Raw genomic sequence first — 59,533 nt, 5'->3', positions numbered from 1 at the left:
TTCTAAATGCACTCATTTAAAATCTTCAAATCATTAGCAGACCTTTCCCACCCTGCTAGAATGTATGTGAATTTCATATCAAATGAACACACAGCCATGACATTTTGGGTTGTATCACCCTTTCTACCACGAAAGGGTATTTGTTGGTCAACTGGCACTACAGCATGGATATGAGTACCATTTATGGCTCCTACACAATTCTTAAAGTATGGGTAAAACTTTGGATTGTTCTTTATCTCTTTAGGAATTTTATTCAAATTCGGGGGAACAATAATCTTAGTCCCTAACTCACAAATTAACTTTAAGACAGTATGAAAGTGATATGAAATTGTGGATGTAGAGTATTGGAATTTTTCAGCAACGACACGATTCATTTCATTGTGAGACATGGTAAGTAGGAAAATTGCAACTTGTTCTTCTACTGTTAGAAATGTTGAATTTTTCAATCCTAACAATTTCAACTCACGACACTATGCCCTAAAGGTGTTGGGGTACATCCGAAAATTTTCATAACACCTATCTTCATGTCCATTTAAGAGCTCGAATATGTAATCTTCCCCTTGTAACATGGAATCCCTACAACGTTGCTTATCAAAATGTTTATGATAGTACTCATATACGGCTGCGATCAATACAAGAATTTCCTCCTCATCATCATCATCATAAATGGTTAATATTGTCCTTATATCCATAGTTACTGTCCTATTTAAGAATAAACAGAAGCAGTTATTGTAATAAAAATTAAGCAAAATGGAAAAGACATACCAAATCATACAATTATCCAGCAATAATGTAAAAGCAATAGATATAGAACATAAATAGTTATCCAGCATTAATTTAAAAGCAGTAGATAGAGGAATTAAATACAGTCTTCCAACAATAATGTAAAAGCAGTAGATAAGAAAAATTTATTACAGTCATCCAACAGTAATGTAAAAGCAGTTATAAAACAGTCATCCAAAAGCACATAAAAGTAAGATATCGAATAAATCACACAGGCTGATTCATCACCCACCCAACCTTCCTATCATCAGGAATGCGAAAAAATATGTCCTTTCACACCTTGTCCTCACCAAACATCCTTATGATCTTAGCATAATGGGTATCATCAATCCCCACTAATGTGTTAATGATCTTAACGCACTTTATCCATTTCTTTTTCTTTTTTATTGGGAGATGTCACTTCAGGCATTTCGGTAAATCGAAATGGTTGACAACTAGAAGATGATTCTGCTATGGCTTTTGTAATTTTATCAGCTTTCGCGTTCCAAATATTAGTCAAACATTCCATCACTAAAGACATTATTTCTGAAAAAATTTCTTTCTTCTGTTTCTTAGCTATAGGTTTGGGAGTAGGACTGAGGTCAATAGGTCGTTCTACATTAGGTCGTTCTACATTAGTCTTGCCCGCATTGCCCTCAGTGTTATGAATTTTAGCTTCATGTGTTGCCACTTGAGGCATTGTTAACACTTGGGGAGATCTGGGTGGCTTTGTAGAAGGATGAACATGCTTGCCAGTAGCATGTGTATTCCCAAAAATCCTTACCATCTGCTCATAATTCTTACACCCCTGTTTTTTTTTATTTTTTTGCCATACTTGAGAACCTACACGTTATTAGCTTACAATTATTGTTCATCAAACCCTTTTAATACTAAATCACTAATTACTAACTGTATGTATGGTAAATAGACACGTATTGAAATACTAACCTTGCACAATCGAACCCATCTTTCAGCTTCCAACTCAATCATCCCAGTTTCACTGTTGTACCCTACACCAGTCTCAGATAATATTTGTTTGCAATCTTTGTACAGTGCTCTTATATTGTTGAATTTTTGTCTACATTGGTCATTCGTGTACTTCTTTCCAGTTTCCAATAACATTGCGTCCACAATATGTGTCCACCCATTTGGATTAAAAGTCGTGCCTGTACGATTTCCTTTTCGAACGTCTTCCTCTATCAAGAGCATGAATTTCTCTTAATGGACATCACACCAAACAGCGGCATCGGCCTGTTCAATAACTATAACATCCTCACCATTCTCACCATCAAGAGAATAAATGTCTCTTGATGGGTATTACTTAACATTGTCATTGTTCACGTCCATCTGATTATTATTAAGTAATTGAACAGTTTAGTACATTGAATTGTGTTTTGACTCATAATTCAACACGTCAATGATAAGTAAAGAAGGTATTGTCTATAAAACACTTCAATAAGGAGCAAAAAAGAAGAAAAAATAAAGTAAAAATGTGATAAAACCTTAAAGCTGTTTTTGTGTGTGTGTGTGAATTTGAAGAATAAATTTATTTTCCTGCAAAGTAACACACAAATACTTTGCTCCTATGAAAAAAAATAAAAATAAAAATAAAAATAAAAATTGGATCCTCATCCTTTTACTTTGAGAGAGAGATGAGATAAAACCCGTGTTTTATCAAATCTCATAGACACAACACAATTCAAATAACTTCCACAACGCATTTCTAGATTAATCAAAGTCAAATCCGAAAATTGAAATATACTAAATTGTACAAGCCTTATTTATAAGTTGACTTAATCCTTTGGAAACATCCATTTCACCTAAACTACACCAAAACTAGAGCTACTCACTCTGAGTACGATCACAACGAGGGCAGGGAAGGGAGTAATTATAGTCTTGTAAAATAGGACTCATACATTACGGGATCTGTAAAGAAGAACAGGTGCAGAAATAAGTGGCTCATTCTTATTGGTCGTTTGATTGGTTCAATATAGCCACTTATTAAGAAGGAAGGAAGATGTGCAAAAAGAAAATAGAAAGGAAATAACAAAAAAATTTTGTTGGGTAAGAATGATGCAATGAAAGAAAGGATAATAGTAATAATGTGTCATTCTTCATTCTTTATAAAAAAAATTCGGTCCAAAAATGAGCGAAAGAAGAAGGGAAAGAAAAATAAATTATTATATAATTACAATATTATATTACTATCAATTACAATATTATAGATATTACTCAACGTAATGATAAAAATAATTTAAAACTTTATCATTCATTCTCTCTTGAGAACATAATAAATTGTTAATTTATTATCTTCTTTTCTATCAAACAAAACAAAAATTAAAATAAAAAAGACCCAGTTTCTCATTCACCCCTTATTTTCACTGTTCCTTCTAACTTTTTTTCTATACTACCAAACAAAGTATCAGTATATGCAGTACATATGTGAATAAAAGTACTTCTTTGCATTTATGCAGTATATATGTAAATAAAAGTACTTCTTTGCATTTCTCTTTACATTATGAGTATCAGAATACAATTTTTAATTTTGGCTTTTTTTTTTTGGTGCACTTTTTCTGGTACAAGTGTCCAGTTCAGCTACTGCATTAAAAAAAAAAAAAAAAAGGTGTAACCACTACTACTAATTAGAAGAATATAAACACAATATGCGATTAATCGACCTAACATTTTCATATGTTGGCAAAAAACTACATATTCCATATGTTGACAAAATTTCTTAAAATTTCTGTCTTTAGACAGATTAATCGACCTAACATTTTCAGTTTTAAGTCTAAAGATTCATTAAGCTCGCCCAATTAGTCTTTAAATAAGGAGTTTAGAATCTGATGAGGATAAAAATAATAGACAACTCAAAGTCAAAATAAGATAAGGGTAAGTGATTTATCCTCCCCAAAATCTCTATGGAATTATAAAAAAAATTTGGTTACCATGTGTAACGACAGTTACCATTCCTGTAAGAAGGAAACGATATTATCTTGGATCAGGGAGAATCTCGCTTCAACAACTATTGCCATCAATGCTTCTATAAAAGAAATGATCAGTCAACCTAAAAAGGTACGCCATAAATTTTATATGTAATCCTTATCGGATATTAGATCGTCAAGTACTAACTTGACCGTCGGAGTGCACCCGGTCGGCACCACACCGGTCATCACTTCTTTTGTTTTGTAGGAATCGCCACTGGCTCTGGAGCGTGTAGATTTTCGGCATCAACAGAATCAAATTAATTCAGGATTGGTAAAGAAAAATACAGCACTCAATCACAAAATAAAGTTGAAAACAGAGTACCACTTCCTAATTATATTCAAGCCATAACAAATACGGAATACCAATAACATAATTAAAAAAAATTCCCACTTACAGAAACTGGAAATCGAGAATACATGCAAATAGTCTTAATTAGGGTTAGGGTTTCCTAGTGCCGTTACCTGCAGCTCCTTCAAAGACTGGTTGCACAAAAGCCTTGAACTACCTCGCACAACGACTGAACTGAGAAGAGTTGAAGTTGAAACCACAAAATCGCGTCAAAGATATGCGCGAAAACAGAGACAAATCAGAAAACAGACATAGATTTGAGAATCGAGAATACCAATAACATAATTAAATAAAAATCCCACATACAGAAACTCAAAATCGAGAATACATACAAATAGAGTCTTAATTTTAGGGTTAGGGTTTCCTAGTGCCGTTACCTGCAGCTCCTTCAAAGACCCGGTGTTGCACAAAAGCCTCGAACTACCTCGCACAACGACTAAACTGAGAAGGGTTGAAGTTGAAACCCCAAAATCGTGTCAAAGAGATACGCGAAAACAAAGACAAATCAGACAACAGAGAGGTACGACAGCCACTGGTTTGATGTTGGATCTACAAACTCTCGAAGATCTTTGCACAACCTTTGTATATCAAAGGTAGATAACAAATCGCCCCAAATCGCCTCTCAGACATGCGGGAGAAGAGAGAGAAACGAGAGGCACAAATGACCTAATTTGAGAAAAAGTATATTTTTATACCTCATATCATCGCTACAGTGTTTGGTATCACTTGATACCAGCGCTACAGTATTCGGCCCAATCTGATACCGCCGCTACAGTGCAAAATCAACCAATATCACCAAATTCTTGATATTGGTTTTGGCCCAAATCTGGTATTATTTTTACACTATTCAAAACCAAATCAGCCCACACCAAATGAGATATGAGCCCAAAACTGAAACCAAAACCACAAAACCAATATAGTTTTGGCCTTCCGAACAGGCCCCTTGGTTGATTTTGCACTGTAGCGGCGGTATCAGATTGGGCCGAATACTGTAGCACTGGTATCAAGTGATACCAAACACTGTAGCGGTGATATAAGGTATAAAAATAAACTTTTTCTCAAATTAGGTCATTTGTGCCTCTCATTTCTCTCTCTTCTCCCGCATATCTGAAAGGCGATTTGGGGCGATTTATTGTCTACCTTTGATATACAAAGGTTGTGCAAAGATCTTTGAGAGTTTGTAGATCCAACATCTAACCAGTGGCTATCGTAACTCTCTGTTGTTTGATTTGTCTTTGTTTTCGCGCATCTCTTTGACGCGATTTTGGGGTTTCGACTTCAACCATTCTCAGTTCAGTCGTTGTGCAAGGTAGTTCGAGGCTTTTGTGCAACACCGGGTCTTTGAAGGAGCTGCAGGTAACGGCACTAGGAAACCCTAACCCTAAAATTAAGGCTCTATTTGTATGTATTCTCGATTTCGAGTTTTTGTATGTGGGATTTTTGTTTAATTATGTTATTGGTATTCTCGATTCTCAGATCTACGTCTGTTGTCTGATTTGTCTCTGTTTTCGCGCATACCTTTGACGCGATTTTGTGGTTTCAACTTCAACCCTTCTCAGTTCAGTCGTTGTGCGAGGTAGTTCCAGGCTTTTGTGCAACCAGTCTTTGAAGGAGCTGCATGTAACGGCACTAGGAAACCCTAACCCTAATTAAGACTATTTGTATCTATTCTCGATTTCCAGTTTCTGTAAGTGGGATTTTTTTTTTAATTATGTTATTGGTATTTCGTATTTGTTATGACTTGAATATAATTAGGAAGTGGTACCTCTGTTTTCAACTTTATTTTGTGATTGAGTGCTGTATTTTTCTTTACCAATCCTGAATTAATTTGATTCTGTTGATGCCGAAAATCTACACGCTCCAGAGCCGGTGGCAATTCCTGCAAAACAAGAGAAGTGATGACCGGCGTGGTGCCGGCCGGGTGCACTCCGACGGTCAAGTTAGTACTTGACGATCTAATATCCGATAAGGATTACATATAAAATTTATGGCGTACCTTTTTAGGTTGACTGATCATTTCTTTTATAGAAGCATTGATGGTAGTAGTTGTTGAAGCAAGATTCTCCTTGATCCAAGATGATATCGTTTCCTTCTTACAAGAATGGTAACTATCGTTACACATGGTAACCAAATTTTTTAATATAATTTCATAGAGATTTTGGGGAGGATAAATCCCTTACCCTTATCTTATTTTGTCTTTGATTGTCTATTATTTTTATCCTCATCAGATTCTAAACTCCTTATTTAAATACTAATTGGGCGAACTTAATGAATCTTTAGACTTAAAACTGAAAATGTTAGGTCGATTAATTTGTCTAAAGATAGAAATTTTAAGAAAGTTTGTCAACATATGGAATATGTAGTTTTTTGCCAACATATGAAAATGTTAGGTCGATTAATCACATATTGTGTTTGTATTCTTTTAATTAGTAGTAATGGTTACACCTTTTTTTTTTTAATGCAGTAGCTGAACTGGACACTTGTACCAGAAAAAGTGCACAAAAAAAAAAAAAAAAAAAAGCCAAAATTAAAAATTGTATTCTGATACTCATAATGTAAAGAGAAATGTAAAGAAGTACTTTTATTTACATATGTACTGCATAAATGAAAAGAAGTACTTTTATTTACATATGTACTGCATATACTGATACTTTGTTTGGTAGTATAGAAAAAAAGTTAGAGGGAACAGTGAAAATAAGGGGTGAATGAGAAATTGGGTCTTTTTTTATTTATTTTTGTTTTGTTGGATAGAAAAGAAGATAATAAATTAACAATTTATTATGTTCTCAAGAGAGAATGAAGGATAAAGTTTTAAATTATTTTTATCATTACGTTGAGTAATATCTATAATATTGTAATTGATAGTAATATAATATTGTAATTATATAATAATTTATTTTTCTTTCCCTCCTTCTTCCGCTCATTTTTGGACCGAATTTTTTTTATAAAGAATGAAGAATGACACATTATTACTATTATCCTTTCTTTCATTGCATCATTCTTACCTAACAAATTTTTTTTGTTATTTCCTTTGTATTTACTTTTTGCACATTTTCCTTCCTTCTTAATAAGTGGCTATATTAAACCAATCAAACGACCAATAAGAATGAGCCACTTATTTCTGCACCTATTCTTCTTTACAGATCCCGTAATGTATGAGTCCTATTTTACAAGACTGTAATTACTCCCTTCCCTTCCCTTCCCTGCCCTCGTTGTGATGGTACTCAGAGTGAGTAGCTCTAGTTTTGGTGTAGTTTAGGTGAAATGGATGTTTCCAAAGGATTAAGTCAACTTATAAATAAGGCTTGTACAATTTAGTATACTTCAATTTTCGAATTTGACTTTGATTAATCTAGAAATACGTTGTGGACGTTATTTGAACTGTGTTGTGTCTATGAGATTTGATAAAACATGGGTTCTATCTTATCTCTCTCTCAAAGTAAAAGGATGAGGATCCAATTTTTATTTTTATTTTTTTTTCATAGGAGCAAAGTATTTGTGTGTTACTTTGTAGGAAAATAAATTTATTCTTCAGATTCATACACACACACAAAAACAGCTTTGAGGTTTTATCACATTTTTACTTCATTTTTTCTTCTTTTTTGCCCCTTATTGAAGTGTTTTATAGATAACACCTTCTTTACTTATCATTGACGTGTTGAATTATGAGTCAAAACACAATTCAATATACTAAACTGTTCAATTACTTAATAATAATCAGATGGACATGAACAATGACAATGTTGAGCAATACCCATCAAGAGACATTCATTCTCTTAATGGTGAGAATGGTGAGGATGTTGTAGTTATTGAACAGGCCGATGTCGCTGTTTTGTGTGCCCATCAAGAGAAATTCATGCTTTTGATGGAGGAAGAGATTGGAAAAGGAAATCGTACAGGCACGACTTTTAATCCAAATGGGTGGACACATATTGTGGACGTAATGTTATTGGAAACTAGAAAGAAGTACACGAAGGACCAATGTAGACAAAAATTCAATAATATAAGAGCACTGTACAAAGATTGCAAACAAATATTATCTGAGACTGGTGTAGGGTAGAACAGTGAAACTGGGATGATTGAGTTGGAAGTTGAAAGATGGGTTCGATTGTGCAAGGTTAGTATTTCAATACGTGTCTATTTACCATACATACAGTTAGTAATTAGTGATTTAGTATTAAAAGGGTTTGATGAACAATAATTGTAAGCTAATAACGTGTAGGTTCTCAAGCATGGCAAAAAAATAAAAAAAAACAGGGGTGTAAGAATTATGAGCAGATGGTAAGGATTTTTGGGAATACACATGCTACTGGCAAGCATGTTCATCCTTCTACAAAGCCACCCAGACCTCACCAAGTGCTAACAATGCCTCAAGTGGCAACATATGAAGTTGAAATTTATAACATTGAGGGCAATGCGGGCATGACTGATGTAGAACGACCTAATGTAGAAGGACCTATTGACCTCAGTCCTACTCCCAAACCTACAGCTAAGAAACAGAAGAAAAAAAACTTTTTCAGAAACAATGTCTTTAATGATAGAATGTTTGACTAATATTGGGAACGCGAAAGCTGATAAAATTGCAAAAGCCATAGCAGAATCATCTTCTAGTTGTCAACCATCTTGATTTACCAAAATGCCTGAAGTGATATCTCCCAGTAAAAAAGAAAAAGAAATGGATCCCCAGCTTGAAGAGTGCGTTAAGATCGTCAACACATTAGTGGGGATTGATGATACATATTATGCTAAGATCATAAGGATGTTTGGTGAGGACAAGGTGTGGAGGGACATATTTCTTCGCGTTCCTGATGACAGGAAGGTTGGGTGGGTGATGAATCAGCCTGTGTGATTTCTTCGGTATCTTACTTTTATATGCTTTTGGATAACTGTTTTATAACTGCTTTTACATTACTGTTGGATGACTGTAATGAAATTTTCTTATCTACTGCTTTTACATTATTGTTGGAAGACTGTATTTAATTCCTCTATCTACTGCTTTTAAATTAATGCTGGATAACTATTTATGTTCTATATCTATTACTTTTACATTATTGCTGGATAATTGTATGATTCGGTATGTCTTTTCCATTTTGCTTAATTTTTATTACAATAACTGCTTCTGTTTATTCTTAAATAGGATAGTAGCTATGGATATAAGGACAATATTAACCATTTATGATGATGATGAGGAGGAGGAAATTCTTGTATTGATCGCAGCCGTATATGAGTACTATCATAAACATTTTGATAAGCATCGTTGTAGGGATTCCATGTTACAAAGGGAAGATTACATATTCGAGCTCTTATATGGACATGAAGATAGGTGTTATGAAAATTTTCGGATGTACCCCAACACCTTTAGGGCATTGTGTCATGAGTTGAAATTGTTAGGATTGAAAGATTCAACATTTCTAACTGTAGAAGAACAAGTTGCAATTTTCCTACTTACCGTGTCTCACAATGAAATGAATCGTGTCGTTGCTGAAAGATTCCAACACTCTACATCCATAATTTCATATCACTTTCATACTGTCTTAAAGTTAATTTGTGAGTTAGGGACTAAGATTATTGTTCCCCCGGATTTGAATGAAATTCCTAAAGAGATAAAGAACAATCCAAAGTTTTACCCATACTTTAAGAATTGTGTAGAAGCTATAGATGGTACTCATATCCATGTTGTAGTGCCAGTTGACCAACAAATACCCTTTCGTGGTAGAAAGGGTGATACAACCTAAAATTTCATGGCCGTGTGTTCCTTTGATATGAAATTCACATACATTCTAGCAGGGTAGGAAGGGTCTGCCAATAATTCGAAGATTTTAAATGAGTGCATTCAGAATGAGGATTTCAATTTTCCATCACCACCCGAAGGTAAAAATATTACCTTTCCATATTTATGCATTTAACATTACAAATATGTTAATTTTAATACTTAACATGACAAGTAAGTTTTATTTAGTGGACTCTGGGTATGCCAATCAACCGGGGTTTTTGGCCCCTTACCGGGGTCAACGTTACCACATGCAGAAATATCGTAGACATACTAGAGGACCACGTGGTAGAGAAGAGGTGTACAATTTTAGGCACTCGTCATTGAGGAATATCATAGAGCGATGTTTTGGGTTGGTAAAGATGAGATTCGCTATATTGAAGCAAATGCCCCCTTATCACTTTGACACTCAAGTTCTTATTATCATTGCTCGTTGTACATTGCATAATTTCATAAGATCCCAAGGTAAATCTGATGAAATTTTTTATTCTGAAACCCCTCAATCTTCACAAAATGAACCTGATGTGGATGACGATGTTCAGGTGGCCAGTGCTACTAATACACAGATACGACAAATGGATATTTATCGTGATGGTATTGCCAACCTAATTTGGGAGCATTGTAATCACTAATTATAAAACTGTCCAATAGTGTGTAGAATTTTAATATGGATAACTGTAATAACTAATTATATTACGTAAATTAAACTCAGATGTTCCTTATTTATGGATAACTGTAATAACTAATCATATTAGGACATCAAATATTAAATGCTTTAGTACTTGTAGGCGCACTTATGTATAGGCTTGAAGGTGAACGACCACAATGTGCACGTGGTAGAGGTCCTATACATCTGTATAGGGCTCGAACTCCAAAAAATGATGGTCGACAATTTTATCGGTGTCCAACTCAGGAGGTATGGTTTTAAACTTTTAGGCGTTATTTCTGTTACTGTTTCCTAATTGTATAATTTATATTTCTTATAGTCACATATGAATGCATTTATGTGGGTGGATGAGTTGCATCAAGATGCACAAGTTGAAAAACAGGTTCAATCTGACTTGGACAGAGTCATTGCAATGATTCAAAATGAACAATGTAGACTTTTTTTACATGCTCTTCCTAGGTTGTGGATGTCTTGCTATCACAATCATGTTTATTGTGATTGTCCTCTTGTTGCTCATTATCGTTGTTATTGAAAGATGAAGTTAGATAAACTTCCATCTTTTGTAATATATGACATGTAATACGTATTTAGTTAATTTCCTGTGTTTCATTTGGTATGTAATATATACTTAAATGGTATATTTTGAACTGCGTATTAGTTGCTGTTGTGTTCTCTTCTCTGTCATTTTGGGTAGAGCATTTGTAAAATTTGCTACTGAGGTCATTTACACTCTAAATTTGCAACTTAGTCTGAAAAAAGGTTAGATATATCTTGTTTACTACTTCTAATTATTTCATTCCTACCGTGTGTTATTTTGTTTTTCTCTAATGTTGTTCATGTGTTTGGTTTTGCATGAGGTTATTTACACTTTAAATTTACAACTAAGCCTGAAAAAAGGTTAGATATATCTTGTTTACTACTTCTAATTATTTCATTCCTACCGTGTTATTTTGTTTTTATCTAATGTTGTTCATGTGTTTTGTTTTGCATGAGGTCATTTACACTTTAAATTTACAACTAAGCTTGAAAAAAGGGTAGATATATCTTGTTTACTACTTCTAATTATTTCATTCCTACTGTGTGTTATTTTGTTTTTATCTAATGTTGTTCATGTGTTTTGTTTTGCATGAGGTCATTTACACTCCAAATTTGCAGCTTAACCTGAAAAAATGTTAGATATATCTTGTTTACTACTTCTAATTATTTCATTCCTACCGTGTGTTATTTTGTTTTTATCTAATATTGTTTATGTGTTTTGTTTTGCATGAGGTCATTTACACTCCAAATTTGCAGCTTAGCCTGAAAAAATGTTAGATATATCTTGTTTACTACTTCTAATTATTTCATTCCTACCATATGTTATTTTATTTTTTTCTAATATTGTTCATGTGTTTTATTTTGCATGAGGTCATTTACACTCCAAATTTGCAGCTTAGCCTGAAAGAAGGTTAGATATATCTTGCTGGAAAAGGAAATTTGTGGACGGTGTCCCTTGTTAATTGAATTTTGTGGGCGGTGTCCCTTGTTGAAATAATTTTGTGGGCGGTGTCGCTTGTTAAATGAATTTTGTGGGCAGTGTCCCTTGTTGAATTAATTTTGTGGGCGGTGTCCCTTGTGTTTATTGCGTTTTGAAATTTTGGAAATGTCCATTTTTAAGGGAAAATCATGCCGGATTTTTTAAAAATAAAATAAAAAAATTGAATTTAACTCTGCTTTATATTTTGCTATTATAGGTAATGTCTTGTTTTACATTCAAATTCATTTTTTGCTACTACATTGAAGGACATGGCATTAAGTTGTAGGTAGTGGCACCAGTGGGATTGATAGGAAGCATTCTCTAGTTGCTGCAAATCCAGGAAGCTAGTGATCTCTAAGTTAATCAAATGGAGGCCTAAGCAAGTATAAAGAAGTGGGTGTACATTTTATGGAATGAATATTAGTGATCTCCAATTGTGTGTACATTTTATGTAATGAAGTGTGTGTGTACACACATACTATTTTTAAGGAATGCCTAGCTCCTTATATGTGGAAGTATATATGTGAATGGTGCAACACTCAAGTTCTTAAGATTGTGATGTACAAAGCAAAACTATATGTGGAAGTATATATGTGAATGTTGTTCAGTCTTATAAGAGAGGGATCTTCCTTGATTGCTTGCTTTTAATCTTTATTCATATTTATCAATTCTGCTTATGGTTGGATATTGTATGAAATATTCACAAGTCGGTTATCAAAATAAATACTCAAGAAAAGGGGAAATGGTTTCATGACTAAACAAAAAAATATTACCAATTTGAAGGACCTCCACTACAAAATTTTAAACTAATCTAAGTGAAGTAAAACTATTCACAAGCTTCAATGTCTACCAAATCTCAACTCTGACCAATTCAAGAAGATCAACGTTTTGGCTTTGTTTATTGTTAGTTTTAACTACAAGGATCTCTCTCTCTCACACATTCATCATGAATTTATATAATATATATATATATATATATATATATATATATATATATATATATATATATATGAAACAAAACAAAGTTAAATGGAATGCAAGCCAAAAGAAAAAGATAAATGGAGTGCAAAGATCTGCTCTCATTGAAAGATTATTACAAAGTTAGATTTGTAATTTGGTTGCCATTAATCATGTTTATGCAGATTTATTCATTATTACAAAGTTTAAGGTTTGTAGTTTGGTTGCCACTATACATGTAAATTTATTCAAAAAAAAAATTTCCTAACTCTAATGCAGAATATTTTTATTTTTATTTTTTTAAAATTTTAACAAATTATCTCAAATCATAAAAAAAAATGGACTATTTACATATAAACTTACAATTGTATTCATATATATAATTTTTCAAAACAAAAACAAAACAGTCTTTACCAAACAGGTATTCTGTTATTGATTCAGAATTTTTGATAACAAAACTAACTTCCCAAACGTGTTTTGTTTTCGGATTCCTTAAAACGCATGATAATACCAAACGCGTTATCATGTTTCTGATATACAATTATCAAAAACGAAATAATCGTTACCAAACATGGATCCGATTTATACTAAAACATACCAATACCAAAACGGCTGTTTTCATATCATACCAAACCATAACATATAACGTTATCACCATCCAAACGGACCCCAATATCACCAAATTCTTGCTATTGGTTTTGGCCCAAATTTGGTATTGTTTTTTACACTATTCAAAACCAAATCAGCCTACACCAAACGAGATAGGAGCCCAAAACCGAAACCAAAACCACAAAACCAATATCGTTTTGGCCTTCCGAACAGGCCCTAAGCTTCAAGTCATATCTTGGGCGATACACTCGGTCGGTTTTATTCTCAACCTTGCATATGATAAACTCAGTGCAAACGGCCCTAAATATGTCCAATTCTTCTATATGATCATTTCATTAGGACGAAAAATACAATTAATTAATTCACTGCAACAATTCCTTAAAACGTAGGCCACTTAAAACTACTTCAAAGACTTGTTAATCTATTTGCTAATATTACAACCAGAGGCGGTGAACTTAGTTTTCTCAAGTCTTTCACAAACTTGAGCTACTTGTAGTAGACCAAAAAGAACAAAAAGGTAAATTTGTCTAATTATACATAATAAAATAGTAAATGGTCACTCATTAGAAATTAAATGTGTAATTGGTCACTAATTTTTTTATTTAAATTTTATTTTTGTGGTCACTCTAAAGCAGTTTTGTTTATGTTTGGTACTAAAATCTAATTTTCTTTTCTCTATCTCTCTCTCCTCTTCATTCCATATTTGTTATTTTCCTATATCATTATAATTACACCACATGTAATTATTGAATATATATTTAAGTGTTGTTGGAATTGGTAAAATTTCCGTTACTATGAAAGATTTTGAGCACTTTTATTTAAAGAAATTTTTGGTGCATTGGATCGGATTTTTCTAAATCAGGTTCTATTGTTCGATCTTTACCTTAAATTAATTTGTAGTCTTATTAAGCAAAATTGTATATTATGTTGGTGATGTGTGACCATTTTTATGTCTACTAGAAAGTATGAATCTGAATATAAAATAATTAAAAAGAAGAGAAGAAATAGATAGACTAATTCAATTTCAAAAAGGAGCTCTTGATAACTTTATTATAACTAATAATCAAAACATTAGTTAATAACTCCTTTTTCAAATTGTGGTTTAATGTGATACTTTATATTCAATTAGTGAATGATGTGTATTCGTCATTTGGTATTTAAATCGAGGTGTCCACTTGATTACAGAAGTAATTTATATATATACGAGGGCGTGTCATATGACAGAATTTTGTGTTATTATAAAGGGTAAATTACACAGACCCCTGAGGTTAGGTCATATTTAGCTAGAAGAAGATTTTGGTTTTAACTTTCACTTACATCCTAATTTACTTTTTAGCCTCTTACACATGAATTGACTATTTTACCCTCAAATTTTTTAATACAAAATATATATAATCATAAATGACAAAAACACCCTCAGTATATATATATATATATACAGAAAATAGCGGCAGCGGCGTGAAGAGGCAAAACAGGAACAGAATTCGTAGATCAGCGTTGCACTGTGCCTCGTGTCGATGATTGACGCCTCGCCGGTACTTGAACAAGCTGTTGCCGGGGACGAAACCTCAAGATCTCCGACTTCGGCCCTGGTTCCTCACCATCACCGGCACCGAAGCCCTCTGCTTTATCGACTTCTTCACCACCATACATGTTTTCAGCTTGGACAGCTTCAGTGGAGCCTATGTCATGAAGACCCAAGCCCTTGGTAAGTGCTTAAATGTTGCACATTTCAGCACCTAAGTTAGGGTATTTCAGTCTTTGCATCTATCTTATTTTCATGTTTTAGTCTTAATTTATGTTTATGTGTATTTCAGGGCAATAAAGTTCAAACGGGTTTAAATCGGTCCATTATCGCATTTTTGGAGACAAGCAGAAAGTTTCAGAACACATCAGGACAAATTCAGAAGGAAGTAGAAAAATGTAATAGACACTGCATTGTGTCAGCTTTTGGCGTCCGGATACAAGTCTACATTGCACTGCGTCCACACGCCAGGCTTACTGGCAGCAATTTAAGTTACGGGTTTAACCTGTTTTGATGGCTATTGGATTTGGTCTTTTTGGCTTATTTTTGTACCATATAGGCTTTATTAAGTTTTGTATTAAAGGGAAAACAGGACCTTTATTTAAAGTTAGTTTTCATTATTTATTATTATTAAGTTTTATATTCTGTAAATTATATCGCTCTCTCTGGAAAAAGGCGAAAGAGGATAATAGAAGAAGAACGGGCTAGGTTTTTGAAAAAACTCAGAGATGAAGGGCCAAAAGATGGAGATGGAGCTTGTTGACACCATGATCCTCTCCTCCATGAGCTAGTTCTTCATTTAGGGCTTGGATGAATCTTAAGTTCATGTAAGCTAAACCTTTGTATTTCTTTTATTGGGAAATTATTATGTTGTAATTAAATATATGGCCTTGTGATTTATTTATATATACATGCTTGATTTGACAAATTAGGGCTTATATTGATGAATTCTTCCATTGAAATCTCTAAGTTGATTGTATGTCTATATATGATTAATTAGGGATTTTATTCTTTATCAGATGATTAAAAATTAATTCTTTCATTAATTCTATATGTAATTTGCATGTCTATGTGTGATTACTTTAGAATTATATTCTACACTAGATACTTTTTGTAATTGTATTTAGTGATGGCCATAGCATGATACTTATTTGATACAATTGTCAATTAATTTGATGGATAAAGGCTTAATCTTAATGTGTTGTTATACAAATTAGTTTACTTGTCATTAGTTAATTGTAGTAAAGTAGGCAATTCGTACTTGATTATGTTAATCCGTGCTTCTAATTACAATTAGTATTATCCTTTTAATTGATTTGTGCTCTTATTTGATATATTTGTGAATGTGTATGGTGGGTTATGACGTAGTCTTGAATGGGTTCTACACTTTAGTTTAATTGTCATTAGGTAGATAATTCATTCTTGATGTTGACAATTTATGCTTACAATTATGATTTGTGATGATAACGTGGCCACATTTATGATTAAACTAATGATTTCCCCATTAATTGGAAACATAAGGTTAATTGCATGAGCTTAGTGGTGAATCCTAACCCTAAGACTCTCTTCCTATCTCTTTGATTCTTAGTTTAATTTACTTACATTGTCATTTCCATTTCCATGCTTTCAATTGAACTCTAACTTAATCACTTCACCAAACTCTTTTTCTCTCAAACTCTCTCTTTCTCTCTGTCTTGTGCAATCTCATTAGCACTAAAATCAAGTTTTATCCCAACACGTGTTTAATCCCTTAGGAACGATCCATTCTCACTTCATACTTGACTGTATAAATGTTAAACGGCTTTTATATAAATTTAAAGTATGATGCCCGTTTGATACCATTTCCAAAACCAAAGTGTTGTGCATTATTTTGTGCACATGCTCGGGTTGCATCAGCCCTCCTAGAGAGGATTGATCTTGGTAGGCGCTACGTAGCCACTGCCGCGGTAGTGTCAGTGTTCCAGCGTTTGATTTTCGGTGGAAGGTCGAGCAGAGATCTGACGTCCGCCTTCATCTCCAACATCAAAGTGATGGGTATGTGGTGATTGATGATCCTGAAACATCCCCATTTTTCACATGCTTCTATTAGTTTCTGGGATTGTGACGGAAAATCTTGAAGATCAATCATTGGAACACCCATGTCCATTCTTTTTAGGTTTTGATTGTTTGTTGTGGAAATTAGGGTAATAACATATTTTTATATCTCTGGCAGATTAATTAATTGTTTAATTAATTGAACAATTGCCAAAGATTTTGCCGGCTTGTCTCCTTTTTGTGTGGATGTGTATGGTCATCAAATTTGTCATGGTGAGGTGGTAGTTGATAGAGACAACAACAACAGAGACCTTGCTGCGACAGATGGCGTCATTTGCCTTGGTTTCGGCACTAAGGTAGGTAAATCTGCCACAGTGGAAGAAGACAATGACGGGGAGGAGATCTTTGGACGTGAATTGGGTATGATGAGGGTATGAGGAGGAAGAAGAGGAAGTTGTATGATGGGGATAGTTTGGTCAGAAAAATAGTCAATGGGAGGTCAAAGGGTAACATAGTCATTTAACACCTCATAAGTACCATGTTCCTACCAAAAATTGACATTTGGGGTGTAAGTGAAATGTTAAACCATTAATTCAAATATAAGTGAAATCTAAAACCAAAATCTCCATCTAGCTGAAAAATAACCTAACCTCAGGGGGTCTGAGTGTAATTTACCCTATTAGAAATGGTTCACTATCATTAATAAAGAATGAATTCTTTTTAAATGAAAAAATGAACTGGATCTACGATGTGGAGCTAGAGTTGTGAGAGTCGTCGTAATAACTCACTCCACATCGCTGTCATGGTGAATGACTCTCAAGTTAAGAAAGGTACCGACTCTTGTATTAATTAGTAGTTGCTTTGATTTATTTAGCGAGGTCCATAGGAACTAATGACCGGTACTTTGGGTATCTATTAATTAATAGATTGGGAACATACTCTCAAGAGTTACATCGGTGTTGTTTTATTTTGACTTGATTAATTTGATCACGGAAAATCTAGGTGCCCCAGTGGTTTTGATAAAAAATAAGTTTATTTATTAAATATATTATTTTATCAAATAAGTCTTTTTACATGGTCAAGTGATGTAGGATTTTTGTAATTCTATTAATGTGATAAGCAAATTTCGTAGTACAAAACTCACTCAATATAATTTAATGATTATATGATTAGTGAGTGAAATAGAAATAAATTAGTTAGGTGAATTGAGTATGAAGACAAAACTTCTTGAAGAAGTCTACACCAAAAGGGCAAAAAGATCTGAGATGTAGGCAAAATAATCCAATGATCTTCTACAAATGGCAAGACAGTCCAAAGATCTTTTACAAAGGGCAAAACAATCTAAAGATGAACTTCAAAGGGAAAAGATGTAATTTTCTCAATTATGAGTTTAAAAGGTAAGAATCACACTTGATTTCATCTATCCATCTGGGTACATGCATACAACCAAATGTTTGGCATTGATTATGTTGAGATATTTGCACCCGTAGCTCGTTCGAAACTATTAGATTGATAATAAATTTGGTGGTAAAAAACAATTGGAGAATCACCAAATGGATGTGAAATTGATTTTTTTGAATGGTTTTATCGGAGAAGATGTGTATGTTCAACAACCTGGGCTATGTTGTGAAAGGGCAAGAAGACAGTTTTAAAGTTGAAAAAGGCTTTATGTGACTTGAAGCAAGCAATAAGGATAAACAGATTGATAAATATTTTTTAGACAGCAATTTTTCAAAGTGTCCATAAAAACATGTTCTTTACACCAAAGTTAGTGAGAATGGGGATGTATTTTTTGTTTGCTTGTATGTGGATGATTTGATCTTTACAAGTAGCAATCCAAGAATGTTTGAAGATTTCAAGAATGTTATAGCTCATGAGTTTGAGATGACAGATATTGGAATCATGTCTTATTATCTTGAATTTGAGGTCAAGCAAATGAAGGATGTAATATCATTCCCAAGAAGGCTATGTTAAGGAAATTCTCAATAAATTCAAGATGGAAGATTGTAAATTAGTGAATACAACCATTGAAGTTTGAATCAAGTTGTCAAGAGATGAAGATGGAGAGATAGTAGATCTAACATTTTTTTTAAGTCTTGTTGGAAGTTTGAGATACTTAACTTGCACAAGGCCGGACATACTCTTCGCGGTTGGGTTGTTAGTTGATTTATGAAAAAACTCACTATGATTCATTTTAAGGCAACTAAGAGAATTCTTCGTTACATTAAATGTACATTTCAATTTTTGGTTGTTCTATTCATTTTCTAACAATTTCAAGTGGTTATTGTAATAGTGATTGGGTTGGAGATTTGACTGATAGAAAAAGTGCTTTCGATTATATTTTCTTCATGGGAAATACGGCTTTCAAAGGGTGTTCAAAGAAACAAGTGATTATCACCTTGTCAACTTGTGTAGTGGAATATGTGTAGCCACTTCATGTGTTTGTCAAGCAATCCCGTTGAGGAATTTGTTGAAGGAATTACACATGTCGCAAGAAGAGTTGAGGGAGATTTTTGTGGACAACAAATCAGTAAGTACTTTAGCCAATTATGCATAACCAAGAAGGAAGTGAAACTCAAGTTCATGAAGTGACAAAACCAAGTTGCAGATATTTTCACCAAGTCCCTCAAGTTTGTAAAATTTCACAAGTTAAAGAGTTTATGCACTTTAAAATTCACGTGAGGCACTAATCCACTAAACTATTGAGGCAACTGCGTTAAAAATTAAACTTGATTATTATTTTTAATGTTTTTTTTTGGAAGTTATGAGTCTTTCTATTTGGTTTGTAAATTTTTGTTAGTGTTAGTGTGAAACATGAGAGTTAAGGCTACTAATGGTCATGTATTCTATCCATTTGAAACACGGGGAATAAAATATTTCCTAGTGTTCCTCCATTCACTTCTCTTAAACATTATTTAGTTTTGCGTGTGTATTTAGGCCACTTATTTCCAACATGCCCTTACACGAGTACATGCCGAGGTATGTTAGAGATTGGAATCTGATCGTATCTCCGACTTTTATCAGACTCCAAACATGCCAAGTTTTTAGAAAGTCCTGAAATCAAATCTTTTCGGAAAAATAACATTTAGGTAGAATTAGGATTCCAAAATAACAAAGTGATTTATTTTAAAAGTTTATTTTCATACTTTAGTTCAATTAACTAAAATAATTACATAGAAAACTATTGTTCAAGTCCAAACTACCCTCCAAACTAATATTTCAAAATACCTAATTATCTTTTATTAAATAAATAATTCCTTCACACAAACTTTTTAGAAAAACCCACTCAAATATGACTGTTTTTATTTTATTTTTTATTTCTTCAAATATGCACTCCAAACTAATGAATATCCAATTAACTAACAGTTTCATACAAGGAAGATTGCTTCATTCGATCAAACCAGACGCTCATCTATGAAACCTCTTGCGCATCATCAATCAAAGAAAAATCACAAGTTATACAATATGTGCATTTACATATAAATATATATATATATAGCAAATTATTAGATATATTGATTCGATTATGTGTTTGGGTTACAGATTTTTACGAATTCAAATAGGAATCATGCTTTGAAGGAATTATTTGATTTAAAAAATAATTTTTTTGGACGTTATACATGAGCATCCATGAAGAGAATATTTGCCATTAGTGGTAAATATGTACAATACTCCACTCTTATAGCAGATGCTAAACATAATTCCGACTATATCGGGGAATTATGTTTAGTCACAATTATGTTTAGCGTTCTCCTTGTTACACACGCACAGGGCGGCTCAATATAATTTGAGGCTTTTGACGAAAAAAAATAAAATGGTCTTTTAATAGAGTCTACCTATATGTTCATGCTAATAATATGCTTATTATTTGGTTTGTGATTTTTAAGCATAGTACTAAATTTTTTTCAATATCTAATTCTATTGTTAGTTAATTGACTACTACCGACTTTCTAGAAGTCATAAAAGTCATATTCAACAATATAAATAAAAATAATGACTACTCACAAACAAAATAAATAATTTTATAATAACAAAATTTAATAAAACTATAAATTAATTGAAGTTATAGAACAATAGAAACCGATTTCAAGGAATTTGGTCTAATACTCCAAAAAAATTCTTTAATAGAATAAAAGTTCATTCAAAGTCTTGTGACGGAGTGAGGTTGTAAATTGTAGGAGTGGAGAAGATAAAAATAAAAATAAAAAATTATAATGAGAGGAGAAAAAGTATGTAGAGGAGAAAAAATACGTGAAGAAAAAAAATAATAATAATAAAAAAATAAAAGTTAATAGGTGTCTTAAAAAAATATAGTAAGTTTCACAACTCCCACCTCAATGGATAATATTTATGGTTGGTGTAATGATAACGATGAGTAATATACTCATGAGATAAGGATGAGAGAGAGATAAAAAAAAATAATAATAATATAAATATAGAAATATTTTGGGACTAATGTTAAATTTCTCTATTGAATGAGGTTTAATGATAGAAGAAAATAAAATTTTTAGGTAGCTTATAATATATAAGGAAAAAATTTTGGGCGCTTGGAAAAAAAGAAAGAAAAAGATAATACACAATAGAAATCTTATAGGTCACTGTCAATCTATTTGTTGATATTTAATAATTAACTTAATTATTTTAAGAAAGTTATAATATATAAAGAAATAAAAAATAATGAGGCTTTCTTATTAACGGAGGCCTTAGACAACCGCCTAACTCACTTAAGGCTCCAGTCGCTCCCGCGTGCACATATATATATATATATATATATACACACACACATGTAAAAGATTTTACAAAATTTCAAAGGACAAACTAGGTGGTGGTCACATTCAGCAGTATTAATGTGTTATTACGGGGGTAGTTGAAGAAATAAATGTAAGTCGACTGCCAACGCTTTTAATTAAGATTTCCTTTCACATGCTGTACGTACCAGCTGCATTGCTTGACGGGCAACAACTTCCTTAAACAAAATGGGAAAAGCATCAAATGACCCTCAGTCAGTGCATTAATATTGATATATATATATCATCTTCATTCATTTTCTTGATGTTCATATTTTTTTTTCCTTAATTGACAACACATACACCTATTCACACATCCACTTTATTTATTTAATTTAATTAAAAAGTTAAAAAATATACTCTAAAAATTATATAATCCCTGAATTATTGTTCTCCACCCATCATCACTTAACATCTAAGCAAAAGGGGAATAAAATTTACACATAATTTAATACATGTGTTAGGTGTCAAGTGGTGATTGGCCTGCCCCAAGACCATTTAATAATATATCTACCTTGGTGGCATCCTTAGCAGAATACAATGAACACACAGACCTATATGTACAATTGTACATAATAGGTTTCTATGTATATTTAATTCTGTACTTTTCAATAAATGCGGCACAAAACAAACTGTACTTGAAAAAAAATAAATAAAACATAAAAAAATACCAAATAATGAAGAAACTCAAAAAGGCTGAGAAACTAAAATGCACGAAAACTTCTACAAAAGAGTCGTATTCATGTCAAATTTTGACACTATCGAATACTCCTCGAATATGTGTCGGACATTTCATATATATGTCCGTAAATAAAAATTAATTTTATTATTTTGGACATTTCACCGACACTTTACGGACACTTCTCTGACACTTCTCAAAAACTTTTTGGACATTTCTAATACAAGTCTATCGAGTAATCTTAAAATTAGTATAAATACTTTAGTGACAAAGTAGTGAAATAATTATGTATGTTATATAAAAATCATTACAATAATAAAATAATTTCATTTTTTTATTCATTTCATAGCAACTCTTAGTATATAAATATAAATTAATTAAAGTTTTATAATACTATTACTGGATAAATATATAAAAATAAAAATTTATATTTATAAGCAGCTGTGCTCACGACTCCACATCGTACCTACGTCTTACTTTTTAAAAATTTAACGTGTTAATATATTTGTATCGTATTGTATTTGTGTTCGTGCTACATAATAAATTTTGCCACGCCACTAAATAAAATTTACATATTTTTGACACATTTGTTGAAGTAGTGATTGATCCGCGACAATAGTAACAGACCATTTAATAATTCCATTCTATACCTACATGCACAATTGAACAGTCGCACCATTGTATATATATATATCATTTAGGTTTCTATGTGTATGTAACTCTGCACTTTCAATAAAAGCGCCATAAAACAAACTGTACTAGAAAAAGAAAAAGACAAACTGTACCAGAAAAAGAAAAAGATAAAAAAAATTAAAAGAAAAATTAATAGAGAGACGTCAAAAGGAAAAAAAATTAATTACGTCAGTTTGTGAGTTGTAATTTATTAAATATTAATATGTAATGATAAAATTTATTAAAATAAAATATTTTTATTAATGTAACAAAATATAATTGGTTAACACTTTATATGATGTTGCACGAGTTATGAAATAAACTATCTATGAGGAAAAATTACTACATAGTCTTAACCGGTCAACACTTTATATCTAAGTAGAAATCTAAATGAAATTTTCACATTTCTGACAAATTTGCTTACGTGGTGATTCGTCCTGGACCAATGCTACAAATCATCTAATAAATTCTCTATAATAAGAAATTACTACATGATCTCGGCTAATCAATACTTAATATCTAAGCAAAAATCTGAATAAAATTTTCACATTTCTGACAAATTTGCTTACGTAGTGATTGGTCCCGGACCAATGCTACAAACCATCTAATAAACTCTCTATGATGAGAAATTACTACATGATCTCAGCCAATCAACGCTTAATATTTACGTAAAAGTTTGAATAAAATTTTCACATTTCTGACAAATTTGCTTACACCGTGATTGGCTCCGGACCAAAGCTACAAACCATCTAATAATTTCTATACCTACCTTGTATATATATCTAAACATACACAGACATATATGTACATATAGGTTTCTGTCTCCCTGTACATTTAGTTCAATAAAACCAAACCCTCTTATTTTCTCAAGGCTCTCAGCTTTCATGGCTTCCTACAACTCGTTTGACGACCCAAATGGAGACCTTAACCAGGTACTACTTAATTTCTTTTTCTTTTCATTTGTCGATAAATTTATTTAATCATTTAAAAATTGTATCATGACTTATTTATCTTTTTATTTATTTATTTTTCTCTATTATTTCCATCATCGTAGATTTATATACTGAAAATTATATAGTTTGAAGCTAGAAAGAGATACAAAAAATATGGGGAAAGTATCACACTGCATGATAAATAAATTGTAGAAACAAGACGTTGTATAGCTTGTGTGTCCCACCTCTACAGAATTTATTAAATATTTTAAAACACTAGTGCATTTTTTTATATTTATTTTTATATAAAAAGAAAAAGAAAAATTTGGTATGCTAATTAGATGGCTAGTATATATTCTCTGGTCCCAAATTCTTTCATAATTGCTATAGTCCCAAATTCTTAGCTTCATGTATTCTCCACATATGTATCTAAGAATGGAATATATATATTCTCTATTTGAGAAAATACTAAATTATACATACATATATATATATATATATATATATATATATAACGAAGAATTAACCTAACTCGTTAGTCACTTCGGACTCTCGATGATTTGTGAATTCCAAATGCACGTAATTGCCTGCAAATTATGTGCATCATTTAAATCAGGCTTCACTTTCAGTGAAACTTGAATCCCAAAAAGCTTTAAAGACTTTACCTGCCAACGATGTGAATTCCGAAGTGACGATGACGTTGATTTCCAACAAATAAAAGCCTAAATTTTAAATTTTTATCTTCCTCAACGCTAACAATACTGTTTCTTGGCAACTAGACTCGAAACAAAAAACTTGAAAATTAATTGTAGCACATGATTGAATCCATGTTACGTATTTATTAGCAATTTATTGCGTGACAGGTACTTTTTGAAGCAAACTCATGTGTTTTGAAGGTTGCACTAAATAGACCAGAGAAACTAAATTGTCTCACCTATGGAATGGTATGTTATCATTATTATTATTATTATTATTATTTAAAGAAGAATGGTATGTTAATCTCTATATGTGATCATGTTATTGTTTTCCTACTTATATAAATAATGTATGAATTGGTGCATTTTATTATCCATTTACTATATTAATCACACGCACATGAAAAACAATATTAAGAGAAAAAGATAAATTGTGAAATTTTTTTTAACTCATTTAAAATATGTACGACAAATATCGTGAAACAAGAATAAATTAAGAAATTAATACAACAGTAAACATGCACCACACAAAATACAAAAGATTTACACGATTCAGCGCAAAGCTTACGTCCATAATAAAAATCAAGCCAAAAGTCAAACCGATTTCAGCCGGTGAGAGATCTGTGGTCCTAGATGCAACCCAACGAGACGGTTTATCTAACCACCGTGAGGGTGCAAACACATGATTATTGACTTGAACTTGCTGTAAATTTGACCCAAGTCCTTATCTTGTGATAACAAAAGGTTTCAGATTAAAGTGAGAAAACACATAGCCTGCTGGCAGGTTGGTCTCTGCTGTTTTTAGGGCACCGGAGAGAATTCGAATCCTTCAATTAATATATTATTCTCTTTATGCTTTCATATTTTATTTCTATTGGCATATTGAAAATAGGTGGTGTTTGATAAAACTAAAATTTTAAATGCCGAAATTTTCTAAAGCAATTATAAGGTATTGTTTAATAATTCAATTTAGCACTCAATTCTAAATAAATTAAGTACTTATCAGTTAAGTTTCTTTTAAAATTGCAATTAATTATATATATATATATATATATATATATATATATGAATTAAGATTCACTTAAAATTATAAGTGAATGAGACTTCAGTTATAACTAGCACCGAATATTAAATGCTTCAGATTCAAACAGATTCTCTGTTTATAATTAACACTTAAAATTAAAGTTCTTAAAATTTTCTCTACTTAATTTTTACTTTTATCAAATATCATAAATTGATTTTTTTTATTTTTTTTTATTTATTTTTTTAAAGCTTGAGAAGAAACTCACACACTTACTTTTACTTATATATGGAGACTTGAACTCTTGTACGTTTTACTTTGAATAGTCAAGAAGTAATAATATTCACTTAAAATTTTAACACATTTAATTGAATATGTAAGCACTTAAACAAGAGTTTCTCTACTTGATTAAAGATTTTCTCAAGCTTGTTTTGTAATGCAAACGTCTCATCATCCTTCTATTATGTAGCCATGGTATATATATATGTGTGTGTGCATATATATATATATATATTTCTAATAGCTAATGAAATATGCATATGCAATGACAATGATATGTAATAGAACCTTTTTCATTTGCAGATCTCTCAGATGGAAAAGACTCTGAAAGCGTATGAGAGCGATCCGAGTGTCAGAATTGTAATTTTAAAGGTCAGAAAGGACGTACACTTATTACGAATAGTAACATATATCATTGTTTTCATTTAACATAAAGTGAAAATATTTACAAAGAAGGTTATGATGATAAATGAAAGATGTGAAGTATACACTTTGGTATTAAAATGTGTCGGATCGAGTTATAATTTTTAATTTATTTTTAAATTTTAATATCAAAAGTAAAACTGCACGTGCAAGCCTACTCCAAACCAATGTGAACATCACTTAGAGAGGTATGGTAGTGAGGACACTAATTGCACATAGTATATTTTGTGTTAAATTGAGAGCTATGAGTTTTTAAGTAGAAAACACGTGTATTTCAACCGCAAGTGTTTCAAACACAATTGGTAACACTTTACGTAGGTTGAAAGGTAGCCCTTAAAAAAAAAGAAAAAAAAAACCACGTTATAAAACAGAACCGGTTGCACATTTTTTTTTTTTTTTTTTTTTTTTTGTATATTTTAAATTCAAGTCAATTTATAAATATTAACAGATGTCCATACACAGCCCAAAGGATAGTTAGCCAAGAGCTAAACAACCAAAAGGGCCCAGGCTTGGCCCAAAGGCCAACAAGGCTTAAGGAACCAAAAACAGTTACATAGTTGTTACTGAAGTCCTCATATCCGGTGAACATGGAGTGGCTCCAACATATCCGGTTGCACTTGTTCAAACTAAAAAGAAAAGTTCTTTTTAGTCAAATTTGAATTCCTTTTTGGTTTGGTTTTAGAGAGAAACTTTTGCACAAAACTACTAAGTTTTCTAAGGGTTACTAGGTCTCTCTAAACACATATAAATATTCTTTATGATCTCAAAAATCATTACGTCTTTTGTGATTAAGTTTCCAAAACCCTAGAGAGCTATTAAGAGGTTTTCAGAGATTATTTATTTTTTACATTGAGAATACACATACTATTAGGGTTGTGGATCACATTTAGGTAGAGAAGTCCATTATGAAAAGGCACAACCGGTTACACTTCGGTAGAATGTTTGGAATGGTAATTCATTTTAGCGAAATTGGTTGCGCTAAACGGTTGCACTTGTGCATGAATTGGTTCCCTATTCCAAATTGAAAAGTTGTTCAACAGGATTAATATGGAAATTCTTTAGTAGGCAAATTGTGAACCCTTGTCCAACAAGGAATTGGTGTGAATACTCTATAAATACAGATAGGTGTGAGAGATAAATAATTGTAGAAAGAAAAAGTGAGTTGAGTTTGTGAGAAGAGAAAATGTGTAATCAAGTTTTTGAAGTAAAGATAGTAAGTCTTTGCCCGTGGACGTAGGCAATTTGTCGAACCACTAAATCTCGTTTTGCTTATGTGTGCTTTTATCTGTTCTATTTGCCAATTGTTTGTGTGAAATCATAACAACTGGTATCTGAGCCATGGCGGCAACTATTACGTATGGAAAGTACGTGGTCTAGAAGTTTGATGGAAGAAGTAATTAACTTTAGTTTTTAACAAGTTTGGATGCGGGATTTATTAATTCAATATGGTCTAGGAGAGGCTTTGGGTAAGAAACTGGAAAAGATGGAAGATGCAGATTGGTGGAAGATCAACTTGAAGGTAATGAGTGCGATTTGATTAACATTGGCGGATGATATTGTTTATGATGTGATAAAAGAAGATTTAGCAGTGGACATTTGGAAGAAGTTAGAGAATCTGTATATGGGAAAGAATCTCACCACTAGTTAGTATTAAAGCACGAGTTGTATTACTTTAGGAGAAAAGAAGGAGTAAGCCTGTAAGAACATCTTACTCAGTTCAACAAAATTATTTTTAATTTATCTAATGTTGATGTTAAGTTAAGTGATAAGGACAAAACAATTATTTTGTTAACAACGGTACGCCTCTACCCATAAGCATTTATGGGAGAGATACCATCCGGTGGAACAAGTTAAGAGTTTTTTGTTTTCTAATGAAAGTTGAATGATTAAGAGAGTCGTGATGCTCAAGCCCAAGTTTATTTTGCTCAAGAGAAGAAGATATTTGGAGCTTCAAGAAACCTTGTGCCATTGTTAGAGAAAAGGTGCTACAAGTGTGGGAGAAATGGGCATATTAAGTGGTATTGTCCAGAAAGAAAGGAGAGTGTATCTGTTAATGTTGTTATGGCACAAGTTATGAAAGAAGGAAGTGAAAGTGATGGAGCATTATCAATAATTGATAACAAGGAAGAAGCTAAGGAGTGAATACTTGATTCTGCTTGTTCCTTTCATGTATGTCCTCATAAAGAATAGTTTGCTACATAGAAATCTATAGGTGGTAAGGTATTTATGGGGAATAATACCTTTTGTGTTATCGGAATTGGAACAATCAAAATCAAAACAACGAATGGTTTTGTAAAAATTCTAACGAATGCTTGCCATATTCTAGTGTTAGAAGGAATGTGATATATGTCAGAACATTGGATTCCAAGGGTTATTGGTGTGAAGTAAAGAATGGATTGATGAAGATTAGAAGGGGATCACATGTTACTCTTTTGGGAAGGAAGGTCAACAATCTCTATATTTTATTGGGAAATACTATGCTAGGCGGAGTAGTTACAAAGACAAAATAAAAGACTATTTCGAGATCTACTAGAGTGGAGGATTAAGAGCAGTAAGAGAAGAAAGAAGTCTTGGCAATTGCAAGAGCACCAATCTTTATCCCAGAAGCAAGAAGAGTTCGATTTGGTGATGCAAAGTACATTCCAAGTTTAATTATATGAACTTAGAATTTACTAGGAATAGATAAGTATGGTGGTACGATGAAGAACAATAAGAAAGAAGAAGATGCTAGGTTCAAGGTTGAGGATTTTTTTAGTCGAGTTGGAGCTATGGAGGAGCACGTGAAGACATAATTTTGATCTAAGGTGGAAATTGTTAGAGTTGTGGCTCAAATTCAAGAATATAATTTCATTATGGAAAAGTGCAACCTGTTGCGATTTAGTGGACTTGGTTGCGCTTGGGAAGAATGTTTGGAACGGTAATTCAATTTAGCGAAATCGGTTGCGCTTTTGCGTGAATTGGTTTCCTATTCCAAATTGGAAAGTTGTTTTCCTTAGTAGGCAAATTATGAACCCTTATCCAATAAGGAATTGGTGTGACGACTTTATAAATAGAGATGGATGTGAGAGATTTATAGAGAGAGAAAGAAAGAAATAATTGTAGAAATAAAGAGTGAGTTTAGTTTGTGAGAAGAGAAAGAGTGTGTAATCAAGTTTTTAAAGTAAAGATAATCGTTCTTCGCCCGTGGACGTAGGCAATTTGCTGAACTACTAAATCTCGTTTTGCTTATATGTGCTTTTATCTATTCTATTTGTCAATTGTGTATGTGAAATCATAACACATACTAAACACATGAGTGATTTAGGATGTGGTTCTCTTATTGTCGGAGTTTGTGCCAATTAAATATCTATTACTACTAGTCGTTAAAACAAATTTGCTCTTTCAACTTTAACAACTTAAGTTTGAAGAAAAGGAGGAAGAGATCACACTTTGAAGGGGTCAGGGCATTCATGGAGTGTTCGTTGATCTACCAGCAATCCTTCTACACGGATCATAGGAATATAAGCCTAAAGTTAAACACGTTTGGACGGGAGAGTCGTAGAGCTAAAGACGTTTAGTAATTGGTTTTGTGATCCAGTGAAGAGGGTGTGAGACTAAGTCAAAGTCCATTTTACTTTGCTTAAAGTATATTTCATAGTGGATCTTTTCGCTTAAGACCGCGAGACAGTCTTCGAGGTTTTTCCCTGTAATTGGATGATTTTGTCCAATTAGAGTTTCCTCACTAAAATCCTGGTACCCTACTTTTACTTTACTTGCACTTTGTTTTGGTTTGTAGGTTAATTAATTTGATTTTATTTCGATAAAGTTATTATTTGGCAAAAATCAGATAATAAGGCAAGTTGAATCTATTCACCACCTATAGGTATTTAACCATATTCATATTATATTGTAATTGGTAATATTCGATATCAAAACAAGTTCGATCAAGGTAAAATGGGCCAAATTGAGTTTCTTAATAGCACTATTTAGACCATATAAGGCTGCAGCCAAGTCTTTATCAAACTTCAAACGGGAATGACAAATCTCTACAGGAGCAAATGAATATGTGTTATTTGTGTTGGGAAATCCTAACAATTTGCTTATATAAAAATAATAATAAATAAATTAAATCGGACTATCTAGTCCCCAATCCCTATGTAAGTCCCCATTCCATCTCAAACTTCATTGTTTATAAATATCTTAGAGTCCATTGACCAAAAACTTTGAAGTATAATAAAGTTTATGAGTTGGGCATTATTTAGTGGCTTAGTATAACGGATAGGCACTTCCTATTTATCCAAAAACTTAAACTATTGGATAGTGCTACATATCCACCCATTTATACCCATTTCACTTTCCATCCAGACCCGATGTGGGATAAGTACCCCTTGTAACATTCTCCCCTACCCGAATTTGTAACGTCTTCGTTGCGATTGAGCCATCCTACTTACCCGAGTGGGCTCACCCGGACGCCTTCGAATTGGGCGTTTGGCGTGACACCGGATCAAGGACTGAATTTGACTCCAATACCAACTGTTACAGGTGGGTGCTTGCCCATTTACCCAAAAATTTTTGCTCACCCGTTACACTTAGTGTGATAAGGGGAAACTTGTCCTACGTCGGATCCAGATGGAAAAGTGAATGGATATATATTGGTTGGGTCGAATTGCGAAAGATCTACCCATTATAGTTGGTATCAGAGCCAGACCATTACTTGATCCGGTGTCATGACACCAAGCACTCAGCCTGGAGGGTGTCTGAGTCTGCACTTCAGGTAGGCAGGGTGGTCGAGCCGCAACGAGGGCATTGCGTGTTCGGGTGGGAGAGAATGTAACAAGGTCCCATATTAGATCCGAATGAAAAAGTGAATGGGTATATATGGGTTGGGTATTAGTCCTACCTAATAGTTTAAGCTTTTGGGTCGGATCATAAGGCACCCATCCGTTATACTTAGTCGGTTCTACGAGTGAGTGTGCCTATGTTCAAGTGCCTCTCCCCTTAGTTTGCCTGGAGATTAAAAAAAGTTTAGAAATTTCTAAACTAATATTTTCTAATATACATTTTTTCATCCATTGTTTAATATTTCTATTACAGGGAAAGGGAAAAGCATTTTGTGCTGGTGGAGATGTGGTCAGAGTAATTCAATTTGTAAAAGCAGGTTTTTTAGATTTTCTTTTACTACTTGATTGTTGTTCTTTTTCTACTAATTTTGGGGGGGAAAAAAAAGATTGGTTGTGAAAATATTATGAAAACATCTTTTTATTTATGTTGGTGATAAATTACTTTCACATGTCAGGACACTGGAGCTTTGGCGCAAGTTATTACAGGAAACAGCTCACATTAGACTATCTACTTGCTACATACAAGAAACCTTTGGTGAGATACGTATATTTACATAAAAATAACGATAAGCAATTGGACAGTCAGGATGTATCTAATAGTTTTATATGAGTGGGAGATGATACATGATGATATAATTAAATATAATGATGCCATCCTTTACTCACATAATTTTAGTTGGATGTATATGACTCTCAAACAGTCACATTTTGTATTATTATATTACTCTTTATATAATTTTATTCATACTCTGACTAATATATTATTATCTATTTTTCCATTTCTTTCCTTCTTTTCTTACCTTAAATCTCTATTTTAATCCAAATATCAATATTACTGAAGGTGTCCCTCATAAATGGAATTGTAATGGGAGGTGGTGCTGGACTAACCATGCATGGAAGGATTCGAATTGTCACTGAGAATGCTGTACTAATCTCTCATTTTCACTCAACATACTCTCATATGTTTAATTAGTGACTTTATTATCTTGTGACAATTAATTTGATTATTTGATAAAATTAGTTTTCTTTTTTGCAACCTTTGTGTTATTTATTTGTGTTAGTATTTGAAAACGATGTTAGTGAGAACATCTAAGAAAGGAGATGCTACCATAAACATTGATTATTTCTTTATATTCTTTCTATATCTTTTAGAATCTAAATTAATAAGATATTAGCCAGAACATTAGAAATTATTCTAATGATTATTTTGAACTGTTACTATTTCCTTAGTTTTTATATTATTTTATTATTTTTTATTTAGTACTCACATACACATGCCTCCACTGAGGCTCGAACCCCTGATCTATCTTTGGGAAATAGGGGCTGGTATCGCTAGGCCGCCTGTTAATTATTTCCTTTAGTTTATATATATGTATAACAATTCCAGATTATACAAGTAGTTTGTGATACTATAAATCTATTAGGAATTTCAAAATACAACCTTTCAAGAAGATAATTTATATATAAAATATGTATTTGCTAAAGTTGTATCCAAACAAGAAAATCAAATATAAAATGATCATTGATTTGTTGTTTTTATGGATGTTTGGATATAGGTTTTTGCAATGCCAGAAGCATCAATAGGCCTTTTCCCTGATGTTGGAGCATCACACTTCCTTTCTAGGCTGCCTGGCCATTTTGGTATCCTTTCCAACTCTTCTTTCTTGTTAGAAAATTCAGCAAATTACATTGATATATTATTATTTAAACAACACTTTTATGATTTTAAATTTCTTGTCACCATTATGAAATGTGCATATTATGGACATTGGACAGTCAGATAATTTAGAATTGATGGTGTGAGTAAAATGTAATGGGAGAAAAGCTATGCAATTGAATAACTAAAATGCTTGGTGTTGTACATTTACTCGATTTCCATAGTATGACTTATGCTGTGTTTGGCGGCACCAAGTTTACCCTTTAATAAAAAATAATAATAATATATATTTAGTGGCATCGAATTGGCGTTATGGATTTGGAATAAGAAAAAATTTAGTACGAATTTTAAACTAAACTTGCTTCAATCCTAAATCCAAGGCACCGATTCGGTACTTCCAAACATAACATTAGGTGATTTCCTAAACATTTTTTAGCCCTCTTGATCCTTCGGACTTGATGTCTACTATGCACCAGTAAATTTGCCTTCAAGATGGAACCAAGTTTAATGCTCGAACCTATGGATTTTTTTTTCTTTCTCGATGAATGGTGGAAGAAAATGTTTGGAAGTTTCAATCCCAAATCCAAGGCACCGATTCGGTACTTCCAAATATAGCATTAGTTGATTTCCTAAACATTATTTAGCCCTCTTGATCCTTCGGACTTGATGTCTACTATGCACCGGTAAATTTGCCTTCAAGATGGAACCAAGTTTAATGCTTGATGTCAACCTATGGATTTTTTTTCTTTCTCGATGAATGGTGGAAGAAAATGTTTAGAAGTTCTTAATACGTTTTTTTTTTTTTTTTTTTTTTTTTTCAGAAATACTAAGAATCATATAAGTCTTTAGAATGGTTCTGTTCCTATAAAGACTTAGAATGCCATACCAACATGTTAAAAAATAAAAAGACAAAAAAGAATTTGTAAGAATGCAATGTATACTAAGAATCTTAATCTGGTTTTAACACCTTATTTTAAGTCTCTGGTTTGACATCAGCATAGTCTTCAATCTTAACCGAAGGTAGTGTTCAGCATTGCTTCCCTCTTCCATAGCCGATTCACCATCAACATGTTGGGGATATTTAACTTCCTCCAATTGACGTGACTCAACTGTCAACTTTTGTTGTGAGTTAAATCCCTCCTTCATCATATACAGCGGAAGTATCATCACATCACATTATCACAAGCATATGTGGAGATAACAATCATACATATTCATACACAATATAGTATTTTACTTGGTTCACCCAATTCTAGGGTTATGTAAATGGAGAGATTTTATTATCATGAATCAAGAAAGAGAATATACAACCAGACTCGTTTATGACCTAACGACTACTCTCTTGTAGCCTGATATATAAGGGCGCTTAGGGTTTGGAGTGGAATGGACTAAGACACTGAAAATTGTAGAGAAAGAAAATGAGAGCGAGAGCTAGGGTTTGGGGATTGAAACATGTAATCTTCTATTTTTCACACAGTGAAAACTTTCGCTAGATCTCCACTGTATATATATGCTTTGTCGAACCACACTAAATCTTTGTGTTCTTTATGTGACATTTTTACCTTTTCTGTCATGTTTCTTAATTTGTTCTTGAGTTTTCTGTGTTTGTCGTAACAGATAGTTTAGAGTGAGACTCAACTTAGAGGCTGCCAAAAGCATATTGACTCCATGATTGTACAAGACAAAACCTCATAATTGTGATCCATCCAATGGCATATTGACTTCATTATCATAAAACATTCATACATATCTTTAATGTTAGATGAGAGAAAAAATTCAAAGAAGTAATTTATACTTGAATGTTCGATTTATAATGTTTAAATTTAGCCAAAGTAATTAATTCATATGATCTCATTTCATCTAATTTATTACTTGCCAAACACTACATATACAGGAGAATATTTAGGGCTAACTGGAGCAAGACTAGATGGAGCTGAAATGCTTGCATGTGGCCTTGTAACTCATTTTGTCCTTTCAAAGGTACTCACAATATTAGAAAGAGATTTACACAATCAGATTTTTAATTTACAAAACTGATGTTTTTACACATGATAATTACCATTTGGCACATAATTAATAATCCTTGGTATGGACGAGAAAGTAATATTCTTAAGAATGGAGTTATATATATATATATATATATATATATATGTTCTTTCTTGTTTTCTGTTCTTCACAGGATCTTCAGGCATTAGAAGATGCGCTATGTGATGTAGTTTCTTCAGATACATCAACTATATCTGAGGTCATCAACAAATTCACTCACAAAGCACATATAAAGCCTGATAGCTCTTATAAAAGGTGATCACTAGCAATTGTTTCATTCAGTTCAAGTGATGTTGTTACACCTCCCACAATATATATATATATATATATATATAGTATTTCTAATGTGCATTTCAATCCTACACTATTTTTTTTTGGTTAAAAGGTAAGCTTGTATATATGATAAGGAATGTACAGAGGGCCCCAAGGCGGGGAGAAAACCAAACATAACAACCAAAAACCAATAATGGCTACCAGAATTAACAACATGCTGCAAATGAAAAAACTATCAAGTTTGTTCATTCCTAGAGCAGTAATGGAGAATTAATGTCACTGCACACAATAAGCCAAGAACTATCACTGCCACGATAAGCCAAGCACACATGATTCAAGATTGAAACAAACGTTGTCCTGAGGCAATGGCACAGCCTTGTTAAAAGAGTAGCTATAATTCAGAGATGGAAGTGATCTTCTTTAAGTGCATGCTTGATCTGAGTTTAATTGTTGCAAGTCTAGCTCTAACACAATTTTTAATCTGCGCAATGATGTTGTGATGTGAAGATGATTGGTTTCCAAATGCTCTAGCATTCCTTTCCATCCAAATGGAATAGACAGTAGCATCCTACAGGAGTTTGTGTACTAAGAATTTAGTGGATCTCCAATGAGTAGAACACTACAGGACCAGTTGAAACCAATTGTCCGGCCTAATGTAAAACCCTGCCATATCTTGAACAAATCTCCAAATGTGTGAAGTGTAGTCACATTTGGAAAAAAGATGGTCAATGGACTCCCAAGCTGAGTTACATAGATAGCAGCAGTTGGTGTAATGCTTGTGGAGGACAGGTTTGGCATCTAAATTATACAATCTTCCCCTCACAGCCAGCCAGAGAATAATGTTGTGCTTAGGAATATGATCTTTGGACCAAACAACCTTGTGCCAAGTGAAAGTTGGAGAGGGTGGGGTGAAGTTTTTATAGATGTGTGCCATTGAAAAATCTTTGTTGGGGCTAGGTACCCATTCAACATAATCTGGATTTGAGGAAGGATGAGGCAGTTCATGTAATTGAGAAAGGAAGCGTCTGGTCTGAAAGAATTGGTGCAAGAATTGGTGCAGCTGTATAGAGCTTGGATTGAACCAATGGTTGTTGGAAATTAGGCTATCAACTAGAATGGAGTTATTTAGTTGAAGAATTTCCAAACCATTGAGCCCCAGCTGCTGATCCAGTGGATCATTTGGAAGCCAGTAATCTAACCACAGGCTTATATCCTTCCCCTCCCTCACTCTGTGCTTAATAAGCCCTCTAGCCATCAATCTTAATCCAAGAAGTTTCCTCTAGAAACCTGAGCTCAGACTTGTAAGTTTGAGAGACCAGAAACTCTTGGTATTGAGTAGGTAAACCTTTATCCATTCCACCCAGAGACTCTCCTTCCTTTTGCATATTTTCCAGATGTGCTTGAGACTAGCAACTCTATTAGCCAAATCCAAATCCTGAAATCCAAGACCTCTATTGATTTTAGGCCTACAGACAGCTTGCCAAGCAACTTTAGCTCCTTTTTTCTTAAGGTCCACACCAGTCCAAAAGAATTTCCTCAGCAATTGATTGATCTCCTCCAAAACTTTTTTAGGTAAAAGGAATGCTTGTGACCAATGACTGGATGGAGGCAAGGACAACTTTAACAAGCACAGCCCTTCCTGTATAAGAAAGAAATCTGGATGTCCAACTCCCCACTCTTGCTGTAATTTTTTAAATAAGGGATTGATAATCCCTTGCATTAATTGAGGATGATGATAGGGGAAGACCCAAGTACATAATAGGAAGTGAGCCCTCTTCAAATTGCAGCAATAATAAGATGGTTGATTTCAAGGAATTGTCCACTCTTGAGAAGAACACTTTGGATTTTGAATTGTTAATCTGCATACCAGAGATGCTACAGAAGTGGTTGAGAGCTTCCAGTAACACCTGAACTGAGGCAATGCTTGCATGAGAAAATATCAAAATGTCATCAGCAAAAGCCAAGTGAGTGATTGACATCTTCTTCCACCTCCAATGGAACTTGAATCCTGCATTAGCTTCAATCTTTCTATTCACACACAGTGATAGCACCTCCATTGCAATTACAAATAACATAGGGGATAGTGGATCCCCTTGTCTAATACCCCTCATCCCTTTGAAGTAACCAAACAACTCTTCATTAAGGGAGATAGAAAATGAAGTAGTAAATATGCACTGACCAATCCAGTTAATGAAAATGGCAGGGAATCCAAACAGCTGCAGTGAGTTAAGAATGAACTGCCAGTGTAATGAGTCAAAAGCTTTCCTAAGATCAATTTTTAGGGCACATTTTGAAGAGTGATTCCTTCTATGGTAGCCATTCAGTAGCTCATGAGCAAACAAGATGCTATCAGAGATTTGTCTTCCTTTGATGAATGCAGTTTGGGTAGAACTGATAAGTATGGGAAGAATATGACTTAGTTTGATTGCTATAAGTTTGGAAATGGTTTTATAGATGATATTACAGCAGGAGATAGGCCTAAAGTCATTAGTTGAGGTGTGACTTGGTGATTTGGGGACCAAGGCAATGTAAGTACTGTTGATTTCAGTTAACATTTTTCCTAAGATGAAAAAATCTCTAACAGCTGTAACAACATCTTCACCAACAATTGTCCAAGCTTGCTTGAAGAAATAAGAATTAAAACCATCTGGTCTAGGGCTTTTATAGGGGTGGAATGAGAGTATGAAGGCTTGGATTTCAGAGTCAGTGGGAATTATTGCAAGTGAGGGGAGAAGGTGAGTTGGGACAGTTTTGGAGATTACATAAGAGAAAGAGTCCATACCTGGGTAGCTGTTGTTGGATTGACCAAAGATGGATTTGAAGTGGTTGAGCAATTCAGTTTTGAGCTCCTGTCCTTGTAGCTGCACACCATTAGGATCAGTAATAGATTGAGCCTTCCTCTTGAACTGAAGCTTTTCATGAAGAATGAGGTATTTTGATTACCTTCTTTAAGCCAGTGCACTTGGGATTTTTGTTTAAAAAACATTTCCTCAGCTAAAACAAGATCAGAGAGCTTCTGTGCAAGTTCTTTCTCTGTGATTTTGAGTGAGTCCTGAGCTGGATTGGAGTCAAGGTTTTTTTGACAAAAATACAGATCATTCCTGCACTCTGCTACCCTTTCTGAAATGGCACTATATTCCATCTTGTTAAGCATCTTGAGAGGTTGCTTGAGAGCTCTGAGTTTCTTCACCAATCTAAACATTCTGGATCCATGGACTTCTAGTTGCCATACTTGTGAAACAATTGTTAAGAAGTTTGGGTTTGAAGCCCAAAAATTAAAGAATCTGAAAGGAATGTTTTTTCTAGCAACCAGTGAACCAAAATTAACAATCATAGGTGAGTGATCAGAAATTCCCTGTGGTAGGAAATGACATTCAGCCTGTGGAAATTTGGACATCCATGAATGGTTGATGAGAACTCTATCAAGTTTCCTCGAGATGTTATCACAACCAAAGCTACCATTGGTCCAAGTGTGGAAGATTCCATCAAACCTTAGGTCTTCAAGCCCATTGGAGCTGAGGAAATCCTTAAATTCAGTCATACCAGTTGCTTATCTAAGTGCACCCCCAAAGGAATCATTAACATGCAGAAGAACATTGAAGTCACCAAGAAGAATCCATGGCTCATTACTAGTTGAATTCTGATTAAGGTTTTTCCATAGTACCCTCCTATCCACAGCAGTATTTGCAGCATAAATGAAGGAGGCTCTACACTTCACTTTCAGGTCCTTAAGGAAGATTGAGCAAGTGATAGCTTGAGAGCATACATTGGATGATAATATTTCCAATTTGAGTGAGTCCCACAGTAACCAAACCCTTCCCAATACAGAACAAGTGTAGTTACACATGATTTGCCAATGTGGTGCAATATTCCTATGCACAACAGCTACATTCTCACTGCTAACCTTAGTTTCTAGGATTGCCATAAGATTCAAACCTTTATTTCTGATGAGGAACCTAATCTCTTCTTGTTTGAGGGGAGAGTTGAGCCCTCGGATGTTCCATGCTCCCCAAATCATTGAGAGGCTGTTTTAAGGCTGCATAAACTTCTATACCCTTTGAGGGTAGTCAAACCTTTAGCAATTCTTGGTTTTTTTTTTCCAATTTTGGAATGCTTTGAGTGAGTAGGATTTCTAGGTTTCAAAAGCTTTTCCATTGTAGGGGAGAAGGCTGGATCATTACAACTGGATTGTGAATCCTCACTATTGAAGTGGCAAGTTCAATTGAGTAATCATTATTTTCCTGCAAGTTTTCCTCTGAGAGAACATCAAATTGGTTAGCAGTTGTTGTTGAGGTATTTGGGATTGGCTTTTTCCTTGTGGTTTTGAGGTTGGAAGGTGAGAGGTCAATTATAAAGTTGATGCCTTTTGTGTTTGGAGCAATTACAGGAGTAGGTACACAGCTAGGTTAAGGGTTTGCAGTGGAAAGGGTGATTAAAGGTAGTTGGTTTGTTCTATCTGTGGTGATGGGGGAATTCTCCACTATAGAGACATTGGATTCCATTGAAGCTGAAGTAGATGCATTACCAGTATGCCCTCTTGGGCTAGAGGGTGTGAAAGGGTTGGGGATGGGTTTACAAATAGCTCTTCCTTTACTTTTGGTGACAAGATGCCAGTCATCAGTTTTATTGTGGTCATTTGTTGAATTTTTATTCTCCCCTTGGCCCGCAGTACAACTAATATCGTTGTGTCCAAAAGTATAGCATGTGGTGCATCTTTTGGGTAACCATGGGTATTGGACAATAATGACTTCTTTTTTGCTCCTTAGCTTCACTTGGAACGAAGATGGAAGGGAAGATTTGGGGGTGATTTCAACACACAATTTGGCATAATCAATTCTGCTCTTATCTCTAGTGTGCTCATCAGCAAAAAGAGGTTTCCCAATTGCACTACCCACATAACTAAGACCTTTCGAGGACCAGTATTCAAATGGCACATTGAACAACTTTATCCAAATTGACATGGTGCTTGGTGAGTTAGGGGAACAATTGTTATCTTGTTCCCACATTCTAAGGCTGATTGGTTTCTCTACAATGAACCATTGACCCCCTGCCACAATTCTCTTATAGCTCTCAATGTAGTCAAAATGGAAGTAGAAAGTACCTTTCGAGTTGGCTACCACTTGCTTGAGGCCCTTGTTGTCCCACAGCTTATGAGCAGAGCTTGAAACAACCTTAAATGGAAGCCTTCTTTGGAAGGACCCAAGTACACAACACTGCCAGTATTTGGTTCCTGCAATCGTGATTTCTTTTGGTGGATTAACTAGCACTGAGTCATCGTTGAGAGTTGGCTCGTGGTAATGGAGGTCCCAATTCCTGGATGGAGATTGAGCTATTTTAACCCAGCTTGATTGGTTAAGTTCAGAATTGGTGGGGGGTGGGTCGGTTTGAGGGAGTGCAACATGTGGCTGGGTTGACTTTGAGCACTGTTCCAAGTTAGTTGGTACGTGACTAGGATGGTTAGGATGGAAAGACAAGGATTTAGATGGTTCTTGACTTGACGTGATGTGATTTGGGGCATTGTGCGTAATCTGAGCTGCAAGGGGGTTACCATGTGGGGTTGGTGCATGAAAAGGAGGGAGATATTTGTCTGCATTGTGATCCCTCCTTAATGGGTTTGAATTTGAAATTTGGTCAACCTTGTCAGTAGGTTGAGTAACGTCCGCTTCACCAGGCACGTAATCAACCACATGCTTCTTACTGGAAGACGTCGTCGCCGGAGCTAAGGATGATGACAGTAGCTTTTGAATCAGGCCAAGAGCAGCTCGTAATTCTTCCATAATCAAAGCTTCTGCCTTTGTTAATTCATTTTCCTTCTCTTGGAACAGTGACTTGAGCCTTGCAACCTCCTGAATGAGTTCATACTTTGAGGCATCCATTATGGCTGCATCAATGCCTTCTGGTAGTAGGACCACATCCCTGACCTCCAGCCCATTGGGGTTAAGCAATCTGTCATTTTGTAGTGCATTCCTGACTTTTTCTTTTGTGTAACCTGTAACTGAAGGGGGCGTGGCTTAAAATCAGATGTAATTTCCTTAACTGGCTGTAGAAAGGGAGTGGACTTGGATGGGGATTGTGATGTAAGGGGTGTGTGAGGCTTGATTTGTGGGACTATGGATTTGGATAGTGAGGGGTTCTTACTTGAAACTAAGATTGGTGGTGAGAGTGGTGAGATTAGTGGTGATGTGGGTTTATTTAGTGGGTAGTGTTTGAATTGATACATGAAATTGTTGATGTTACTGACGATAAATTTTTTACAAAAGCAGATTGGAGATCATCAACAAATGTTTTTCTAATAAAACAGTTGAAGAAATATTGTTAGCTCTGGTATGGTCACTATTATATTACTCGTCGTATATTCTGCCCTGCCTCTGCCTAATTAAATTGTTATATATATGAGATCAATTAATATAGGATGCAATTGTTTCATTTAGGAAATTGAAGCCTCTATAGGAGCAGAAAAGTGGGTGGTTAATGCCATACGTTACATGAAGTTGGCTTCACCAACTAGTCTTAAAGTTTGTCTACGATCTGTAAGAATCATTCTAAATGCTTCTTAATTTTTCAAATAAATTATTTTTATATCACAAAATGTTGCATGCATTCTTTTAACAAATTTTCTTGATTCACCATCAGATTAGACAAGGACGGACGCTAAAACTTGAATCTTGTCTGATAAGTGACTATATTGTTGCTTCTCACATGCTGGGAAGAACAGTGAACGCTGATTTCTTTGAGGTCTCTATATATATAATAGCACACACACACACACATATATATTTGCTTTCTGTACATTTTCTTAACTAACTTTATGCTAATCACTGTAATGGAAAACCAACCTGCAGGGTTCAAGAGCAATGCTATTTGATAAAGACAGAAATCCAAAGGTACAAAGAAAACTGCCTTCCTTTTAGCAAATACTGGCCATCACTTGTTATCTTTCCACATTCCAATAGTAATGTACTTATTTATTTCCTCTTCTGAATCAGAAACTTGACTTATATAGTAAAATTTACTTTAGTACTTATAGGCTAGTGTATGGAGCCACACAAAGAGCTGCTATATATATATAGAAAGGCTGGAAATAAAAGAAGATAGGGGAAGTTATAGACCTGGGGTAAATTAGATATTAACAACCAAAGTTAAAGATAATTGCTTTACAATGACCTCAAAGTTATAAAAAGATGAATAATCTAAAATCCTGATAAGTAAAAAGCAACAACAATTTTTAGCAATTAGCTGCAGATGCTAGTGGGTTAGTGCCTCCGATGGATTTTAGAGTGCCAAATTTCAACTCATTGCATTTACTAATCTAACTTCTAACTTTTCTTGCCTTGTAAAAATAAAAAAATTAAAAATGAGTAATAAGCTCCTTAACATAAATTTTGGTAACAAGAAAATGTGTAAGAAGGCACAAGTAATTACCTTTACTTATAATGTATGATTTTGGAGCCCACTTGAACCGTCAAAAGTCAAACAAGTGAGCTGACACAGTTTTTTGGGATAATTTTGACGGGTCCGTTTTAACCTAAAAAGACTCTAGTCTGATCGGTAGGGCACCTTTTGGCTGAATTCAATCGTTTAGAGCTTGGAAATTTCATTTTTCAATTTTGAATATTTTAGGATTTTCGTTAGAAGTCTAATGAAGTCGAATTACTTCCCTTTTTAGTATTTAGTAGTTTTTAACAATTAGGTTTCTTACCTTATTTTTATAGATTTTTTTGAAAAAAGTTTGATTTTGAGCAGTTTCCTCCTCACTGTATAGTAGATCACTCATTCAATTATCAATATTATATATCATAATTCTCCGTGAATTTTCAACTTTATGGATTCAAAGTTACCCTACTTTGTTTGTGGATTCAAAGTTACCATTGTTCCAATGATTCACAATTTTCTGCTACATCAACTTCAAATCATTTTATATTGAGTGGTTAACAGGGCATTTCCTAATGATATATTGGTGTTACTGATGATGCGGGTGGATGAGAGGGAGGATAAAGAATATAGATGAAGAGGACACAACCAAGAGAAGGAGTGGTATAAACAAGATCTATGATCTATGTAATCAAAATATCAATTATAAATTAATGATCATTACATCTTCATCTTCCACCACTTATAGATACAAGTCTTAACCTTCTTCTACAGATTAATGGTGTCTACATCTCCCAATTTTAACGCAATAAGTAAATATAGTTATTTTAAATGAAACACTACTTACTAGGAACAAAATAGTATCAAGAAATATAAATATGGGTAGTTATTCAGAAAGTCTTCCATTCCAATCTATTTTCAAGAGAACTACTATATATGTTCCAATTAGGCCACATAGACATCCACACGGTGTTGACACGGCTGCCATGTTCATACTACATCATTCTTTTCGGGTGAGAAAGAACTCATCCAGGAGCTTGCAAACAGCTCTCCATAATATGTTGACAAAATTCAATCTTGTAAGCATTATCATTGAATTCCATAAGAACTCTGCATGACCAACCCTTTTCTCCTTAAGCTTGTTGTATATCATGAAAGATCTCATTCATTGAAAATCTTAATGCCACGATGAGTATAAGTAGCTGACTCATATTTTTCATTCCTTTTTTCTCCCTTCTTCATGAATTATTGTCATAGAAGTAGCAAAATCCTCAATCTTCGTATATTTAGGAATTGAAGTAAGATCAAGATAGTGTATTGGAGCTTGTCCATAAACCACTTTAAGCGGACTCTTTCCTATAGAAAGATTCACCACATAGTCATAGGCAAATTCAGCTTGATGAGGAAACATGGCCCATTGCTTTGGTTTTTTTACTGCCAACCCTCTAACCAAATTTCTCAAAATTCTATTCACCATTTAAGTTTGCCCATCAAAAAGTTAATACCAACCCTCTTCCACAAACACCTCCAAAAATGACTATTTGGTACCCTATCCAAAACAATAGACTTTGGAACACTATGGTGCTTAACCACATCGTTAAAGTAAAGACTGACAAAATAAGAAATATCCATAGTCTTTTTGCAAGGAATAAAATGAACCATTTTAGATAAATGATCATCAACAACCACAAAAATGAAATCATTACCTCTTTGATTTCTTAGAAAACCCACCACAATCCTTGCTAACATCTTCCCATGGAGCCTTAGGAAGTAGTTGTTAGAGATTTAAAGAGAGAATATGGAACTCTGTAATGTATTGGATTGAATAATTGCAATATATATAAAACATCTATACTTAAATGAGAAATGGGGGTAGGTGAGTGATGGATAAGCTAACTATATATGTCAAGTGGGTAGGTGGAGGCGGCTACAGTAAACCATAAACCCTAGGATTATATACAATATAATCTAACCCCCCCCCCCCCCCCCCCACACACACACACACACACCCAAAGTCAAGGTGGGTTATATGAAGCTATCTTGAGTTTGGAGATAAGATCCTGAAAGCGGTTTGGCAAAAGCGATTTGGTGAAGATATCTGCTATTTAATCATTAGAAGTAATGGATCTAACCCTAGGATTATATACAATATAATCTAACAGCACCTTCAAAGTCAAGGTGGGTTATATGAAGATATCTTGAGTTTGGAGATAAGATCCTGAAAACGGCCTGGCAGAAGCGATTTGGTGAAGATATCTGTTATCCGATGATGAAAAGTAATGGATCGCAATTGTAAGGTCTTCCAAAGAAAATAATGATGAACAAGATGGCAATCGATCTCAATGTGTTTGGTGCGCTCGTGAAAAATATCATTATGTGCAATTTGGATTGCACTCCTATTATCACAATAAATACAAATGACAGTGGATGAGGAAACCCCCATGCCTTGAAGGAGCCAACACAACCATAGAAGCTCTGAAGTAGTATCAACAAGTGCCATGTACTCAGCTTCCGTAGTAGAATAAGCAACCACAGTCTGTTTCTTGTTGTGCCAAGAGATAAGTGAATCAACAAGAAAGAAACAAAAGCCTGTGGTGGAACGATAATCTGTAGGGTCTCCTGCCTACTCTACAATTGAATATGCATGGAGAACAAGTGATGACTGAGAAGTAAAATGAAGCCCATGAAACAGAGTGCCTTTAAGATAGCGAATGATGCAAAAAGCTGCAGCAAAATGAGTAAATCTAGGGGTAGCCATGAGCTTATGACTAATAATATGAACAATATGAGAGATGTCTGGACATGCATAGTAAGATAAACCATATTACCAAGCAATTTTTGATACAATATACCATATCCCGAAGAGATTTGCCATCATATAGATTGAGTCTCATGTTGTACTCGAGTGGTGTATCAATAATCTTGTTGTTAGTTAAGCCAGCTTTTGAAAGAAGATTTAATATGTATTTTTCCTGAGTGAGGTAGTAACCATCTGTAGCTATAGTGATCTCAAGACCAAGAAAATAACTGAGGGGTCCAAGACCCTTCATCTCGAACTGACGACTGAGAAATTGTTAGAGCTCCTGAATTCCCGTAAAATCATCTCTAGTGATGATCATATCATCAATATAAAGTAAAAGAAGAATAATACCCTGGTCAGTGCATCGGACGAATAGAGAACTGAGTCATAATAGCTAGCAGTGTATCTAAGATAAAAGATAGTCTGGCTAAATTTGGCAAGCTAAGCTCGAGGTACTTGTTAGAGGCCATACAGAGCTCGTTAGAGTCGACACACCTTATTAGAAGGATGATGATAACCTGGAGGAGGCTGCATATAAACTTCCTCAAATAAATCTCCATTGAGAAAGACATTCTTAATATCAATCTGAAAAGTCCTCATTGACGAGAAGTGGCCACAACAATATGAGTATGAACGGAGGAAGACGTGCAACATGAGCAAATGTCTCCTCAAAATCAATACCATATTCTAATATGAATCCTCTAGCTATAATTTGGGCATTGTAGCGCTCAACAGACCCATTTGAATGAGTCTTGATCTTGTACACCAATTTACATCATACTACAAACTTTTCAGAAGGAAAATCAACCAGATCATATGTCTGAGTTTTGGTCAGTGCATCTAACTCCTCTTTCATTGCTTGCTGCCGCAAAGGGTTAGAAGATTCCTCATAAAAAGTGTGAGGTTCATGTAAGGTTGCAAGGGCATGATAGTATTGGAAATCATTAAGATGTGTAGGTGGAACTCATACTCGAGTGGAATGGCGAAGTCTTGAAGTAGTTGTGCTGTAAGGAGTCTCAGATTGGGTATATGACTGGGACTCGATCAAAAAGGATCGACTGCCTCTGTTGATTGTGAAGGTTAAGAATCAGGAAAAAGATCTATAGAGTATGTTAATGGAGGAACATGAAATGCATTTTCAGAGACATTAAATTTAGACAATGTATGGAACATCTTGCATGTGTTCCCAAAAGACTACATGATAAGAGACTCTGAGTCATTTGGCGATTAAATCATAACACCGATACCCTTTTTGTCTAATTCTGTACCCAAGAAAATAACATAGTTGAGTATGTGGTTGTAATTTTATGCGTTCATGGGGTTGGAGAAAAACAAAGTAGGCACACCCAAAAACTCTAATATGGTTATAGTTAAGCGATTTGCCAAATTGGTGCAGGCGATGGTACACGATTGATAGTTTATACAGCAATAAGAGCTGTTTCCTCCCAAAAAGAGGCAGCAACACAAGTTAAAAGGGTAAGTGACCGAACTGTGTCTATAATATGTCAAAGTTTACGCTCAACTGAACCGTTCTGCTGTGATGTACTCGAACAAGATGAGTGAGAACCAATTCCATAATGTTTAAGTATTTGAAAATTTGATTTTGTTGATATTCTATAACATTGTCGGAACGAATTTTTTTGATGTTTTTGGAAAATTGTATTAAAATCATTTTCGTGAAATCACGATATATGTCAAGTAACTCAGAACAAGTTTTCATAAAAAAATGTCCATGTGAACCGTGAAAAATCATCAACAAATATTCCAAAATACTTTGAGCCCCCATGGTAGACACAGAAGAAGGTCCCTAAACATCAAAATGAATAAAGTCAAAAGGAGCAGAAGCACACAACTTACTTGTACTAAACGAAATGCAGGTTGTTTGCCTAGATGACATGAAATGCAATCAAAATTCCCAGTTTTAACTTGACCTAACAAGCCCTTAGAGACTTTTGACACGAGACAAGGAATTAACATAACCTAAGCAGGAGTGCTATAATTCAAGAGAAAATGAATTGACATGTGTAGATGCAGCAGAGATGGTGGGAGTAAGCAGATGAATAGATGAGATTTCGAACAATCGACCAACCTTACGCCCAGTCTGAATAATCTATCTAGTCCGAGGATCCTATCCAACACAACCATTATAAGAAAAAGGTTATGTTTAAGCCTAACTCAGTTAATTGACCAATTGATAAAAGATTAAGAGAAAGTTTTGGTACAAGAAAGAAATCAAGAACTAATAATTGGGAGTGAGAATGGTCATGGCGCATAAGTGAGTAAAGTGCAAGAGTTTGATTGGTAAGAAAAGTGGAATCAGATGTCATGTGATTACAACAAGCGGAATTAAAATACCAACATATATTCTTACCTGGTGTGGTAGAAAGTGAAGAAAAAGATGCAGCTTGTATTCTAGTCAAAACTTGATTGATAATTGCCTCAAGGTCAGTTATAGAGAATGTAGAAGAAAAAGATGAAGACTTGCTAGGAGTGCTAAACACTGGTACTTGAGTTAGAGCTAGAGCTCGTGACTGTAGTAGCAAAGTATGAGAGGTAGCCATAATTGGAATAGATGAAGTCAGTCTAGCATGAGTGTAACACTCCTGAAATAAATGCCCTCGAATTCAACATAAAGTGCAGTAAAGAGAGTGATCATAGCGGTTATGTCATCCGTTGTGATGAGAGGATATCAACTGAAAAACCATTATATGAGCAGTGGGAGTCTGCAAGCGTACGTGCATTCCTGTTGTTAAGCTCACTGAGAAGAGCTTGAATAAGAGGAATGATCTCAATTTGTGCCATTTAGAGATCTTAGATACCAAAACGAACTACAAATTTAGAATCAGCGCAAAAAATTGGGATAAAATGGTGTCTTCGAAAAATAATTCTGACACTAATAACATGGTAAAGCAACTGAGGATGTGCAGATAATGATGTGGACAAGATGCTAATGTGGCAACAAATGTTGATGTGGTGTTTGACCTGGTAAAACGGTGATGTGGCAATGATGACATGGTAAAATGGGACCTCTAGGTTAACGTGGCATATGGACCCTTTAGACTGACGTGGTGGGTGATGTGGCACTAACGTGGCAACCCAATGCTAACGTGGTAGGGTTATGTAGCTGTAGACATGGCAGAATAGGTCCTTTCTACTGATATGTCAGATCGGATTGGGTTTCGGCGCGTGTAAGCATGTGTGATAGTTTTCCCGGCGAGTGTTAGCGCAAAGAAGTGTGTGTTGGTTCAAAAAATGGACCAGTGGCACGTGGGGGAGTGTGAGAGCTCCTTTCCGGCTATTTTCGGTGGCGTCCAGATGGTCTATGTCTAAACTTTTGCCTAATATGATCAAAACTGCAAGAGGATTTTAGACACTGAACATATTATGTTCTTGATGGGCTTATTGGAACAACACCAAGAGATTAAAAAATAGAATATAAAGAAGGAGGAGGAGGATTGGGTCTGATACCATGATAGAGATATATAGAGAGAATATGGAACTCTGTAATGTATTGAATTGAATAATTACAATGTACATAAAATATCTATATATAAATGAGGAATATGGGTAGGTGAGTGATGGACAAATTATCTATATATGTCAAGTGGTAGGTGGAAGCGGCTATAGTAAACCCTAGGATTATATGCAATATAATCTAACAGTGGCAATGGAATGTAAGAGCCGATATTTTGAGTTTTTCCTTGTAATTTGGCATATTTGACTTCTGATCACATAATTAATGAGAGTCACGACCTGGGAAATGGTAGGCCAAAAGTTTTTTTCTTGCTAACCAAAATGGCTCTGTCTCTCCGAACCTCCTGAATGAATTTCCTTAATGATATACTCTCTAGGGAGCATTTTGGAATGTACAACTTAGCTCCTTTAATGAGAAAGTCATCTTGAAGAAAGTCTTCATGCTGCCCTTCTTTACACCTTCCAAATTTCACCAAAATCTTTATCTTTAGCATACATGTCTCTTATGACATCAAATCTTTAATTTGACACTCATAGAAGTCAGAATTATAAGTTATGCGGTGCAAAAGTGGTGTGAAAAGTCTGATCTCAAAAGACCTAGAAGGGGTGAATAGGTCTAGGTTGCTCTTATGAATTTTTAATAGATTTTTTTAATTTCACCAAATTAAACCTAAATTAATCACACAAAGCAATAAATATAATGCAATAAAATAAAGTAGAATAAGAGATGACACCATGATTTTTTTAACGTGGAAACCTTGACAAGGGAAAGACCATAGAAACTAACCGTCTCATCGTATGAGTTCCGGTGCCTTCAAAATTTCTCTCCACAAGAGTTTATGATTCCAATGTCATCAGAATCACTCGTTGTTGATTTATCTCCGACACGAGTGTCCTCCAATCTTAGTGCCTTCAGAATTATCATCATGATCTACATGAACCTAATCACCTCATGATGACCTTCTTCAGGTGATTGAACTCACCTTCCTTTTTCACTTAGGAACGCGAAGATGAAGGAATAACCTTACTGTCAAGATCGGATAGGATATTCCATATAAAACTTTGTATAATCGATCAGATGGAAAACATCACCCTAATATCATGCATGTGTAATAGTGCGTGCTCATGAATAAAGAGCAATACTATGTTACCCGGACTCGGGTACGGGTGTCGGACACGGGTGCGTGTCTCGGGGTCGGATTCGTCAATCTATCAATTTACAGGATACGTGGACACGGCTCAAAAGTGTCCAAATATTGGACACGGGTACTTGGACACTTTGGAAAGTTAAAAAAAAAATTGGAATATTTTTTTATGTTTGAGACATCAATCATAAAACTAAAAAAATAAATATATCAATTGTAATTTTTTATAAACATTTTATAATTATTACTACCATTTGTTTGCCTCATTTGATTGGTGGCATGGCCATAGTCATGGATATGCATTCCCGTGTTACTATTTGATGGGAACCTGTAATCAGAAATTTTAAGGGCTCCCTTTGGGCAAGTTTGGGCTTGGGCTAAGATGCCTTTTAATTATCATCTTAGTCTTGACCTTTGGGTCTGTACAAGTCAAAGCACAATTAACAAGGAAGCCCAACTCAACAATATAAACAATATGTATATCAGTCATAACTCGTAATAAAGGTAAGTAGCAGCTGTATACCACACACAGCTGTAGGTATTGCTTTCCAGCTGTAAGGCATTGAATTTTTTACTTTTATTAAAAAGCCCATTATTGTCTCTATCTTTTCAGATCCAAATAAATAGGTAAATAGGTGGCATCATCCTGGCCATTAAAGGCTGGGTATTAACAATTGCGTGAAACCACGCTCAGGTAGGTACTTGCAAAGTCAGCGCATGCGATTTCACAAACAAGAAGTCGTCTTCAACCTTTAGACTACCGATTCGAATCAGAGCGCCATTGTTGAACCAGGAAGCTTCGTATAGCTGCAGATCTATTAAATAAAACACGAAAAAAATCCCTAATCCTTCACAAGCATCGAGTTACACATTCTTTTGTTTATTTTCGTCATCAGCCGTGTCCGGTTGAAGAACAGAGGGTCGGACACATATCCTATGTCGGTGTCTGTGTCGTGTCGTGTCGACACGGACACTCTGGCCGTCGCCGGCGAGTCCAGGTAACACAGGAGCAATAGTAGCAAAAAAATCAATGGTGGTTTTTCTGTTAAAAACTCTCTCGAAAGCTCTAATGGTGAAAAATACATTGTTTCTCATACACGTATTAAGATGGAGAAAAGATAAGTCGTTATAGACAAGAGAGTACAAGCATAAATTTAAAATGTGTTTATTTAGTCTAACATGTGTTTCAATTTTAACTATCAGGGTGGCGGGTTGTTAAGGGTGGCGGTGAGGTTCGAACATAAGACATTGTTTGCTTTGATACCATGTTAATAACCATCTACTCTAAATTCTTAAACTATGAGAGACGGTGTAACTGATACTTAAATCCTTCAACAAAATATATATAGCTTGTACTTAATTTTTTTTCTCGAAATTTATAGAAATTTTAACTCCAATCATTTCAGCCTTACTTTTGAAGTCCAAACTTGCAAAAAAAAAAATGTAGGTCCCTTTTTATGGTAGTTCTCGCTCTAACATATCATTACTCCATTCAGATTTAAATATATACACACACAAATGTCTATTATGGATGATATGAATTCAAGAGAGAAAAATGGGGAAATTACACCAACGACGTCTCCTCATGTTTAATAAAGATTCATTAACATACGTTCCTTGCCATTTTTGTTAGCTGGTGTTTATAAGAAAATTATCTTAAATTATATTCTAATCTCCGTATGAGAATCTCCATCTTTAAGTCTTTTGAGCACTGGGAAGAAGAAAAAACCAAGTGTATGATACCAAGATGACAAGAATATGTCAATAACAACAATGATAAAATGTATGCTTATATTTACGTTGTCACTTGTTAAATGAAATTTTGTATTACTACTACAAGTATAAGTTAGTAACTCTCTATTTTGTTCCTAATAATCGTGTTTTATTAAAGCTTATAAGATTTTATAGATGTATACCATGACTAGAAAGTTTTACATTTGAACAGTGCTTGTAATTGAAAAGAATTTCAGCTCACTTTTTTTTCTTTCTTGACAGTGGCAGCCTCCACAACTTGAGCAGGTGAGTGAAGAAATGGTGGATCAGTTTTTTGCCAAAGTTGATGATGATGATTGGCAGACTTTGAAACTCCCTCATGGACGCAGTCTGACTAACATGGGGAAACCAAAACTCTAGGGTTTATATATATAATGCAGCATTCAGTCAGTACTGAAGGAATATATATTAGTACTATATATATATATAGAAGCACATTTGTTCAACATTAATTTAGATTCCTATTCATGGAGTACTATTAACTAAAAAGACTCAAGTTTGCACCTATCTATACAATCATTTTAATTATTTATTTTTTTATTTTTGAATGCATTCTACGATTGATAATTTGATACAATATAAACAGGTACATAAAGTGAGAAAAAAGTGTGAGCAAGCTCTGATTCTAAATGAAAGTTGCCATACAGCCAAATATTTTTCACACCTTCATCTAGATTTACAAATTTATACAATAAACACTTCTGGTACATATTTAAATTTACAATTCCTTAATTGAAGGGATGAGATGCTGACCAATCCTAGAAAACAAATTACAAAATGACAATATACCGCATATCTAATTTTTGGTCACAACCTTCTCCCTAACAGAATGATAATCCACCTCATGGTGCTTCGTTCTTGCATGAAAAACTGGATTTAAAGCGAGTGAAATTGTGCTCACAACATCACACCATAGGACCGGCACGTTTGTTAGAGAGATTTGTAAATCATGAATAGATATTATTGTTGGGAAATGACTATTTTAAAAGGGAGACGATATTCGCACTCTATTTTTTTTTTCAGTTGCACTACATTTATCATTTTCTTTTAAATATGCAAAATTCATTAATTTACAATGTCACAACTACCCTTTATACAACTTTAATTTTTTTTATATTTTTACCTTCTTTACTTTCTTTACTATTTTTTTTCCCTTTTTTTCCTTTTTTTTTTGTTTTTTCCGGAGGTCCTCTCAAAGAAAATAATTTATTCTATACTAATAAATTTATTTTTGGTAGTCAAAAGGGATAATTTATTCCACAGTGACTCTTTTTTTTTTTTTTTTTTCAATCGAAAGAGATATTTATTCAACAAAATTGACTTTTTTTTTCAATTTTGTCAAAAGAGGTAAATTTATTTTTTGGTAATTTTTTATGGGTCCCGTCAAAAGAAATAATTTATCCGATAAAAGTAACTTTTTTTTTTTTTTTTTTTTTTTTGAGTCTTATCAAAAGAGATAATTTATTCAATAGAGATAATTTTTTTTTAATCATCTTCCTTTTGTACTTATTATTATTATTATTATTATTATTTTATTTTTATTTTTTTTGGATTTTGACAACATAGATGATTTATTCAATAAATATAATTTTTTAGGGTTTTTTTTTTTTTTTTTTTTTTTTTTTTTTTTTTTTTATATATATATATATCAAAAGAGATAATTTTTTAAGTAGTTACTTTTTAATTTTTTTATCCGACCAAAAGAGGCAATTTATTCAACATAACAAAATTTTATTTCTATTTGGTCCCTTAAAAAAAAAATATTCAAATTTTATTTTATTTTATTTGTGTTGTCAAAAGATACTTAAAATATTAAAGATTAGATGAGATAAGGAGAAAAAATATAAAAGGATAATTGTGCCATTTAAAAAGTAATAATTATTTACTTGTAAAGGTAAGATTAGAATTATCATTTTATTTAAGATTGTAAAGTAAATGTTAAAAAGTAGAGTGCAAATTAGCATTGGCGTCGACAACACATTGATCCTTACCTTACAGTTCACTAGCCAAACTATTTCAAACTGGCATTGTCCGTGAATTTATTACCACCCCAAGTCTCCAATGATAGAGTAATTAATTGCATTGGAAATTAAACTAAGTATTTTTATGTATAGAAGTTCCTTTAAATGAAAATAGATAATGGTAATACTTAAAGGCGTATAGAGAGACATGAATTCTTAACAAGAGATTTACTTACCCAAAAATAAAATTATTCTTAACAAGAGATTTGAGTAGATCTATGCACAGCTCTATAATAAGGTAGATCTATAATTTTTAATGGATATTAACTTCCTCCAACTATCTCTGTGGCATGTTATTGTTAGAATTAAATTTTTTCTTCGTCACACACCGCGTAAGCATCATTATCACACAAACATGTAAATAGCAATCATACACATTAACACACAACATACTATTTTATTAGTTCACCAAACTCTATACGTTTATAGAGTGAGAATTTCACTATTAATTATGAATCAAGAAAGAAAATATACAAATACAAAAGCATCATCATCATATTATTACACAAGCAAATATAGAGATAACAATCATACACATTAGCACATAACACAATATTTTATATATTTATTAACTCTAGGGCTATGATCATGGAGAGAGAAATTTTATTATCATAAACCAAGAAAGAGATTATACAACCACATATGTCAAAAACCCAATCACTCTCCCTCATTCACTCTTTTCTTCACACATTCCTTCTCATACTATATCCATTATAATTACATATACTTTGTCACCTCCTAACAACGTTCACTCTTACAACAAACCCTATGTCTTTCCATTTTCTGTCCTCTCAAACCCACTTCTATTTATAGAGTATTCAAACTCAATTCCTTGTTAAATAAGAATTCTACAACTTGCCTACCAAAAAATTACCATATCAATCACTGCTCTAAAATTAACACGCCACAACTTCCACACCTTCTTTCAAAAATCATCTAAGAAAGAAAAAAAAAAAAAATTGTATGCAGGCAATGTATTCTATCAATCACAACCTTGTCCTGTGTGTTATCAGCCTGGCATGACTATATTTTAGTCCAAAAAAACAAAATATTTGAATTGAGAATAATCTACATCAGGCCACAATAACAAGCATAACATGCAGCACCCAAAAAAATTAACACATACAATCCAACTTTTTAAAAATTAAGGTCATCAAATTAAACTCATAGCATAATTCCCAAATTGGAATTTCAAGAAGCTATCAACACAGTTATCGAGTTTATATTGTGGATCGATATGGTTTCGATTTTTATTCATCCTTGGTTGAGAATCATATTCTGGCTTTTGAAAGTTGAATGGAGAAGTAAAAGTTTTGGCTTTTAATTAGTTTCAAATTGTATATAATGGGACTTCATGGTCCAGTTCGATTTGATTCCATGTCCCAACGGTTCCAGTTTCATTTTTTAGGAACCGTTGGGAACAGTTCTGATTCTGATTCCGGTTCCACCAAAAATCGTATTAAATCAAACCGTGTGCCCCTAAGTGGAGGGCAACTAATACGAAATTTCTAATCCATGTTGGAGAATGTAAAGGAATGAACTTCCTTATTGAATGCTACTATACCTACCTATATAAAAGGAGAGGTCAGCCAACTCAATACGTATAATTCCCTAAGCAAATCCTTTAATTTCCTCTTCTTCCCCTCAATCTAAGACTGACTTAATCACCGGAGAGCCTTTGACCGGCACAGCGATGCCCTTCCAATTACTCTTTCATTCTTTTTTAAATACGACATTGTTCTTGGACGCGGCATAATCTTGCATCAACAAGTTCCATTTTGACCTTATTTTTATATTTCTTTATGTTGTTAGAGTTTCTTCATTATATATACTTGTATTGCTAAGAAAAAAAATTATTCATTAATTAATAATATTTTCAAAGTTATCTTTACTAATGCTTAAGTTATTTATCGTTCACTAATGAACGCTTGTCAGCTTTCCGAAGTTGTTTATTGTTTATTCGTGACCGTTAATAACTTTCGTTGTGTCATCTTGTCACGTCTGTCCGCCCCAAGGCCTCTGGACTAAAATCGTTGATGGAGCCATGAGGCTGCATTTTAAAATGAATACCGGGTTTCAAAAGAAACAGTATCTCTCGTTTTGTGGGCTGGTCTATATTGGGCTCGCCTTTGGGCCATTTTCTTTTTATGCTTTGCCTCACACTAATAAAGTAAATCGGGCTGAAAGAAAATTCTTTTGGCCCAATACTATACATTTTTCAATTAATATACTTTGTTTAACCTTCCGGAATGAAAAAAAACAAAAAATCAACTTACCAAACTGCACACTTTGACCTGGACGTGCAACGCCTTATGCATTATTAAATAACTTTCAGATATTCTTTTAAGTTAATTGAATATTTTGAAATTTTTGTTACAAGTTTAAACGAATTCGAATTATTCTAATTTTTGGTATTGATTAATTTTTAATGATTAGGTTTCTTATCATATTTGTATTTTTATTTTTATTTTTTCTTCTTTTGTTTGTAATTTTTAGAGAAAGTTACATTTTGACCTTATTTTAAGCTTTTCTTATGTGGTTAGGGTTTTTTTTTTTTTTTCTTTTTTTCCTACCTATTGTTAGGGTTTCTTCATTATATGTACAAAGAATTATTCATTAGTTAATAATATTTTTAAAACTGTCTGAATTTATACTTTGTGGATTCAAAAATTTTTAATAGTATTATTCATTTATGAACACTACTTTTTTCTGTCATTGACAAGAAAGTCGCACATACACTCACACACCCACTTTGCGCCTCTAGCGATAACTTTCGTTTTCTCATCTTGTCACATTAGAGATTAGACTCCAATAGGATGTAGCCAAGAGGCTCCATTTCTTATGTATACCGGATGGTTGGTTTGTTTGGGCTCGACTTTGGATCATTTTTCTTGTTATGTCTTTCTTTATACACTGACCTAAATTAGGCTGTAAGCAAATTCTTTTGGCCCAAGACTGTACTGTTTATTAATTAATAAAGTAATGCTATCACAAGAATTTAAAATCTATTTATTACTGGTGTTAAATTACATTAATTAATTTAAAAAAAATTAAAAACTGTACCGTTTTGAGATAAGAAAAATTTACTAAAGTTTAAAAAATGCACCATTTGATATTAAGAAAAATTTACCATATTTTAACGTCATTATCTCTCCCTCATCTTTTCCAAAAAAAAATATCATTCCAATTGTGGGAATGAGCAAGAGGAAAGAGAGGAAAGATCTTTTTTGCAGCACTTTTTTACCAAACCTATGTTTCCATATCTTTGCTTTAAAAATTATTGCAACAAATTTTACGTTACTAAATGCACTACTCTTTAACAAAAACGTTGTTTCAGCTCATGAAAATAGAAACACAAAATAAAAACTGTTGCCAAAAAGTCCCTTAAACAAAATGGGTAAAGCATCAAATAACTTTCTAAACAATCTTTCTTTGAGTTAAATGACCTGGACCTGCAACAACTTAAACAAATAAAAAAGGAATCAAATAACTTTCCAAGCAATCTTTCTTTGAGTTAAATGACCTGGACCTGCAACAACTTAAACAAATAAAAAAGGAATCAAATAACTTTCCAAGCAATCTTTCTTTTGAGTTAATTGACCTTGACGTGCAACAACTTAAACAAAAGGGGAAAAGCATCACATAACTTTCTAAGCAATCATTCTTTGAGTTAATTTTCTTGCAATTAATGCATGTTATACTTATATATATATATATATATAATTCATCCAAATATTTTGGCTGGTGAATTATTTATTAATTTGTTTTTGTTTTTGTTTTTGTTTTTACAAGAAACTCACACATTTTTTTTTTGAGAACTTGAACTCTCACTTTCACTTAGTGACACTAATCATTTTTTTTACCTTCTCTCTTCGATATCTTGAGATGATTAATTATATGGTTCAGAATGTGCCGCTAATCAACTTTTGTTTAAAAAATTCAAAATGAACTAATGTGGTGCAATCCAAACCATATGGTCTAGCATTATGAAACATTGGAGAGAAAAAAAAATAATGCAAAGGATCTAAATCGGTTGCACTAATCCAACCCAATAAATAGGTCCTCTATGGAACAATATATATATATATATATATATTATGAAGAGACTCCAAAAAAGCTAAGCAAATTGGAGGTCGTTTCAATGACCGTTTTGATCTATTTTTGAAATGAGACTTCATGAGATATTGATCTCACATGGTGGTGGTGACTGGTGATGACTGATGATGACTCATACTGTTGCCCTTTCTTTTAAAATACTCTGCTATATGTTTATATAAACACACACACATATATATATATATATATATATATATATATATATATATATTATACGGAGTATATATGTACGTACGTATAGGTTTCTATCTTCGTGAACATTTTAGTTCAAAATAACCAAACCCACTTATTTTCTAAGGCTGTCAGCTTTCATGGCTTCCCACAACTCTTTTGACGACCCAGAAGGAGACCTCAGCCAGGTACTTAATTCTTTTCAATTGTCCATAAAATTTATTTATTTTGAAACTGTATCTTAGTTGTCTTTTTTTTTCTTTTTCTTTTTTCTTTTTAATTTCAAAATTATTTTCATCATCCTAGATTTATATACTGAACATTCTCGTTTGATGCTAGAAATTAAGAGAGAAACACACACACACATATATATACATATACTGTAGAAACAAGACCCTTGCATAGGTTGTGTCCCACCACCAGTTTTGGTTACTAATCATAATTAAATATTCCAAAACACTATTTTGAAATCCTATTGGACGTCTCAAGAATAGAATGTTGGTTGAAAAATGAGTTAAGAGATCTAAACACATAAGGTCTGCTTTGTTCAGTTTTATGTTTTCTTTAGAATCGAAAATCAAAATATAGTTTTATAATTTGAAATTCTTAAAAACTATTTTTTTGAGTGATAAACAAAACAAACCCTTTAAATCCTTTGACGATGAGGATGTTACCAACCAGTTATGAATATTTCTAAGGTCGAAAAAACTCAAAAGCTTGAAAAGCAACCAATATGTTGGAAAAATGTTTTCTAAAACCTTTTTCAAAGTTTATCCATAAGGGTTGACTTCCCGAACTTTATTGAGCAGGCAAAGGAACCTGAAATAAAATACATAATATATCATTGAAAAGTTTATCGACTCTAATTTCAAACCATATAAAGATAATTTTAAAAATCCAAATATATAGTGAGATTTTATAAAAATAAGGCAGACATGTCAGAATTTGACTGAATATAACACTTTTCGTTGGTATTGTTTTAAGGCCCACTCAACTAATGCTACAAGATTTTCAAAACATATCAACTCTTGAAAACATTCAAGCTTCACACTGCACTTGAGTTGTGTTTTACACAACAAAACTCAAACATACCTTTATAAAAGCTTAATAAAGAAAAACATAAACAAAGACTAACTTAATTTTCTCCCCCTTAAACATAAACATATGCATAGTCATCTACCCCTTAATATATAGTTATATATCTC

General features: G+C 33.6%; 2 protein-coding genes across 3 annotated transcripts; both read left to right on the top strand.

Annotated features, from left to right (window-relative positions):
* The first annotated feature begins 10,032 nt into the window (after positions 1–10,032).
* Positions 10,033–10,497, top strand: LOC132296350 (uncharacterized). Its single transcript, XM_059794562.1, has one exon. The coding sequence runs from the start codon at positions 10,033–10,035 to the stop codon at positions 10,495–10,497; it is 465 nt and encodes a 154-aa protein (XP_059650545.1).
* Positions 10,498–24,138: 13,641 nt separating this feature from the next.
* On the top strand, positions 24,139–52,536 carry LOC132295188 (probable 3-hydroxyisobutyryl-CoA hydrolase 3). 2 transcript variants are annotated; one of them, XM_059793352.1, is made up of 14 exons: positions 24,139–24,243; positions 25,107–25,187; positions 26,542–26,610; positions 31,735–31,798; positions 31,937–32,016; positions 32,323–32,406; positions 33,038–33,122; positions 35,033–35,118; positions 35,318–35,439; positions 41,721–41,781; positions 41,889–41,987; positions 42,091–42,192; positions 42,300–42,341; positions 52,243–52,536. In XM_059793352.1, exons 1-14 carry the CDS (start codon positions 24,196–24,198, stop codon positions 52,378–52,380), a joined length of 1,161 nt encoding a protein of 386 aa, XP_059649335.1. In that variant the 5' UTR covers positions 24,139–24,195; the 3' UTR covers positions 52,381–52,536. The 2 variants fall into 2 exon arrangements, with proteins under 2 accessions (XP_059649335.1, XP_059649336.1); XM_059793353.1 differs by lacking the exon at positions 32,323–32,406.
* The last annotated feature ends 6,997 nt before the right edge of the window (positions 52,537–59,533 follow it).

Source organism: Cornus florida, unplaced genomic scaffold, assembly GCF_030987335.1.
Source record: "Cornus florida cultivar Cherokee Brave unplaced genomic scaffold, ASM3098733v1 CherokeeBrave_3.0.0_Hap2_Chr02, whole genome shotgun sequence".
NCBI lineage: Eukaryota > Viridiplantae > Streptophyta > Magnoliopsida > Cornales > Cornaceae > Cornus > Cornus florida.
Note: the sequence above shows the minus strand (reverse complement) of the source record. Positions and strands in the feature narration are given on the sequence as shown.

Coding starts and splice junctions, on each gene's coding strand:
- LOC132296350 (XM_059794562.1), top strand. CDS start 10,033: ATGACAAGTAAGTTTTATTTAGTGGACTCTGGGTATGCCAATCAACCG.
- LOC132295188 (XM_059793352.1), top strand. CDS start 24,196: ATGGCTTCCTACAACTCGTTTGACGACCCAAATGGAGACCTTAACCAG. Junction 31,799..31,936: donor AATTCAATTTGTAAAAGCAG/GTTTTTTAGATT, acceptor TTCACATGTCAG/GACACTGGAGCTTTGGCGCA. Junction 33,123..35,032: donor TAGGCTGCCTGGCCATTTTG/GTATCCTTTCCA, acceptor CTACATATACAG/GAGAATATTTAGGGCTAACT.